This window comes from Glycine soja, chromosome 6 (assembly GCF_004193775.1).
Source record: "Glycine soja cultivar W05 chromosome 6, ASM419377v2, whole genome shotgun sequence".
NCBI lineage: Eukaryota > Viridiplantae > Streptophyta > Magnoliopsida > Fabales > Fabaceae > Glycine > Glycine soja.
The window spans coordinates 23,253,863-23,325,951 of record NC_041007.1 but is presented as its reverse complement, the minus strand read 5'-3'; the positions used below and the strand labels follow the sequence as shown (position 1 = coordinate 23,325,951).

Below are 72,089 nucleotides of genomic sequence, written 5' to 3'. Positions count from 1 at the left end.
ATTTTGTCATCAATTAAAAATAATTTAATGTTGAGCTAACTAAAAATATTTAACAAAGTACATTTAACTCTCATGCAAAATATGGATTTTTATTTTTTAGTCTCTTAAAATAAAATATAAATGTTACGCCTAATCATAAAATTATAGAATATAAATCTGGATTTTTATCTTAGGAGAGAAATTAAAAAAAAACGTTTTTTTTTTAATTTGATAGAATAAAATTATAATATTTTTTTAATTAGAAGTATTTTAACCATGCGTGTCCATGTTTTCAACTTCTATATTTCAATTTCCATTTTTTGTTTGATTTATTCTTTTCTACACCCTTTCCATAAATAATTCAAAATTAGATTCATTAAATTAGTTGTAAGACTCAAGATTTTGTGGTTCTTAATACTTAGATAAGTACATCATGCTTCTCACACTCTAATTAAACATTCTCCCTCAGCAACACATCTTTTATTTAAATAAAATATAAATGTTACGCTTAATTATAAAATTCTAATTAAAAAATACGGTTTTTTATCTGATGAGAGAAATAAAAAAAACATTTTTTTTAATTTGATAGAATCAAATTATAAAATTTTATAAGCTAGGTTAGGCAAAGGGAATACACAATCAATGGAAATAAATAAAACTAACATTACTAATGGAAATAAATAAAACCAACATTACTAATGAAATGGGTTCAAGTATAATATCTGTATATACATCGAATATCAATATAAAATGTGTAAATAAACTACGCCTGATCCGTGCGTCGTCTGCGTCGAGACCTAACATATACTAGTTGGTCCTGTGTGACACTCCTGGCCATCCTGAGGCATTCTTCGATCACCTCATGTGTCGATGAGCCTGACGTGACCACCCCTAGGCTCAGATGACGCTCCAACCTCTCAGCAATCCCATAGCAAACTTTCTGTTAAATACAAAATAAACAAATTACACAAATTATTATGAAAATATTGACGTAAATGTCATAAATTATTAGTATTACTTACCACTGCATGTCTAGGCTACTCCATAGCGGGCCTTGCAGATGTCGATGGTGCTCCTGGCTCCGGCACGTGAGGGAGTCTCTGGGGCCTGAGGGACGACTCGGGGCTGTGGAGCATGACCATCTGGCAGAGGATTTGATGCTTGGCCTGGTGTCATGAAAGGATGGGAAATGCGGAAGAACCAGTCTATGTAGTCGCTGGCACACTGACCTGGCACAATGCACCCCTCACCTGCTTGAATCATATGATCCGAATAGTGCATCCACCTATCGTGTATATCATCGTACGACACCCATGAATCGACAGGTGGAGTAGGAATGGCCTGGGTGTATCCAAATTGCCGCATGACCCTCTCTGGTTGGTAATACACAGCAACGGGCCCCCACCGTAGGAGACTGGAATAACATGAAATCATAGGAAGTCCCGGACTGGTCGGTGCTCCCTATATGGGATCCAACAGACATCCAGAATCCGGAGTCAGTCCAGGCACTCCCTGTACGCCGGTGTACGTATGCTCTTCACGGTCTTCTTTGTGGCAATCCACCTATAGGCACGCGATGAATCCTCGTCGTAGTCCTGATCAGCAGTGGACTCCGCGATTGAGGAAAATTGCTCGTATATCCAGCACTACAGAGGTAATATCAAAATGATAAACATTAATAATGAAAGTCTAACAAAATTTAAAGTTAAACATTGTTGAACCTCAACGAATGAAAAACATGTTTGTTACCTGCAGCAATGTGATGTAACCGTCAAGCTGTCGGCTGCTGCTGATAGAGGCATCGTTCAGGTGGTCGTACATATGCACCAGCGTAGCTACTCCTTAGGCGTACCTCCTGGTCTGACTAAGGTCACGAAGGGCCTCCAAATACACAACATGAACATTGGTTGCAGCTGTCCAATGACCTGCCTGGCATTGGTGCTCGTAGATATCACGTACCCATTGTAGGTGTACGTACGGTCCATGACACTGCCCTGCCTCAGGCCCGGCAGCCTCTGCAAAGACCATCAATAAGTCCACCAGCATCTGAACTGCATCATCCACGTGCAAGGGCTGAAAGGCGTGTAAGTCGCCAACCACGGGCAAATGCAAAAGCGGCGAGACGTCGTCCAGCGTGATTTGTACCTCTCGCACAGGGAGATGGAAACTATACGTCTCCCGGTGCCACCGCTCGACAAACGAGGACAAAAGTCCCCGATCGCCAGTGTCTAACGAACACACAATCAGAGGACTTAGTCCTGTCCCAGCAACTAGTCCCTCAATGGCAGGGACAGACCTTCCTAAACTATGGACCTTCCTCCCGTGAGAGGATAACTTCAACTCAGGATGCTCCTGAATTGAAGTATAAAGGAATGCAAAATTCGTTAAAATCATCATTTAAAGGAAAACTAATTTCAATCATAAGTATAATTAACAAGTAACTAAAAATAAATATCATAAATACCTCTCCCGTCCATACATTGCAAGCAACGATATCCGTATATTGGGTCAACACGGATGGGTCGCTCGGACCACCCGGAAATCCCTCATGCTCATCCTCAGCAGCCTGGGTGCCTGTGTCTGCAGGAATGTCTGCCCTAGTGTCCTCTACATCAGCTGGTGCCATCGGGTCATCCGAAAATACATCAGCCTCTACATCTGGCGCAGGGAGCACTGGCTCATCGTGTGCCGCAGTCACAGGTACTCGCTGCCTCCGTGCGGATGTGGTAGGCCGTCGACGCTGTGGAGCGTCATCGTAATCATCACGATCTCCTCTGCCCACACCTCTGCCCGTAACGTAACCTAAGGCATGACCTAATCCTCTGGTCCTAACCATGATCTGTAAATGAGTAACGCAAATTCCATCACTGATTTCATTCTCTCAAATTTCATTGGTCTAACGCATATAGGCATTATCTTTTTTCAGGCACTACTTGGTAGAAAAAGGATATTCAGTTTGAAATTAAGATATATGCATTTCTTAGAAGTGAGACTAATTTGGAAAGGTGAGAGATTTGGGAAGGAATATCCCCTTCAAAGTTAGAATCAGACAAGTTGAGATGCGTGAGTCTCACAAACCCACCAAAGACAGATGAGAAATGAGAATGATTAAAATCATTGAAAGCAAGGTTGAGTGAGTGAATATGAGAAAGATGGAATGAGAGGGTGTCATGGGGAGGAGTTTTTTATGTGCAACAAGGCAGAGGTGTCATGGGGCTGGCATAAGGAATGACAAGGTGAAAAACAAAGGATGAGCAAATGGGAACAAAAAAGGAACCAATAGTGATGAGCAATTGCAACAAATGTGAGACAATAGTTATGCCAATATTTGGATAATTTCAGACAAGCACTAGGTAACTTTTGGAATTTTTTAAATGAAGAAAATTTTCATTATCATATGTTTGGAAAATATCTCAAATCATCAATTACGTGAACCAATAGTTATAACTTTGTTCCCAAGGGTGCAAGAAATCAATAATTATCAAGGAATCCGAAGATTTGATTATTGCGGCTAGTGGAATGCTCACAATTACCAGCTTAAGTTGGTCAGATTATCACCTCTCGCTGTAAATTAACATTGATTTACATTGACAAAATAATAAGGTTTCCATAGTGCTTGAATGATTAACCCCTTTATAATACCATAAATAATGTACATGCGTGAAGAATAAAGCAAAATGCAACATTTAGTATTAGTGACTTGATAGAGAGCAAAAAACTATGCTAATCTACTCCTAAGAAAAACACTATTAAAGACTATAAAAAAAATAAAAGGAAAACAATATTTTATTAATTTCTCATTCATTCATTTCCCTGAAAGAGGATATATTTATATATAATCATAATTTATGCTAATCAATATATACTATTTATCTATATTTCAACATCTAATTATTTACAACCAAATTGTGACTAAGGTCAAAACAAATTGTGACAACAATCTAATAAGAATGATCCAAATTATAGGTAATAGGGAGGGAGGGAGAGAGACAAGAATGAACCGGTTTTTTTTAAATAATTAAGCCAGGGGTACAAATGTCTTTTCCCCTTAAGTGCTGGGTGCACCTAGCAGCACTCTTTATAGGCTCTTTTCCTCAGTCCCTCTCTGTCTTGTCATTTTTCTCTCTCCTTATTTCACTGTCATCTTGTTGGAATACTGGGAAATTTTGATTGTGGTGATTTCTTTATATTTGTAGAGGTTTATTTTCAGTGGACATACTAATCTGGACCTGTATGCATGTCTTATCAAATAACCTTCAATTTTGATTAGGAAGCTAAAGCCATCAATGGTTTTCCCTAACCTTGAGTCAGAAGTTCTTTGAATCTTTAGCTTCTTTGATGGGTAGTGACTTCGGACGAACTGGAAATGAAATGCGAACTGGTGAGTATAGAAAAATGATAAGTGCTTGAGTTTGATGCCTAAATTTGTTAAGTTTTATTATAGAAAAAAAAAACAAAACAATATTCAAAATTTTGAAAATAATGGAACCAAAGTGTAACAAGGTATTGGATTCAACGGATATGAATGTAAATTTATTTTAGTGGTGTTAAGCACGTGTTATTCCAAGAATTTAAAATAAAAAATTAAAGTTATTCAAATTTTAAATATATTAACAAGTGTGTTATATGTGTAGAAGAAAGCTTCCAAATGTATAAGGTAATATATTAGGCGTCCAATGCGCCTCTTTGAAGGCTGATGCTAGGTGCACCCAGCACTAAAGCGGAAAATACCTAAATACCCCTGGCAATTTTTTTAAAATTTGTACACCCAGCAGTACAAATTTCTTCCGCGCCTATTAGTCTCCTTCCTTCCTTCCGTGACCTCAGTTCTTCTTCCTTCTGCGCGTGGTTCTTGCTTCCGCGACCTCGACTGGGCTTTGCGCGTTCTTGCTTTCGACGGCATGGTTGTTGCTTCTTCACCATTGTTGGCGGCGTGGTGGTGGTGCTCTTCACCTTGCGCGTTCTTCTTCTGGTTGTGCTGCTCATCGACGTCGAGATGATCCGTAGTAGGAAATAGTTGATCCGCAAGCAGTTTTGCCTGTGAACTAGGTTACGAATTAACTTTATCCGCAAGGTTCTTGCGGATCAACTTATTATATAAATTTATATAAATTATATAAATGGGATTCTAATATATGTACCCGCAAGAACCTTGTGGATCAAGTTGATTCGTAACCTTCATGCGGATCAACTTGATCTGCCCGAAACTTGCGGATCAACTTGATATGTAAGAATCTATTTTAATTTTTAAAAGTGGAAATTAGGTTATAAATTATGAAAAATGGTTTTTAATTAGGGTTTAGGGTTTCTTTTGAGGCTTTTAGGCTGAAGTATAGTACGATTGAGTAATGAAATAAGTTTCAAATTAATTGTTAATTCATTGATGAAGTTGATATTGGTTTAAAATTTGGTTGAGGCTTTTTGGTTTGTATTTATAATGTTTGATATTGTATAATGTTTGTTTAAGATATTTTGGTTGGTGTGAATTTATATTTTGAAGGTTTCTCAGTGGTCCATGATGTGCCATCATTTTCTTCTATTTTCTAAACCCTTTTTGCACCATTTTAATTATTGATTGGTCTTAATTGTCAATTAATTAGGCAGTTTTATTATTTGGGCTCAATTAGCTAATTTGATGTTTTTAATCTAATTTCAGGAATTAATGAAACATTGGGCTTAATCCGGATTTTGGTTGTGGACTTGAAGAGGGCAAATAAAGCAGCGCTTACCTTAGTTAATTTCTAATTAGGAAATTTCGCAATTTTATTTTATGTTGTTAAGTGTTTATTTCGTTTTGGGCCAGAGTATTGTAATAGGGCCCAGTGACTTTGAGTGACTCTTTTTAAATAGCTGCCTTGGGATTCGTGCAGGGCATTCTATTCTGTTATGCTATTCATTATTCAGAGCTTTGTTTTAGGGTTTTCGTTTTTCTATTTTGACGTTTCTGAGTTCGTAATGCAATTTTACGTTTTCTGCTTCTAATTACAATTTCGTTCTTGCTTCTTCTTCTACTCTCATTTACGTTTCTGTTCCATTTTACATTTTTGTTCGTTTACGTTTCTGTTCATTTACGTTTCCGTTCATTTACGTTTCTGCTTCATGTTTCAATTGCGTTTTCTGTTTGAATCCATGGAAGGCTAGATTTTCTGGTGTTGTTTCCTTTTGAGGACGAAGCCCAACTCTCTTTGAGGTTTCGCTTGTAATGTGGTTTCCTGGCAGTTCTCCCTTCACCAGTATCCCAAATTCGTGAATATTAATCAGTGCACGCTTTGTGTTCGATTAATTGCCTTTGAGCCTAACTTGCGTTGATGCTTAATGGACGAAGGGCTAACTGGTGTATGTGGTGCCTAATCACGTATTGAAAACCCTAAGTTGATTTTCGCTTAGTAAATTGAAATAGGGTTGGATTAAGTGGTTGACTGTTAGGGACGAAATCTCTAACCCAGGATAAGAGAATGGCTTCTGAATCAGAGGAAACAACCCGTTTTTAATATTAGTAGTTTCGAATTTCAGTTTACTTGTTCTGCTCTTTAATCACAAAACAAACAACCCCCCCCCCAATCGTTACTGTTACTGCAAGTATATTATGAACATTTGGTTTGTCACTGCTCGTTGGGAAACGACCTAGGATCACTTCCTAGTTACTACATTTTCATGTTAATTTGATTCGGGTACGGCCTCGATCAAATTTGGCGCCGTTGTCGGGGAGCAGTGTCCAAAGGTTCATAATAGCTAGCTAGTGTTGTGTGTTTAATCCTTTCGTGTTTTATGTTTAATTGTTAGTATTGTGTTAGTATGTGTGTTAGTGTTGTTTAGTGTCCTGGTATTTTGTTTAATGTGTGTTATGTTTCAGTTTTTCCATTAAGCGTTTCCCCTGTTTCAATCTTGGTTGTTTTGCTGTGAAGATTGTGCTTGAAAACAGAGTAGTAGTAGAAATCATCTTGCGGAAAAAGAGAGTAGTAGTAGAAATCAATTAGAGACGGATTTTAGCGACCACCCATGCTGAATTATTTGAGATTTTTTGTTTTAGTAGCTAGGGTTGTTATTTTTGGCTGAATTTTTTTGTGGTAACTTCTTTTAATCCATATTGTGTGGGAAAAATAGCTAGAGCCTTTAGTTTGGTCAGATTTGAAAGTTCCAAAAAACTAGCAAATTTTGTGTTTGTCAAAACTTCAAACGGCCATAACTTTTGCTCCGGTTATCAGAATCGCAATTATTATATATGCATTTGGGGTAGAAAAAAATTTCCTACGCCGTGGCAGCCTGCAATAGGCCGGCTGAGGTCTCCATCGTCCAAAAAAAGCGATTCTGTCAAAAGTTTTTTATTTTTCAAGTTTTATTCACTTATTTTTCTTAACCTACCATTTTTAGCTTTCATAGTTAGACTTTGAATTTTTGTCTGAAATTTTTTGTGCTATCTTCTCATCATTTTATAGGGTTGCTCACAAAATTTCAAGTCATTTGGATATCATTTGAGGGTAACTGTAGTTCAAACCTACACCTTTATTTACATGACAAGGCAACTAGTTGTGTGCATGCTGAATGTAGTGTATGACTAGAGGCAATCCATCTGACTTACAACCCTTTGATCCTGAGATAGATAGGACATTTCATAGATTAGTTAGGCATCATTTTATACCTTTTGATCATTCTGAGCATTCCATAACTGGTGAATCTGTGCATTCTGTTATTTGTGATTTTGAACATCCTGATCTTGAGCATTATAATTTTGAGCATTCTGATTCTGAGCATTCTGATTTTGCACATTCTGAGAACATGGCACAACCTCCACCTCGTGAGAGGACTCTAAGGGAAATGGTTGCACCTGATTTCACCTACGAAAGCTTGTGCATCCAATACCCTGATGAGGATGTCCCATATGTTCTTAAAACTGGACTAATTCATTTGCTTCCAAAGTTTCATGGCCTTGCAGGTGAAGACCCGCACAAACATTTGAAGGAATTTCATATTGTCTGCTCCACCACGAAACCCCCAAATGTCCAAGAGGATCACATATTTCTGAAGGCTTTTCCTTATTCATTAGAGGGAGTGGCAAAGGACTGGTTGTATTACCTTGCTCCAAGGTCCATCACGAGCTGGGATGACCTTAAGAGAGTATTCTTAGAGAAATTTTTCCCTGCTTCCAGGACCACAGCCATCAGGAAAGATATCTCAGGTATTAGATAGCTCAGTGGAGAGAGCCTGTATGAGTACTGGGAGCGATTTAAGAAACTATGTGCCAGTTGCCCTCACCATCAGATTTCAGAACAACTTCTTCTCCAATATTTTTATGAAGGACTCAGTAATATGGAGAGAAGTATGATAGATGCTGCCAGTGGCGGAGCCCTTGGAGACATGACTCCTGCTGAAGCCAGAAATTTAATTGAGAAGATGGCCTCCAACTCTCAGCAGTTTAGCGCCAGAAATGATGCCATAGTCATTAGAGGAGTGCATGAGGTAGCTACAAACCCATCTGCATCATCTGAAACTAAGAAGCTTGAAGGCAAACTGGATGCATTGGTTAACTTGGTAACCCAGCTGGCCTTGAATCAGAAATCTGTACCTGTCGCAAGGGTTTGTGGTTTGTGCTCCTCTGCTGACCACCATACAGACCTTTGCCCTTCCATGCAGCAACCTGGAGCAATTGAGCAGCCTGAAGCTTATGCTGCAAATATTTACAATAGACCTCCTCAACCTCAGCAGCAAAATCAACCACAACAGAACAATTATGACCTTTCCAGCAACAGATACAACCCTGGATGGAGGAATCACCCTAACCTCAGATGGTCCAGCCCTCAGCAACAACAACAGCCTGCTCCTTCCTTCCAAAATGCTGCTGGCCCAAGCAGACCATACATTCCCCCATCAATCCAACAACAGCAACAACCCCAGAAACAGCCAACAGTTGAGGCCCCTCCACAACCTTCCCTCGAAGAACTTGTGAGGCAAATGACTATGCAGAACATGCAGTTTCAGCAAGAGACCAGAGCCTCCATTCAGAGCTTAACCAATCAGATGGGACAATTGGCTACCCAATTGAATCAACAACAGTCCCAGAATTCTGACAAGCTGCCTTCTCAAGCTGTCCAAAATCCCAAAAATGTCAGTGCCATTTCATTGAGGTCGGGAAAGCAATGTCAAGGACCTCAACCCGTAGCACCTTCCTCATCTGCAAATGAACCTGCCAAACTTCACTCTATTCCAGAAAAAGGTGATGACAAAAATTTACCTAACAATTTCTGTGCAGGTGAATCTTCTTCCACAGGTAATTCTGATTTGCAGAAGCAGCACATTCCCCCTCTTCCATTCCCTCCAAGAGCAGTTTCCAACAAAAAAATGGAAGAGGCAGAGAAAGAGATCTTGGAAACGTTTAGAAAGGTAGAGGTAAACATACCTCTATTGGATGCAATAAAGCAAATTCCAAGATATGCCAAATTCTTGAAGGAGCTGTGCACTAATAAGCGGAAGCTTAAAGGAAGTGAACGGATTAGCATGGGCAGAAATGTCTCCGCATTGATTGGTAAATCTGTTCCTCAAATTCCTGAAAAATGCAAAGATCCAGGTACATTCAGCATACCTTGTATCATAGGGAATAGTAAGTTTGACAATGCCATGCTAGATTTAGGAGCTTCTGTTAGTGTTATGCCTCTGTCTATTTTTAATTCTCTATCTCTAGGTCCCTTGCAGTCAACTGATGTGGTAATTCATTTAGCTAACAGAAGTGTTGCCTATCCTGTTGGTTTCATAGAAGATGTCTTAGTTAGAGTTGGTGAACTGATTTTCCCTGTTGATTTTTATATCTTGAATATGGAAGATGGATTTTCTCAAGGATCAGTTCCCATCATTCTAGGCAGACCTTTTATGAAAACTGCTAGAACTAAGATAGATGTTTATGCAGGCACACTGTCCATGGAGTTTGGTGATATAACTGTTCATTTTAATATTCTGGATGCTATGAAATACCTATCTGAAGATCTTTCTGTATTTTGTGCTGAAATAATTAACCATGTTGTTGATGAATACATGACTGATCTTTATTCTAATCTGCATGCCTCTCACTCTTCATGCATTGAGTCTGAAATTGTACTTGATCATATGTCTGAATTTGATGCTGAGAGTGAATCTGAGAGTGATATTGATTGCATACCTGGTGGTGGTGTTTTACCTCTTGAGATTGATTTTATAGAGTCAGATAGGACTAACCATGTTTCAGGAAGTACACATACCTCTGACTTTCTTTATGAGGTAAAGGCTGAGAAACCATCTCCTTCTACCACTGTCCAGCCGACCACACCAGAATTGAAGCCTCTGCCATCAAATTTAAAATACGCTTACTTGGATGATAGCAAGAGTTTTCCAGTGATTATATCTGCCTCCCTTGCTGATGAGCAAGAGGAGAAGTTGTTGTCAGTTCTCAAGAAGCATAAGAAGGCTATAGGCTGGACCCTGGCGGACATTCCTGGTATTAGCCCATCCACATGTATGCATCGAATAAATTTAGAAGATGGAGCTAAACCAGTAAGACAGCCACAGAGAAGACTCAACCCGGTGATTCTTGATGTAGTGAAGAAGGAGATAACCAAGCTTTTGCAAGTTGGAATCATTTATCCTATCTCCGACAGCCAATGGGTGAGTCTCGTCCAGGTAGTCCCGAAAAAGACTGGCCTCACAGTGATCAGAAATGAGAAGGAGGAGCTGATTCCTACTCGGGTGCAGAACAGTTGGAGAGTCTGCATTGACTATAGGAGGCTGAACCAGGTTACCAAAAAGGACCATTTTCCCCTGCCATTCATTGACCAGATGCTTGAACGCCTGGCAGGTAAATCCCACTACTGTTTCCTTGATGGTTTTTCTGGTTATATGCAAATTACTATTGCTCCTGAGGATCAGGAAAAGACCACATTCACCTGCCCCTTCGGCACTTTTGCTTATAGGAGGATGCCTTTCGGCCTATGCAATGCCCCTGGTACCTTCCAGCGGTGCATGATTAGTATTTTCAGTGATTTTTTAGAAAATTGCATAGAGGTGTTTATGGATGATTTCACTGTATATGGATCCTCTTTTGATGGTTGTTTGAATAGTTTGGAAAAAGTTTTGAATAGATGCATTGAAACTAACCTTGTTCTAAATTTTGAAAAATGTCATTTTATGGTTAAGCAAGGTATAGTTTTAGGCCACATTATTTCCAATAAGGGCATTGAAGTAGATCTTGCAAAAATTTCTGTTATTTCACAATTGCCTTACCCCTCTTGCGTGCGAGAGGTGCGATCTTTTCTTGGTCATGCAGGATTCTATAGGCGCTTTATAAGAGATTTTAGCAAAGTAGCCCTTCCACTATCCAACTTGTTGCACAATGAGGTGGAGTTTGACTTTAATGATAAATGCAAAGAGGCTTTTGATTGCCTCAAAAGAGCACTGACTACTACCCCATCATCCAGGCACCCGATTGGATAGCCCATTTTAAGCTTATGTGTGATGCATCAAATTATGCATTGGGGGCTGTCCTTGCTCAGAAAATTCATAAATTGCCTAGGGTGATATATTATGCTTCTAGGACTTTAGATGCTGCCCAAGCGAATTATACTACTATTGAGAAAGAGCTACTAGCCATAGTTTTTGCTCTTGAAAAATTTCGATCTTATTTGCTTGGTACTCGCATTATTGTTTATACTGACCATGCAGCTCTAAAGTACTTGTTGAAGAAGGCTGATTCTAAGCCTAGGTTGATCCGATGGATGCTCTGGCTCCAAGAGTTTGACTTGGAGATCCGTGATAGGAGCGGAGCACAAAATCTAGTTGTTGATCATTTGAGTCGGATCGAACGTGTCTCTGATGCAGATTCACCTATTCGGGATGATTTCCTGGATGATCATTTGTATATATTGTATAGTATTTCTGACTCTCTTTCTACTCCCTGGTTTGCTAACATTGTCAATTATTTAGTTGCCTCTGTTTTTCCTCCCTTAGCATCTAAGGCCCAAAAAGATAAGATTAAAAGTGATGCTAAGCATTTTATTTGGGATGACCCCTACTTGTGGAAATTGTGCAGTGATCAGGTCATTAGACGGTGCATTCCAGATCATGAGACTGACTCAGTCTTGCAGTTCTGTCATTCTTCCACACCGGGAGGTCATCTGGGTGTTCAAAGGATAGCTCGCAAAGTGCTTGATTGTGGTTTTTATTGGCCCACCATCTTTAAAGATGCGTGGAAGATCTGCAGCACTTGTGAGCAGTGTCAGAGAGCAGGAAATACACTTACATGGCGACAACAAATGCCTCAGCAACCTATGCTATTCTGTGAGGTGTTTGATGTCTGGGGTATAGATTTCATGGGTCCTTTTCCTGTCTCTTTTGGTTATGTTTACATTCTCCTTGCAGTTGACTATGTTTCAAAATGGGTGGAAGCCAAGCCCACTAGAACTAATGATGCTAAAGTTGTCGCAGACTTTGTCAGGTCTAATCTGTTTTGCAGGTTTGGAGTACCTAAAGCAATTGTTAGTGATCAAGTAACCCATTTTTGCAACAGGGCAATACATGCCCTGCTTAAAAAGTATGGGGTGGTACACAGGGTATCCACACCATACCACCCCCAGACTAATGGACAGGCAGAAATTTCTAACAGGGAAATCAAGAGAATTCTAGAGAAGATTGTGCAGCCAAGCAGGAAAGATTGGAGTACCAGGCTTGATGATGCTCTCTGGGCACATCGGACTGCCTACAAAGCACCCATAGGAATGTCTCCTTATCGGGTTGTCTTTGGAAAGACATGTCATCTTCCAGTGGAAATTGAGCACAAAGCATACTGGGCAGTGAAGACTTGCAACTTCTCTATGGATCAAGCTGGCGAGGAAAGGAAGTTGCAACTGAGTGAGTTAGATGAAATCTGCCTAGACGCCTACGAGAATGCCAAGTTCTACAAAGAAAAGACCAAGAAGTTCCATGATAGCATGATAGTTAAAAAAGACTTTGTGGTTGGGCAAAAAGTGTTATTGTATAATTCTAGGCTTGGACTCATGAGTGGTAAGTTGAGGTCTAAGTGGATTGGTCCTTTTGTTGTTACTAATGTTTTTCCTTATGGTACAGTTGAGATCAAAAGCGACTCCACAAACAAGAGCTTCAAGGTCAACGGACATCGACTTAAGCCATTCCTCACGAACCCTTCTTTAGTGGACGTAGTGGTGGAAGAGACTTCCTTACTCCACCCTACTCTTCCTCCACCATGACTTAGGGAGTTTTTCTTTTCCTATCTCCTTCTTTGCTTTTATTACACTTGTCCGATTCTCTTTGATGATTTAATTGTTTTTAATCTTTTAATTGTGCTACATTGAGGACAATGTGTTGTTTAAGTATGGGGGGGAGTGTTCTTTGGTTTTGCTAGTTTTGTTGGTTTTGTTAATTTGTTAGTTGTGTTAATTTGTTAATGTTGTTAGTTTCGTCGGATTTTCAGTTTAATATTTTGGGTCAATTTCGTGTGCACGTACGACTTTGCATGTTTTTCTTTGCATTATAGGATATGTTCAAAAAATGGGTAATTGTTTTGAAAATAAAAGTTCTTGACATTTTGTGACTTGAAATCCTTGATTCTTCTCTACATGTCATGATAGTTTTGAAAGCTCAATTTGAAAGTGATGATTTTACCTTTGTGAGAATTTGAGCCATCCATCATTATAATCATTTGGTATGTTTTGCCCCATTGATTGCTTGCACAATAGCCTTGGCTTGATTCTTGTTGATGCGTCCTAATTCACATGCATATTTGGAAATGATTAAGGCAATTTTGTTCTTATAAGCTTCTAGCCAAATGGACTTACCTTGAATTAATTCCTTTGATAGCCCTTTTGAGCCTTGTTTCCCTTTCCTTGTTTTGAAGCTCACTACAAGCCTTAAGTGAAAAACCATGATATTACCATATCCTTAAGGAATTTTGGAGCTTTGGAATTGTTTTGGGAATAAGTGTGGGGGGTTTTTGTTTCATTGGACAACTTGTTTTGTTGGCTATGCTTCATGATGTATTTTGGGTCATACTTGATGTACATTGTATATTGGTTAAATGTTGGACATGCTGAATGAAATGTTGTTTCTCAAAGGCTAAAGAGTTCAAAAAAAAAAAAATTCGAAAAAAGAAAAAGAAAAGCAATAAAGTTGAGTGAATAAGATCTTAAATGGCACAAGAATGATGAAACTCTTGGTTCTACTCTTCATGTTTAATTTTTATCTTTACTTCTTTTTATTTCCTTATTTTTTTTCTTAATATGCACTTATTCCCCTTTGCTCCTCTATTCCTTTGGGATTTAGCCACTTATTCCATATTTCTCCATACCTTGTCCTTGGCCCCATTACAACCTTAAAAGACCTTTTGATCCTCATGTGCTTGTGTTTATGGGTTGATTGTCAATTTTAGAATCTTGCCAAGTTTATGTGGTGTTTGCTTTCATGGGTGCTTTGAGGGTAAATAGTAGCCTAGACACTTGAGAGATAGAGTGTATATCTTGTGAGGCTTTATCACTTTTCATTCTTGAGCTGATTAACTATTTTGCCATGATTGGGTTGCTTGGATGATTTTCATGAATGTCTTGACTTTTTGGATCTCCTTATGTTAGATGTTACCCATTCCTTTCATTCCTTGATGTTCATTGAGAAATATGTGAATGTTTTTGTTTGTCTCCCTTTGATATCCTTGGATTTTGTTCTTTGTTTCATTTTGCCCAGGAGTGCAAAAGGCTAAGTATAGGGGGTTTTGATGTGCCATCATTTTCTTCTATTTTCTAAACCCTTTTTGCACCATTTTAATTATTGATTGGTCTTAATTGTCAATTAATTAGGCAGTTTTATTATTTGGGCTCAATTAGCTAATTTGATGTTTTTAATCTAATTTCAGGAATTAATGAAACATTGGGCTTAATCCGGATTTTGGTTGTGGACTTGAAGAGGGCAAATAAAGCAGCGCTTACCTTAGTTAATTTCTAATTAGGAAATTTCGCAATTTTATTTTATGTTGTTCAGTGTTTATTTCGTTTTGGGCCAGAGTATTGTAATAGGGCCCAGTGACTTTGAGTGACTCTTTTTAAATAGCTGCCTTGGGATTCATGCAGGGCATTCTATTTTGTTATGCTATTCATTATTCAGAGCTTTGTTTTAGGGTTTTCGTTTTTCTGTTTTGACGTTTCTGAGTTCGTAATGCAATTTTAAGTTTTCTGCTTCTAATTACAATTTCGTTCTTGCTTCTTCTTCTACTCTCATTTACGTTTCTGTTCCATTTTACATTTTTGTTCGTTTACGTTTCTGTTCATTTACGTTTCCGTTCATTTACGTTTCTGCTTCATGTTTCAATTGCGTTTTCTGTTTGAATCCATGGAAGGCTAGATTTTCTGGTGTTGTTTCCTTTTGAAGACGAAGCCCAACTCTCTTTGAGGTTTCGCTTGTAATGTGGTTTCCTGGCAGTTCTCCCTTCACCAGTATCCCAAATTCGTGAATATTAATCAGTGCACGCTTCGTGTTCGATTAATTGCCTCTGAGCCTAACTTGCGTTGATGCTTAATGGACGAAGGGCTAACTGGTGTATGTGGTGCCTAATCACGTATTGAAAACCCTAAGTTGATTTTCGCTTAGTAAATTGAAATAGGGTTGGATTAAGTGGTTGACTGTTAGGGATGAATTCTCTAACCCAGGATAAGAGAATGGCTTCTGAATCAGAGGAAACAACCCGTTTTTAATATTAGTAGTTTCGAATTTCAGTTTACTTGTTATGCTCTTTAATCACAAAACAAACAAACCCCCCCAATCGTTACTGTTACTGCAAGTATATTATGAACATTTGGTTTGTCACTGCTCGTTGGGAAACGACCTAGGATCACTTCCTAGTTACTACATTTTCATGTTAATTTTATTCGGGTATGGCCTCGATCAGTCCACTTATAGTATATATTGGTTTATTACTTTATTTATATCCTGAATGTTATTGAATAACAAGTTGAAAATAGGAACACAAACTATTAAGTTGCAGCACTACTTTCATGTCCCTGTCTCCTCTCATTAACCAATCTCCAGTTTTGCTGAAAGTTTTCTCCTACTTCTGTGTTTGAAGCCCTTAAATTTAGTCACTCATTAGAATCCTAAAATCATGCTAAAAGCTTAGAACCCTATAAACTCTCATGAGTTATATAGTTAGAGCATGTTGCCTCCATGCTGCAATCATTCAACTGTTTTATTTTCAAAAGCTTAGATATCTCCATCCATATCACAACCCGAGCACTCATTTGGAAGAGGTCTGATATAAATAATTAGTTACTGGTGTTAGTAAATAACAACAAAAGTCTTACCTAGGTGAGTTTAAGTAACATAGCCAATTTCAAAACTCTATATAGATAAGATGTAATTGTATGTGTGATTTCATACTCATAGTTGCTTAAGTAACATACTCAAAGTTTTGTTGCCGTAAATATTTGCAGCACCATTGAAAGGCAGATGGAGTGCAATCATAACCACATTTTTTAGTCACTTAAGAACTCTATCATAACCCCACCAAGTTCTTCATTCATTATCCTTGCATTTTACATGTTCAGCGAAATACCTTAATTATGAGTGGATTATGTTGTCTTCTGCTTTTTATAAGGACATACATGGTTGTCTGTAGAAGTTTTCTGTTGACTCATTGGTCCTTAGCCATGAGTCTTTGGACTTATTTATCGATCTTGGTGTGGGAGTTGAGACCCACATTGTTCTCCTTGACACTCAACAACACCATCACCTCCAATTTTTAATGATGTTGTACATGGCCTGTGTTTGTGGTCTGTGACACATGGTCAACCCAAATTAATCTTCTTCACCCTCAAACCAATCACACTTAAACATCAGAAACTTGAAGTGACCATAATAGTCTAACTCAATTAAATCCTTGATTCCTCCATAAAAAGTGTTACACCAAAATTCTGAGTCAATGAAATCCTTAGAACTCGCATGACTTTGAGTCAATCAAATCAGTGTTACACCAATGAAATCAATGAAATCCTTCAATATCACTTAAGCATCCTTAGAACTTGCATGACTTTGAGTCAATGAAATCAATGATGGAATTTTTGGTAGACATTTGCAGATCATGGTTAGGACTAGAGGTTTAGGTCGTGCCATAGGTAGGGTTATTGGCAGAGCTCTGGGGATAGAGGATCGTCATGATTCTGATCATGCTCCCCAGCGGTGAAGGCCTACCACATCGGCACGTAGGCAACAGGGAGCTGTCCCTGTTGCCGAGGATGACCCTGTGGTAGCTGCTGATGAGCTTATGGTAGTTGCAGACGCTGGTGCAGACGTTCATCCATCTGGTGCAGACGTACATCCACCTGGTGCAGACACCGGTGCAGAGGCTGCTGCAGATGAGCCTGAAGGATTTCCAGGTGGACCGACCAACCCATCAGTGTTTATCGAGTATGCTGAGCATGTTGCAGCCAGCGTATGTGTTGGATCAAGTGGCCTCAGAATAATTAAGAAGGGGGTTGAATTAATTATTCCTAAACCTTTACTAATTAAAAATTACTCTTCTAAAGCTTTTACTAAATTGTTAAGAGAATGAGGAGTAGAAGAGAAACTTAATAGAAAGTAAAAGCGGAAATTAAATACACAGCGGAAAGTAAAAGAGTAGGGAAGAAGGAGACAAACACACAAGAGTTTTTATACTGGTTCGGCAACAACCCGTGCCTACATCCAGTCCCCAAGTGACCTGTGGTCCTTGAGATTTCTTTTCCAAACTTGTAAAAATCCTTTTACAAGCAAAGATCCACAAGGGATGTACCCTCCCTTGTTCTCTTTGAAACCCTAGTGGATGTACCCTCCACTAGAACTGATCCACAAGAGATGTACCCTATCTTGTTCTCAATCAAACCCAAGTAGATGTACCCTCCAATGTGTTAATGTAGAAGCAAAGCTTCATGGTGATTCAAAGGTGTTTTGATGATAACAATGATGATAACAAAAGATGATGACAAAGGTGATGACAAAAAGCTCAAAGATCAATCAAAGAATAACTCAAGTGAATAAAGAACAATTCAAGAGTTCAAGATAAGAATCAAGAAGAATTCAAGACTCAAGAAGAAAGTCTAGAGACAAGAATCAAGATTCAAGGTTCAAAGATCTCAAGAATCAAGATCAAGATTCAAGAATGAAGAGAAGACTCAATCAAGATAAGTATTAAAAAGTTTTTCAAAACTTTGAATAGCACAAGAGTTTTTGACAAAACCTTTTACCAAAGAGATTTTACTCTCTGGTAATCGATTACCAGATTGTTGTAATCAATTACCAGTAGCAAAATTGTTTTGAAAAAGTTTTCAAATTGAATTTACAACGATCCAATTATTTTCAAAAAGCTGTAACCGATTACAATGTTTTGGTAATCGATTACCAGTGCCTTTGAAGGTTGAAAATTCAAATTCAAATGTGAAGAGTCACATCCTTTCACACAAAAGCTTTGTGTAATCGATTACACTAATTTGGTAATCGATTACCAGTGACTGTTTCTTAATAAATCAAAAGATGTAACTCTTCAAAAGCTTTTTGATTTTTTCAAATTAGTTTTAAGTTTTTCTAAAAGTTATAACTCTTCTAAATGGTCTTCTTGACCAGACATGAAGAGTCTATAAAATCAAGGTTTTGTTTTGCATTTTTTAATTCAATGAATTCTATACTTTTCACATTCATTTGATCAATCCTTTACAAGCCTTGAATCTCTTTGAACTTCTTCTTCTTATTTGTACCAAAAGCTTTCTGAAGTTTTCTGGTTTTCCAAACCTTGAAAACTTGTGCTATTCATCCTTTCATTCTCTTTTGCCTTTGCCAAAAAGAATTCGCCAAGGACTAACCGCCTGAATTATTTTTGTGTCTCTCTTCTCCCTTTTCCAAAAGAACAAAGGACTAACCGCCTGAATTCTTTTGTGTCTCCCTTCTCCCTTGTCAAAGAATTCAAAACGACACAGTCTGAGAATTCTTTTGATTCTTCCCTTTCCTTTATACAAAAGTGTTCAAAGGACTAACCGCCTAAGAATTCTTTTGTATCCCCATTCACAAAGTATTAAAGGTTTAACAGCCTGAGATCTTTGTCTTAACACATTGGAGGGTACATCCTTTGTGGTACAAGTAGAGGGTACATCTACTTGGGTTTGATTGAGAACAAGAGGGGGTACATCTCTTGTGGATCAGTTCTAGTGGAGGGTACATCCACTAGGTTCAAAGAGAACAAGGGAGGGTACATCCCTTGTGGATCATTGCTTGTAGAAGGATTTTTACAAGGTTGAAAGAAATCTCAAGGACCGCAGGTCGCTTGGGGACTGGATGTAGGCACGGGTTGTTGCCGAACCAGTATAAAAACTCTTGTGTGTTTGTTTCCTTCTTCCCTACTCTTTTACTTTCCACTGTGCATTTAATTTCCGCTTTTACTTTCTGTTAAGTTTCTCTTCTACTCCTCATTATCTTAAAAATTTAGTAAAAGCCTTAGAAGAGTAATTTTTTAATTAGTAAAGGTTTAGGAATAATTAATTCAACCCCCCTTTCTTAATTATTCTGAGGCCACTCAATCCAACAAGTGGTATCAGAGCAGGTTTCTTGTAGAAAGTCTAACAACTTCAAGATTAATTGCCTCTTTAGATTCTTTGTCTTTCAAAAGTATTTTCAGGAACAGGTCACTCAAAGATGATGATGACGACCAAGTCAACTTGTGTCTCATGACAAAATCTGATGAGAATAACAAAGAAAATTCTATAAGGATGAAATGGTACATAGACAGTGGATGTTCCAAGCACATGACGGGTGATGTATCCAAATTCACAACTATTTCCCCCAAGAAAAGTGGACATGTTACATACGGCGACAACAACAAGGGTAAAATTATTGGAGTCGGCAAAATAGGTACGAGTTCTTCTACTCCTACTGAAAATGTGTTGCTTGTAGAAGGTTTGAAGCATAGCTTATTAAGTGTTAGTCAATTATGTGATAAAGGATATAAAGTATCTTTTGATTTTGAAAAATGCGTTATTAAGCATGAGCATGACAAAGATATTGAACATATAGGTTTTAGAGAAAATAATGTTTACATGATTGATCTAAAACAAAAATCTGTAAATGATAGATGCTTTTTAAGTAAAGATATTGATCCATGGTTATGACATAAGAGAATTGCTCATGTTAACATGGATCATCTAAATAGGTTAATTTCAAAAGATCTAGTTATTGGATTGCCTAGATTAAAATTTGAAAAAGATAAGTTATGTGATGCATGCCAAAAAGGTAAACAAACAAAAGTATCCCTTAAATCTAAAAATATTGTTTCCACCACTCAACCATTGCAATTATTACACATGGATTTGTTTGGACCATCTAGGGTCATGAGCTTTGGTGGAAGTTACTATGCAATAGTAATTGTTGATGATTATTCTAGATATACTTGGACTTTATTTCTTACTCATAAAAATGAATCATTTCATGCATTTAGAAAACTTGCCAAAGTCATTCAAAACAAAAAGAATCTCCAAATTATCTCCATCAGAAGTGATCATGGAGGTGAATTTGAAAACAATGATTTTGAAATGTTTTGTGATGAGTATGGTATAGAACACAATTTTTCTGCACCTAGGACACCCCAATAAAATGGAGTAGTAGAAAGGAAAAATAGAGCCCTAGAAGAAATTGCTAGAACTCTTTTAAATGACACACCTCTTCCAAAATACTTTTGGGCAGAAGCGGTTAACACCGCATGTTATATTATGAATATAGCCTTAATCAGACCCATTCTTAAGAAAACCCCATATGAACTTTTCAACAATAGAAAACCAAACATTGCACATTTACATGTTTTTGGATGTAAATGTTTTGTTCTAAACAATGGTAAAGAAAGCCTAGGAAAATTTGATGCCAAGGCAGATGAGGGTATCTTCCTTGGATATTCCTTACATAGTAAAGCATTTAGAATATACAACAAAAGAACCATGACAATTGAGGAATCAATACATGTTACTTTTGATGAAACTAATATTATCTCCCCGAGAAAGGAGTTTGTTGATGATATTGCAGATGCTTTGGAAGATAATCAAAATGAAGAAAGAAATCTGAAAAGAAAGAGAGATGATGAAGACAAGGATGATCAAGATGACACAAAACAAGAAAATGATAATCTTCCCAAAGAATGGAAAACTTCAAGAAATCATCCTCTTGACAACATCATCGGTGATATCTCAAAAGGGGTAACAACTAGACACTCTCTTAAAGATTTATGCAATAGTATGACATTTGTTTCATTAATAGAACCTAAAAACTTTAAAGAAGCTATTATAGATGACCATTGGATAGTAGCTATGCAAGAAGAATTAAATCAATTTGAAAGAAATGATGTATGGGAATTAGTAGAAAAACCTTCAGATTATCCAATCATAGGAACTAAATGGGTATTTAGAAATAAATTGGATGAAAATGGTATAGTAATCAGGAATAAAGCTAGACTTGTAGCAAAAGGATATAACCAAGAAGAAGGTATAGACTATGAAGAAACTTTTGCACCTGTAGCTAGATTAGAAGCCATTAGGATGTTATTAGCATATGCATCTATTATGAATTTTAAACTATATCAAATGAATGTCAAAAGTGCTTTCTTAAATGGTCTAATTCAGGAGGAGGTATATGTGGAACAACCTCCTGGGTTTGAAGATTCACAAAAACTAGACCATGTCTATAGATTAAAGAAGGCACTTTATGGCCTAAAACAAGCACCTAGGGCTTGGTATGAAAGATTAAGTAAATTCCTATTAGAAAAGAATTTTACTAGAGGGAAAGTAGATACTACCTTATTCATAAAAAAGAAGGATAATGATATCTTGTTAGTACAAATTTATGTTGATGATATAATTTTTGGATCTACTAATGAATCTTTGTGCAAGGAGTTTTCTATTGATATGCAAAGTGAGTTTGAGATGTCCATGATGGGTGAGTTAAATTACTTTCTTGTACTACAAATCAAACAAACAAATGATGGGATCTTTGTCAATCAAGCAAAATATTGCAAAGAACTCATTAAGAGATTTGGAATGGAAAACTCAAAACACTTGGCTAGCCCTATGAATACAAGTTGTTATCTTGACAAAGATGAATCCGGTCAACCTGTCGATCCAAAGAAATACAGAGGTATGATTGGATCTCTACTTTACTTATCTGCAAGTAGGCCAGATATTATGTTTAGTGTATGCATGTGTGCAAGATTTCAATCAAATCCAAAGTTTTCACATTTAATGGCAGTAAAAAGAATCATAAGATACCTATTAGGAACAGTTAGTTTAGGATTATGGTATCCTAAGAATTCTTTATGCAACCTAGTAGGATACTCAGATTCAGATTTTGCTGGATCAAAAACAGATAGGAAGAGTACTAGTGGTACATGTCAATTCATAGGGTCTGCACTTGTTTCTTGGAATAGCAAGAAACAAAATAGTGTAGCATTATCCACAGTAGAAGCATAATATATTTCTGCTGGTAGTTGTTGTGCATAGATTTTGTGGATGAAACAACAACTATCTGACTATGGAATAGTATTAGATCACATTCCCATAAAATGTGACAACACAAGTGCCATAAACATATCTAAGAATCCAGTTCTTCACTCTAGAACCAAGCATATAGAAATTAGGCATCATTTTATTAGAGATCATGTTCTAAAAGGTGATGTTGTTTTAGAGTTTGTAGATACTAAAAATCAACTTGCAGACATCTTTACAAATCCACTAAGTAAAGATATCTTCTATAACATTAGAAGAGAATTAGGACTAATAGATGTCAGTGATTTATCAAAATAAATCTCTATATTACTATGGTATTTGAACAATTTATTATTTCCTATTTCCATGGTATGTTTGAACAAACATTAAGTATGGTATTTGACAATATGGATTTTATAGTTAATCTATTTATGATTGTTACTTCATGATTCTTGCTTCATGGTTTGGTTGATATTTTTTCATGAATGCTATATGAATGTTTAAGCTATATTTGTATACTTTAAGTTTGATACGCACTTTGGCTTTTTGTTGATGCCAAAGGGGGAGAGAAATGGGGATAAATCAAGAACTCACATGAGTAATCAATTTAATTTTAAGACAAGCATAAATTCAAAAACAAAGGGGGAGAATTTATGAGAGTGATCGTCTAGGAAAAAGTGTGTGTGTGTTTCTTAATTTCAGAAGTTGTCATCATCAAAAAGGGGGAGATTGTAGAAGCAAAGCTTCATGGTGAATCAAAGGTGTTTTGATGATAACAATGATGATAAGAAAAGATGATGACAAAGGTGATGACAAAAAGCTCAAAGATCAATCAAAGAACAACTCAAGTGAATCAAGAACAATTCAAGAGTTCAAGATAAGAATCAAGAAGAATTCAAGACTCAAGAAGAAAGTCTAGAGACAAGAATCAAGATTCAAGGTTCAAAGATCTCAAGAATCAAGATCAAGATTCAAGACTCAAGATTCAAGAATGAAGATAAGACTCAATCAAGATAAGTATTAAAAAGTTTTTCAAAACTTTGAATAACACATGAGTTTTTGACAAAACCTTTTACCAAAGAGTTTTTACTCTCTGGTAATCGATTACCAGATTGTTGTAATCGATTACCAGTAGGAAAATTGTTTTGAAAAAGTTTTCAAATTGAATTTACAATGTTCCAATTATTTTCAAAAAGCTGTAATCGATTACAATGTTTTGGTAATCGATTACCAGTGCCTTGGAAGGTTGAAAATTCAAATTCAAATGTGAAGAGTCACATCATTTCACACAAAAGCTTTGTGTAATCGATAACACTAATTTGGTAATCGATTACCAGTGACTGTTTCTTAATAAATCAAAAGATGTAACTCTTCAAAAGGTTTTTGACTTTTTCAAATTGGTTTTAAGTTTTTCTAAAAGTTATAACTCTTCTAAATGGTCTTCTTGACCAGACATGAAGAGTCTATAAAAGCAAGGTTTTGTTTTGCATTTTTTAATTCAATGAATTCAATACTTTTCACATTCATTTGATCAATCCTTTACAAGCCTTGAATCTCTTTGAACACTTTTGTATAAGGGAATGAGAAGAATCAAAAGAATTCTCAGACTGTGTCGTTTTGAATTCTTTGACAAGGAAGAAGGGAGACACAAAGAATTCAGGCGGTTAGTCCTTTGTGCTTTTGGAAAAGGGAGAAGAGAGACACAAAAAGAATTCAGGCGGTTAGTCCTTGGCGAATTCTTTTTGGCAAAGGGAGAAGAGAATGAAAAGATGAATAGCACAAGTTTTCAAGGTTTAGAAAACCAGAAAACTTTGGAAAGCTTTTGGTACAAATAAGAAGAAGAAGTTCAAAGAGATTCAAGGCTTGTAAAGGATTGTATGAATAAGTGTTCAATATACTTGAAATGCAAAACAAAGCCTTGCTTTTATAGACTCTTCATGTCTGGTCAAGACAACCATTAAAAGAGTTATGACTTTTAGAAAAACTTAAAAACCAATTTGAAAAAGTCAAAAACTATTTGAAGAGTTACATCTTTTGATTTTATTCAGAAACAATCACTGGTAATCGATTACCAAATTAGTGTAATCGATTATACAAAGCTTTTATGTGAAAGGATGTGACTCTTCATATTTAAATTTGAATTTCAACGTTCAAAGGCACTAGTAATCGATTACCAAAAACATTGTAATCGATTACAGCTTTTTGAAATTAATTGGAACGTTGTAAATTCAATTTGAAAACTTTTTCAAAACAATTTTTCTACTGGTAATCGATTACAACAATCTGGTAATCGATTACCAGAGAGTAAAAATTCTTTGGTAAACATGTTTTGTGAAAAATCCATGTGCTACTCAGTTTTTGAAAAATCCTTTTCATACTTATCTTGATTCTTGAATCTTGATCTTGATTCTTGAAGCTTGATCCTTGAATCTTGATTCTTGAATTCATCCTTCTTCTTGAATCTTGAAGTGTTCTTCAACTTTTCCTCTTGAGTCTTGAATTTGTTCTTGATTTCTTCTTGAACATCTTGAACTCATCCTTTGATTGACCTTTGAGCTTTTTGTCATCACCTTTGTCATCATCTTTTGTTATCATCTTTGTTATCATCAAAAAGGGGGAGATTGTAGAAGCAAAGCTTTATGATGAATCAAGAATGATTTGATTCAAAGATGTTTTGATGATAACAAAGATGATAAGAAAAGATGAGCCCGGTGCAGACGTTCATCCATCTGGTGCAGATGCTGGTGCAGACGTACATCCATCTGGTGCAGAGGCTGATGCAGATGAGCCTGAGGGATTTCCAAGTGGATCGACCAACCCATCAGTGTTTACCGAGTATGCTGAGCATGTTGCAGCCAGCGTATGGACCAAAGAGGTATTTATAATTTTCAATTTAAGTTATTTGTTAAGTATGTGTTATTATTGAAGTTTGTGTTCCTTTAAAATATTATGTTAATGAATTGTCTATTCCTTTATACTTCAATTCAGAAACGTCCTGAACTGAAGTTATCCTCCCATGGGAGGAAGGTGCAGAAATTAGGTAGGCTTGTCCCTGCCATTGAGGGACTAGTTGCTGGCACAGGACTAAGTCCTTTGATCGTGTGTATAGTAGACACTGGCGATCGGGGACTTATATCCTCATTTTTGGAGAGGTGGCACAGGGAGACCAATAGTTTCCATCTTCCGGTGGGGGAGGTTACCATCATCCTGGACGACGTGGCGTCTCTTCTTCATCTGCCCATCGTCGACGAGGCGGTGTTGATGTTGGTTGACCTACTACTGCTCTCACCAGAGGCAGCCAGGGCCAAGACAGGACATTGTCATGACCATACGTATGCCTATCTTGGCTACAAAATATATATCAGCGCAGATGTCAGGCCAGACATTGGACAGCTGCAGCTCGTGCCTACCTTCTTCATCTTTTAGGTTTCACTCTTTTTGCTAACAAGAGTGCAATCCATGATGCATGGGGAGCTGCTGCCCTGGTGCATATGTACGATCATTTGAATGGTGCTTGTATCAGCACCAGCCAACAGCTTGCTGGTTACATCACCCTCTTATAGGTAATTAATATGTTTTTGATAACTTAATTACAACAATGTTTCAAATACGGTAATTTAGACGTTCATTTGAAATTTGTATGATTTGCATGTAATCTTTGTAGTGTTGGATATATGAACATTTTCCGTCAGTTGTGGAGTGCATTGTTGATCCGGACTATGACGAGGTGTCACCACGTGCATGTCGGTGGATTGCGACAAAGGCGACTGTGAAGACCATATCCACATCAACGTACAGGCAGCGTCTGGATCGACTCAGGATTCCTGATGTCTGCTGGATGCCTTATGGGGAGCATCGACCGGTCTTGGAGTTTCATTTGATTTCATGCTTTTCCGATCAGCTCTGCTGGGGGCCCGTTGCTGTTAGACACCGACCAGAGAGGGTCATGCACTAGTTTAGATATGTCCAGAGTATTCCTACACCGCCTGTCAATTCATGGGAGTCATTTGATGAGATAGACAACAGGTGGATGCACTACTTAGACCATCTTGAGCCAGAAGGTGAGATGTGTGTTGTGCCAGGTCAGTGTTCGCCCGACTACATGGACTGGTTCTTCATCATTTCTCATCCATTCATGACAGCGGCACAACCATCAGATCCGCCACGAGATGCACCTGCGACCCAAACCAAACATATCCCTCATATCCCTCAGGTCCTGGAGCCCTATATTCCTCAGGTCCTGGAGCCAGCAACAACATCGACACATGCTCGTTCTGATGAGGACGAGCCCAGACATGCAGTGGTAAGTTTGACTATTTGAGAGATATGTATTAAATGTCATTTACGTCAATTATTTTAATACTAATTTGTGTAACAGAGACACATGAGGTCATCGAACAATGCCCCAGGATTGCCAGGGGTGTCATAGAAGACCGCATTGTGTATGTGAGGTCTCGACGTAGGCGGTGCACAGATCAACTATAGTTTATTTACACATTTGATATTATCATATTTGGATGATGTATATACTTTTCTTGTATTTGAAAACATTTTTGTTTTTGACTGAACATTTTTTATATTTTAAGTTATTTTTGTTTATAATATTAGTGTTAATGTTTAAATGTTATTTTTAAATTACTTGATTCCAAATTCATTCGAAATTCGACGAAAAGGTATGAATGTCATTTAAAATTGAAGTAAACAACTAAAAACTAATTTGAAATAATACAATATGGATGTAACTAATTTAGAAATTTTTTATTCTTATTCTCTTACTAAAAACTATTTTGAAGCAAACTACCTAATTTCTATGTCATCAATATTATTTTTCATTTGATGTTATTATAAAAACAAAGAGACTAAATTAGAACACATTTTAGCCAGCAAATAGTTCAAATATTTTAAACCATTTTTCTTGTATCCTCAATGAAATAACTATAGTTAAGGGTGGAAGGTTTTGGAGGGTTTGTATAGACTATAGTCAAAAGGTGAATTTATACTTTTTTGAGTCCTTTTTAGTTGTTCCAGATCATCACACACCCAGAGAAGGCCTAAGTCCGGCCTTGAACAAGATTCTTGAACTACCAATAAAGTGTATATATGTAGAGGATAGACATGCATTAACATGTCTTTATTTATGGGTTATAATAAGATTTAGGGTTTTGTTAATCATTATTTTTTTTACTAACTATGAAATTAAAATATTTTTTTTATCAGAAATCATACAAGTATATATTTAAAATTATAATAAATTGTATTTTTTATAATTAAATTTTTAGTTCCATAACTTTTATATTTTTTAATTTTTCAGTAGTATTTTTAGTTTTATTTATTTCCATTTTTGGTCTTTCCTTTATTTTTATTATTTAAAATTAGTTCTCATTTTTTCTTTTTTTAGTTCTTCATTTATTTTATATTTAAAATTAATTTTAAACATCGACAAAAACTAAAAGTTGTAGAAAAAAGTTGAAAAACTAAATATTTACATTTAAAAAGTTAAAGGAATAAAAATTGAATTGACCTTCAAATTATTATAAATAAGAAAAAGAGTTGGATTCCTTTTAGAGTGACCACACCACCAAAGACCAATACCTTGTAGAGAGCATACATAGTCTTTTTCTGCTAGAACATCTTCTTCCAGTACAGCTAAATTAGTCAAAAGAGCAAAGAAATAAAATTTGCATCAAATACTACAACTAAGCCATGCTAATTTTGCGATCTTCCATTTCAATTACATGTTTACTAAAAACAGTTAAAATTTCTATTGGCCCAAATTTTTTCCAATAGTTAGACTGCACTAACACCTTCAACACGTCATCATTGGTTTTAGCTCAATAATTTTGAATTTGATAATTTTATCTGAATACTCATAGTGACTTGGTTGTCCAAAAAACAATCGCATTACTGTTTGTGTTTTATGAATACCATAAGATGGAATCCCATGAGGCGTAACTTGCTTGATCAAATCCTTCAGTTCATCCATGGTACATCCGGAAGGAATTTCAAAACTTTTTGGGATTTTTTCCTGTGAACAAGTAACCAACAAACTCATTTTGGCGTGGCATGTTCCACCTCCCATTGTAATATAGCAGGGCATCATGTGTACGGGTCATAATGGCTTCAAGTAAGTTTAATATACCATTTGTTGTTCTACCAATGGTGCATAAAAACTCAATCGGACCAACGCACAAAAATTGATGATTACACATTAACATTGTGTTAACATCATCATCATTTTTCACGTGCATACATTGAAAGTGAAGATGGATACCTGTGTCTGTGAAAGGCTGTCGGTAGTAAATTTCATCCAAATATTGTTTGTCGGTTAGTTGAAGGGTATTGTGTATTCTAGTTTTTAACGTTTGAAAATCACAAGCGTTAGGTACTCGAATGGGTACTGGAGTGAAAGTTTGAAAATAAACACCACTGTCGTTGTGAACAATGGATCCATTTGGAAAAATAAAACTTAATGTCGAGTTCACAATTGTCTGACTGCTTGTTTCTCCTAAGAATGCGATACTTTGTTCTAAGAATTGGGTTAGGAGAGAATGTATTTTTTACAAGAAAGTCTATGTCATATATATAGATGAGTTTTAATATCATTGCTTCAATTTTTAAAAATAAATACATATGCGCGCACATGGTTTCTGTTTGTGTTGTCAACTACACCAATGACGTGACATGCTTTATCTTGCAGCAAATCTGAATGTGTAGTCAAGTCTTACAATGTCCTGTCACACTTTATGTTAACACACATGCATTTCACAATGTATTGTCAACTCAGACAACGATTTATGATACATGCGTACTTTATTTTAGTTGTACCAATTAATTTTTTTCTTAACGCACGAATTAAGTAATATTTTTTTGTTAACATAACAAATATACAAAGACAGATAACTCTAATGTGAGATTCAAATTCAAAATGATCAGTCATTAAAAGGTACATGTTCAGTCATCTTTTATGTCAACATAGTCTCTTTTGAACATCATGAAGCTCCTGTAATGCTGCATTCTACTAATATATGAAGTTGGCCACTACTTCGCCTGAGGATGACAATTGCTAGAGCATAACAATGCTACATGAGGTAAAGGACAATGGTCTTTTAAATAAACCTGTCGTACATGCAAAAAAAAATTAACTCAATCGTACACAACTAATTTTAGCGTAAATATAAAAAAAACACTTTATATCTAGAATGTACCTGAACAAAATGATTGCCATAGACATGACCGATACAAATTATGCGATGCACCGAAGAATCTACCGGTTGTTGACTTCTTAGAGGAAAAAACATCATGCTTTGTTGTTGAGACAAGGATACAAGGATTACATTATATCTTGATGCAATGACATATCTCATGTTGGTTATATCCATCCACTTATCCATAGTCACCTGAATGAAACAAATATAGACGTCGAAGTTAATTTTAAAGTTAAGTACCTTGGTTAACCCATCAACAAGTAGTGACATCCTTAATTCCTCAAATTTGTCCGTGCCACCAAAGAGCTTGATATAGTCTTATAAGAATTTGCCATCTTCTTTAAGCAGATGGTTGCAGACCACCGACCAAGAGTCTTCACCCATACCTAATAAACCGGCAACCGACCGATATCCACAGTTTCCATCAGCTTTGACATCAACAATGTTATGAATGAAGTCGTGGATAAATGGCTGAAATTGATTCAACATAGGCATTATCCTTCTTGGATTGGGCTGCTTAGAAGATGATGCACTAGGCCTCACTAACGAATTTCTATTTTGCATAGAATGAAAATCATCTACATACTCCCAGTAAGATGGATTGCGCTTTGTTGACCTTGGGTTTCTATTCATCGGTTTCTTCAGTGCACCTTTTGTGTTAACCTTTGATGGAGGAGGACACATTGAATTTTGATCAGAGTATGCAATTTCCCAAAGTTTAGTCTTCAGAGTAAACTTACCACAAACATCAAGTTCTTCAAATCTTTTGGTATTGTTTCCATTTCTTCCTTGATGCTCACTTTGGGCTCAGATAATCCTTGGTCTGAAAAACTGAGTCTCCTCCAGAACATATGGATTGAATCCAGTGGGATGCAACCAACAACATATTTCGATAGCTCACAAGCACAAGGAAGACCGTGAGTGCTTCTCATGACACAACCACAAGTGGAAGGATTCTTGCCAGCATAGTGAACACGCTTAAATTCAACAACAATTTGATTAAAAGCATACCTTGAAACCATTCCAAGAAGCCTCTTGTATAAGGTTTTTTTGAAGACATGTCCAATGACATGTGTACTTGTTTCAAATGATGCTTTAATTTCCGTGTGATGTAGTGTCATCATGTTGTTCATGGCATCCCAGACACTGCATAAGTCTCCAAGGCTATTTTGTAATACTCTTTTTAAAGTCCAATGATGCTATTGTCCTTAGAGGAGTCCGTGATGTGGCCATGAATTCATCTACATCTGCTGAAAATAAGAAGCTTGAGGGAAAACTTGATGCCTTGGTCAACCTAGTAACTCAGCTTGCCATAAATCAGAAATCTACATATGCACCTGTTACTGTTGCAAGAGTCTGTGGTCTATGTTCTTTTGCTGATCACCATACAAATCTTTGTCCTTCTTTGCAGCAATCTTGAGTCAATGAGCAACCTGAAGCCTATGCTGCAAACATTTATAATAGACCCCATCAGCAGCAAAACCAACAACAGCAAAATAATTATGATCTTTCAAGCAACAGATATAATCCAGGTTGGAGGAATCATCCAAATTTGAGATGGACAAATCCTCCACAACAACAACAGCCTGTCCCTCCTTTCTAGAATGCTATTGGTCCAAGCAGGCCATATGTTCCTCTTCCAATGCAGCAACAGTAGCAACAACAACAACAAAGACAACAAGAAACTGAGGCCCCTTCTCAACCTTCCTTAGAGGAATTAGTGAGGCAAATGACCATCCAGAATATGCAATTTCAGCAAGAGACAAGAGCCTCTATCCAGAGTCTGAAAAATCAGATGGGGCAGATGGCTACTCAGTTGAACCAAGCTCAGTCCCAAAATTCTGACAAATTGCATTCACAAACTGTGCAGAATCCGAAAATGTGAGTGCCATCACCTTGAGGTCTCGCAAGAAAATTGAAGTGCCTCCACCAGTAGCAGCACCTACACCTGAACCTGTCAAGCTTCATTCTACACCTAAAAAAGAGGATGAGCTAGCTACACAAAAAAGAAAGCTTCCTGATCATGAGGGAGCTAACAAAAATTTTCATGCAAGTGGACCTTCTTCTAGTAGTTTTGACTTGTAGCAGCCTCCTATCCCTCTTCCATTTCCACCTAGAGCAATTCCAAACAAAAAGATGGAAGAAGTGGATAAGGAGATCTTGGAGACCTTCAGGAAAGTAGAGGTGAACATACCTCTGCTAAATGCCATCAAGCAAACTCCAAGACATGCCAAGTTTCTAAAGGAGTTATGCACCCACAAAAGGAGGCTCAAAGGCAATGAAAAGATTAGCATGGGCAGAAATGTGTGAACATTGATAGGTAAATCTGTTCCTCACATTCTTGAGAAATGTAAGGACCCAGGTACTTTCTGTATACCATGCATTATTGGGAACAACAAATTTTAGAATGCCATGCTAGATCTAGGAGCATCAATTAATGTCATGCCTTTGTCCATTTTCAATTCTTTATCTCTTAGACCTTTGCAACCTACAGATGTGGTGATTCATTTCGCAAATAGAAGTTTTGCTCACCCCACAGGTTTCATAGAGGATGTGTTGGTTCGGGTTGGTGAACTTATTTTTCCTGCTGATTTTTATATTCTTGATATGGGAGAGGGATTTTCCCATGGTTCAGGTCCAATTATTTTAGGCATACCATTTATGAAAATAGCCCGAACCAAGATAGATGTTTATGCTGGCACATTGTCTACAGAATTTGGTGATATTGTTGTTCATTTTAACATTTTTGATGCCATGAAACATCCATCTGAGGATCATTCTATTTTTCGTGCTGAGATACTTGATCAGATTGTTGATGATTATATGTTTGATTTCGATTCTCTTCATGGTAGGAAACTGTAGAAGCAAAGCTTCATGGTGAATCAAAAGTGATTCAAAGATGTTTTGATGATAACAAAAGATGATAACAAAAGGTGATGACAAAAACCTCAAAGGTCAATCAAAGGATGAGTTCAAGATGTTCAAGAAGAAATCAAGAACAAATTCAAGACTCAAGAGGAAAAGTTGAAGAACACTTCAAGATTCAAGAAGAAGGATGAATTCAAGAATCAAGATTCAAGGATCAAGCTTCAAGAATCAAGATCAAGATTCAAGATTCAAGATTCAAGAATTAAGAGAAGACTTAATCAAGATAAGTATGAAAATGATTTTTCAAAAATTGAGTAGCACATGGATTTTTCACAAAACATGTTTACCAAAGAGTTTTTACTCTCTGGTAATCGATTACCAGATTGTTGTAATCGATTACCCGTAGCAAAATTCTTTTGAAAAAGTTTTCAAATTGAATTTACAACGTTCCAATTAATTTCATAAAGCTGTAATCGATTACAATGTTTTGGTAATCGATTACCAGTGCCTTTGAACGTTGAAATTCAAATTCAAATGTGAAGAGTCACATCCTTTCACATAAAAGCTTTGTGTAATCGATTACACAGATTTGGTAATCGATTACCAATGATTGTTTCTGAATAAAATCAAAAGATGTAACTCTTCAAATAGTTTTTGACTTTTTCAAATTGGTTTTTAAGTTTTTCTAAAAGTCATAACACTTCTAATGGTTGTCTTGACCAGACATGAAGAGTCTATAAAAACAAGGCTTTGTTTTGCATTTCAAGTATCTTGAACAGTTTTCCAATCAATCTTATACAATCCTTTACAAGCCTTGAATCTCTTTGAATTTCTTCTTCTTCTTTGTGCCAAAAGCTTTCCAAAGTTTTCTGGTTTTCTAAACCTTGAAAACTTGTGCTATTCATTGTTTTCATCTCTTCTCCCTTTGCCAAAAAGAATTCACCAAGGACTAACCGCCAAAATTCTTTTTGTGTCTCTCTTCTCCCTTTTCCAAAAGAACGAAGGACTAACCGCCTAAACTCTTTTGTGTCTCCCTTCTCCCTTGTCAAAGAATTCAAAACGACACAGTCTGAGAATTCTTTTGATTCTTCCCTTTCCCTTATACAAAAGTTTTCAAAGGACTAACCGCCTGAGAATTCTTTTGTATCCCCATTCACAAAGTATCAAAGGTTTAACCGCCTGAGATCTTTGTCTTAACACATTGGAGGGTACATCCTTTGTGGTAAAAGTAGAGGGTACATCTACTTGGGTTTGACTGAGAACAAGAGAGGGTACATCTCTTGTGGATTAGTTCTAGTGGAGGATACATCCACTAGGTTCAACGAGAAGAAGGGAGGGTACATCCCTTGTCGATATTTGCTTGTAAAAGAAATTTTACAAGGTTGAAAGAAATCTCAAGGACTGCAGGTCGCTTGGGGACTGGATGTAGGCACGGGTTGTTGCCGAACCAGTATAAAAACTCTTGGGTGTTTGCTTCTTTCTTCCCTACTCTTTTACTTTCCGCTGTGCATTTAATTTCCGCTTTTACTTTCTGTTAAGTTTCTCTTCTACTCCTCATTCTCTTAACAATTTAGTAAAAGTCTTAGAAGAGTAATTTTTTAATTAGTAAAGGTTTAGGAATAATTAATTCAACCCCCCTTTCTTAATTATTCTAAGGTCACTCGATCCAACAGAAACATCCATTTTTATCTGATCTACATACTTGTCATTCCTCATGCATTGAATTTGAATCTAAGTTTGAATTTGATCCTGTATCTGATTTTTATGCTGAGAGTAAATTTGAATTTGAGTCTAGTTCTGATTTTCTGGCTGTTGTACCTCTTGATGTTGATTTTTTAGAGTCAGAATGCACTAACCATGTTACATGAAGTTCATATACTTCTGACTTGCTTTATGAGTTACAGGCTGAGGAACCCTCCTCCTCATCTCCTACCCTGGTTCCTCCCACTGTTCAGCCACCACCCACACCAGAGTTGAAGCCCTTACCAGTAAACCTCAAGTATGCTTACTTGGAGGACAAGGAAAAATTTCCAATGATCATCTCTACCTCCCTTGCTGCTGAGCAAGAGCAGAAGTTGTTGCTAGTGCTCAAGAAGCACAAGAAATCCATTGGATGGACTTTAGAAGACATTCCTGGTATTAGCCCATCTACCTGCATGCATAAGATACTTTTAGAGGATGGAGCTAAGCTAGTGAGGCAGCCACAACGGCAACTCAACACCATCATTCTAGATTTGGTGAAAAAGAAGGTGACCAAGCTCTTGCAAGCTGGAATCATCTACCCCATTTCTGACAGCCAATGGGTGAGTCTAGTCCAAATGGTTCCTAAGAAGACAGGCATCACAGTGATCAAGAATGAGAGGGATGAGCTTATCCCCACCAGAGTGCAGAACAGCTGGTGAGTCTGTATTGATTATAGGAGGCTGAACCAGGCAACCAGAAAAGATCATTTTCCGCTGCCATTCATTGATCAAATGCTGGAGTACTTGGCAGGTAAGTCTCATTACTGTTTTCTTGATGGTTTTTCTGGTTATTTACAAATTCATATTGCTCCTGAGGATCAAGAAAAGACCACATTCACCTGTCCCTTTGGCACTTTTGCCTATAGGAGGATGCCCTTTGGCCTATGCAACGCCCCTAGTACCTTCCAGTGGTGTATGCTTAGCATTTTCAGTGACTTTTTCGAGAGTTGCATAGAGGTGTTTATGGATGATTTTACTATTTATTGATCCTCTTTTGATGCATGTTTGGATAGTCTGGATAGAGTTCTTAATAGATGCATTGAAACTAACCTTGTGCTGAATTTTGAAAAATGTCACTTCATGGTAGAACAAGGTAAAGTTTTAGGGCATATCATTTCCAATAGGGGCATAGAGGTTGACCCTGCAAAGATAGCTGTTATTTCATAATTGCCTTACCCCTCTTGCGTGCAAGAGGTTCATTCTTTTCTTGGCCATGCAAGGTTTTATAGGCGCTTTATCAAGGACTTTAGCAAAGTGGCCCTTCCACTATCCAATTTGCTGCAAAAGGAGGTGGAGTTTGATTTTGATGATTGGCGCAAAGAGGCTTTTGATTACCTCAAGCGTGCGTTGACTACCACCCCTATCATTCAGGCACTTGATTGTACAACCCAATTTGAGCTGATGTGCGATGCATCCAATTATGCATTGGGGGCAGTCCTTGCTCAAAAGATTGACAAGCTGCCTCGGGTGATCTACTACGCTTCCAGAACTTTGGATGCTGCCCAAGCAAATTACACTACCACAGAGAATGAGCTATTAGCGATAATTTTTGCTCTTGAGAAATTTCGTTCATATTTGCTTGGTACTCGTGTTATTGTTTATACTGACCATGTAGCTCTGAAGTACCTGTTGAAGAAGGCTGAATCAAAGCCTAGATTGATCAGGTGGATGCTTTGGCTCCAAGAGTTTGATTTGGAGATCCGTGATCAGAGCGGTGCACAGAACCTCATGGCTGACCACCTGAGTAGGATTGAGCATGCATCTGAGGACTCACCCATTCGGGATGATTTTCCCGATGACCATTTGTACATTCTGTATAATATTTCTGATTCCTTCCCCACTCCTTGGTTTGCTAATATTGTGAATTATTTGGTTGCTTCTGTTTTTCCTCCCTTAGCATCTAAAGCTCAAACTGTTAAAATTAAGAGCGATGCTAAGCATTATATTTGGGATGACCCCTTTTTGTGGAAGTTGTGCAGTGACCAGGTTATTAGGAGATGCATTCCAGACCATGAGATTGACTCGGTCCTGCAATTATGTCATTCTTCCGCATCAGGTGGCCATCTTGGCATACAAAGGACAACTCGCAAGGTGCTTGACTGCGGTTTCTATTGGCCCACCATCTTCAAGGATGCGTGGAGAATCTGTAGCACTTGTGAGCCTTGTCAGAGAGCAGGCGGCTCACTTTCATGGAGACAGAAAATGCCTTAACAACCCATGTTGTTTTGTGAGGTATTTGATGTCTGGGGTATAGACTTTATGGGGCCTTTCCCTGTCTCTTTTAGTTTTGTTTATATTCTCCTTGCTGTTGATTATGTTTCAAAATGGGTGGAAGCCAAAGCCACTAGAACTAATAATGCTAAGGTTGTTGTGGATTTTGTAGGTTTGGAGTCCCTAGAGCCATCGTTAGTGATCAAGGCACCCATTTTTGTAACAGATCCATGTATGCCTTGCTCAAAAAGTATGGGTTCGTGCACAGAATTTCCACACCTTACCACCCCCAAACTAATGGGCCGGCTGAGATTTCAAATAGGGAGATAAAAAGGATCTTGGAGAAGATTGTGCAGCCGAACAGAAAGGATTGGAGCACCAGGCTTGATGTAAGCTCCATTAGAGCTTGTAGGCCTAGGATCTTCTTCATCAATGGATTCCTTTGCTTCTTGGAAGATGAATGGAAGCGGAATGGAGAACAAAGAGAGAGAGGAGACGCCACTTCAAGGAGAAGATGAGTCTAGAAGAAGCTCACCACCATAGGAAGCCATGGATAAGAGCTTGGAGGAAGAAGGAGATGAATGAAGGGAGAGGAAGAGAAGAGCACAAAATTTTGTGCTCTAAAAGAGCTCTGAAATCTGAAGTTTAATTTTCAAATGATCAAAGTTGAAAAAATGCACACACATGGCCTCTATTTATAGCCTAAGTGTCACACAAAATTGGAGGGAAATTTGAATTTCAATTCAAATTTCACTTGAATTTGAAATTGAATTTGTGGAGCCAAAATTTCACTAATTATGATTAGTGAATTTTAGCTATGGTTCAGTCCACTAATCCAAGATCAAGTCCAAGATTCTCCACTAAGTTTGCTTAGGTGTCATGAGGCATGTAAAGCATGAAAGACATGCACAAAGTGTGACTATATGATGTGGCAATAGGGTGTAGCAAGCAAATGCTCACCTCCCCTTCAAAAATTTAATTGGATTGGGCTTGTCCCAATTCTATTAAATTTATTTCCAACCACACACATCAAATATTCACTCAATGCATGTGAAATTACAAAACTACCCTTAATACAAAAACTAGTCTAGGTGCCCTAAAATACAAGGGCTGCAAAAATCCTACATTTTTAGGGTACCTTACCTATATTATGGAGCCCTAAATACAAGGCCCAAAAATAATGAAACATTAATCTAATATGTACAAAGATAAGCGGGCTCATACTTAGCCCATGGGCCCAAAATCTACCCTAAGACTCATGAGAACCCTAAGGCCTTCTCTTGCATCTCTGGCCCAATTTTCTTGGGGTCTTCTATCCAATGCCCTTATGGGGTAGGATTGCATCATTCCCTCCCCCTTGAAAAGGATTTGACCTCAAATCCTGAGGTTTTTAAAACTCTGGGCTTTTTTCGTCAACACCTGTAAAAAGAACAAAAACATATGTATTAGTGGTGTTTGGTATGTTGAAGTAAGGTAAGGTCTGAAAACCCATTTCCTGGGCATCTTCCCATGAAGGGACATGGTTCCTCACCAACTCAATGAGTGGTGCTACAAGTATAGAAAAATATGGGACAAACCTTTTGTAAAAGTTTGTTAAGTCATGGAAGCCCCAAATTTTCCTTATACTTGGTGGAGTAGACCACTCAGGAATGACCTTTATTCTCTTAGAGTTCATGGGAACCCCTTGATCACTATTTAAAAAATTAAGAAAGTAATGCAATAAAACATACCTTTTTCTGTATTTTCATGTTGATTATTCCTACCAAAAAGTATGACAAACCTAAGGTGTCCCATACGAGTACATAAGTTTGTATTGAAACAAAAAATAAGAACAAACCTACCTAATGAGTCCCTATGTACACAAGTCATGAAGATGTTGGGTGCACGAGTGATTTTATAAAAGAGGGTTACACCATTCAAAGCATTCATCATACCACCTATTTTAGGGATTTGGTGCCTAATAATACCTATTTTGGGCACCAAAAAAGCACAAGGATTTAAGCTCTTGCGAACCCAACCCTCATCCAACAACTCCTTTACTTGAGGAATAAACTCAAGTCTAAGAGGTGTGGCAATGCTAACAAGTGTCTTTTTCCAAAGGAGAAAATGTGGAGGTTGTCTAAGAGGGGAAATTTCTTTAATATTTGTCTTTATTTCAAAATGTCTTTCCTTCTTAGCTAACCTCTTGGAGGAGACACTTACCTCCTTACACTTCTCCTTAACCATTAAAGGTTGTCCTTCTTCTTGGGGGTAGATCTCTTTACTAGATTCCCCTTTTGCTTCTTCACTTTCACTAGAGGAAGGTGAACTAGTAGCCTCATCTTGGCTACTATAAATATCTTGGCCCATCATAATCATGGTTTTCTTGGTGGGGCATTGAGAAGTAATGTGTCCTCTTCCAAGACATTTAAAGCACTTCATGGAGCTAGTCTTTTCTTGCATACTAGCCTTAAGGGGTTACTTTTTTATTGTCTTCCCCTTATCATCTTTGGGCTTAGAAGGTGTCACCCCTAAGATGCCTTGACCTTGGTCTTTCTTTGGATAAGAGTGAGAGCCATAAGATTTTGAAGTAGACTTTCTTTTAAGTTGTTGCTCTACCTTTATTTCCCAATCTAAGTTAGCCTCTACATTGTCCTTCCCATGGAAGTATGGCAGGTTAATGTTAGCCTCTTGAGGCTTTTTTTCCTTTTCTCTCCTATTGGAGTGAGGTCTAAGATGTGACCTATGCCTTCCTTCATAATAGTCACGAAGTTCATCACTTAGGCTCTTGCAAGAGTTATGACTACTATAGGAGGCATGCTTTCCTTTTCTTAACTCTTTTAGTATTTTCCTTCTTTCTTCTTCCCTTATTTGTTCCCTCTCATCTTGATTTATTTTTACCCTCTCTTTTCCTTTTCCTTTTCTTTCTAGTTTTTCTTTCCATAACTTGAGGGAACTCAACTCATCTAAGATTCTAGATAGAGGGTCCTTATGACTAGTACCCTCGGCATTAACACTAGATGAATGATGACTCATGTTGGTTCCTAAGTTGTGGTTCTTTCTTGTTGGGGGTTTGTAAAAAAGGTAAAAGCTAAGGTTCCAAAAGAACTCAAGATAAGCGTGATAAGAAAGAAGAAATTACTATGCAATAACAAGATAAACTAGGTGTGGCTAGTAAAGAAAATAAACTATGAAAGTAAGCAAGAAATTAAAGTGAAAGAAATGTAAACTAGGCGGATCCTAAGAGTGTTTGGATGACCTCATTTAAGATTCCCAACAAAACACTCACTATCCTAAGGAAAAATTTCATAAAATTATTACACACAAATTGAAGTAGGGTGACCTATTAGAGGCTCCCAACTTACTTCCAATGAAAGACCTTTTTGTTACAAAATTTGAAAGCAATGAAGGTAAGTAAATTCAAAATTAAAAAAATTACAAAAAGGTCCTCAATTTTGGTGGTTGTTCTCTCTTTGGTGATTCACTCAATTTGGAGTGCTTCTTAGTCCAATAGCTCTTAAGGTGGTTGGCCCCTTGATTCTTGACTCAAATTCTTCAAGGGATGGCACCAATCCTCCTTTCCAATTCCCTATATGGCAACTCACAAACAAGGAAACAAAGAGACAAGCAATAACCAAAGACCAAAAGAAATGAAATGAAAGCTAAACCAATAGAGTTTTAACGAGACAAATTTTCAAGGATTATTCAACAATTAAAGCAAAGAAAAGCACATAAAAGCAAGCTAGGACTCAAAGAGAATCTTAGAATGGCTCTAGAGTAGAGTAAAAAAAAACTAAAAAAAAGACTCAAGAAACCTCGAGTTTTGGAACTTGTATTCACAGTAATTTTAAATTGAAATTTCAGAACTAGGATTGATATAAAATAGGCACCAATTATAGAACAAAATTTGAGCCAAAACAACAAGCACACTTCCCTTTCACTTTTTTTTTTCCTGGACACTGATTTTTCTTCCAACTTGTGTGATTTTTCTTATTTTTTTCCTTTAATCCAAATTGCTTGGTTCTTTTTTCATAATTTTGGTGAAGATGTATATAAAATTTATTAAAAATTTCAGGTCAAAACAAGTAGTGACCAATTCCCAGTAATTTATACAAGTTTGTATGTTCAAGCTGCCAGCACCAGCGATTCCAACCTAGAAATCAAGAGTAGTGTTTATGTTGCTTAAGGCTTGGATAGTTACAATTTGTGTTTGCTTATGCTCAATTATCTTGAATAACAAAATTCAAGAGAGCTTAAGACTTATTTTGATTCACAAATCCAGCCACAACTCAGCACCACAACTCAACTTCATCATAGGCATCATGTAGGAAACTTAGAAAACAAAAAAAAGTTCAACAACAAGATTACTTCTAGGAAATTATTTAGAACATGTTATGAACTAAATAACATGCATGAATTAGACTCAAAATTCAAAAGATAGGCTAAGAATGACAAGAATACATGAACAAATTTATCTAGAATTCAATCAACAAAATAAAAATTCAACACAAACTTAGAACATAATGTGACAATTATTATGACTAAGCATGACTCTAAGACAACATGGATTAAGTGATTTACACTTAGATTTTTGTGTTTTTTTTCTAATCAATATTTTGGAAGAAAATTTAGATCTAAGGTTCAGCACAAGAATATTATGAATGAAAAATGATAGAACCTAAAATCAACACAAAAACATGATTCAAGAGTAGATCTACAAAATTTGAACCATAGAAATGCAAGAACAAGTGTAGATCTAAGATTTAATCAATTTTTTTTTTTTTTGAATCTACTCTAAACAGCACCAAACCACAAGACAATGGAGGATATACATGTAGAATAAGATGAAGAACAAGGAATTAAAGAGAATTCACCGAACAAACAGATAGAGGAAGCAAAAGAACATCACCTAGATGAAGATGCTCTTGATACCACATGATGTAAGCTCCATTGGAGCTTGTAGGCCTAGGATCTTCTTCATCAATGGATTCCTTTGCTTCTTGGAAGATGAATGGCAGTGGAATGGAGAAGGAAGAGAGAGAGGAGACGCCACTTCAAGGAGAAGATGAGTCTAGAAGAAGCTCACCACCATAGGAGGCCATGGATAAGAGCTTGGAAGAAGAAGGAGATGAATGAAGGGAGAGGAAGAGAAGAGCACAAAATTTGTGCTCTAAAAGAGCTCTGAAATCTGAAGTTTAATTTTCAAATGATCAAAGTTGAAAAAATGCACACACATGGCCTCTATTTATAGCCTAAGTGTCACACAAAATTGGAGGGAAATATTCAAATTTCACTTGAATTTGTGGAGCCAAATTGTGGAGCCAAAATTTCACTAATTTATGGTTCAGCCCACTAATCCAAGATCAAGTCCAAGATTCTCCACTAAGTGTGCTTAGGTGTCATGAGGCATGTAAAGCATGAAGGACATGCACAAAGTGTGACTATATGATGTGGCAATGGGGTGTAGCAAGCAAATGCTCACCTCCCCCTCTAAAATTTAATTGGATTGGGCTTGTGATGTGCCATCATTTTCTTCTATTTTCTAAACCCTTTTTGCACCATTTTAATTATTGATTGGTCTTAATTGTCAATTAATTAGGCAGTTTTATTATTTGGGCTCATTTAGCTAATTTGATGTTTTTAATCTAATTTCAGGAATTAATGAAACATTGGGCTTGATCCGGATTTTAGTTGTGGACTTGAAGAGGGCAAATAAAGCAGCGCTTACCTTAGTTAATTTCTAATTAGGAAATTTCGCAATTTTATTTTATGTTGTTCAGTGTTTATTTCGTTTTGGGCCAGAGTATTGTAATAGGGCCCAGTGACTTTGAGTGACTCTTTTTAAATAGCTGCCTTGGGATTCGTGCAAGGCATTCTATTCTGCTATTTTCATTATTCAGAGCTTTGGTTTTAGGTTTTCACGTTTTTCTGTTCCCTTGTTACAATTTTCGTTCTTAATGCAAATTTCCGTTTTCTGCTTCTAATTACGAGTTCATTCGTGCTTCTTCTTCTACTTTCATTTACGTTTCTGTTCATTTACGTTTCTGTTCATTTATGTTTCTGTTTCATGTTTCATTTGCGTTTTCTGTTTGAATCCATGGAAGGTTAGATTTTCTGGTGTTGTTTCCTTTTGATGACGAAGCCCAACTCTCTTTGAGGTTTCGCTTGTAATGTGGGTTCCTGGCAGTTTTCCCTTCACCAGTTATCCCAATTTCATGAATCAGTGCATGCTTCGTGTTCGATTAATTGCCTCTGAGCCTAACTTGCGTTCATGCTTAATGGACGAAGGGCTAACTGGTGTATGTGGTGCCTAATCACGTATTGAAAACCCTAAGTTGATTTTCGCTTAGTAAATTGAAACAGGGTTGGATTAAGTGGTTGACTGTTAGGGACGAATTTTCCATAACCCAGGATAAGAGAATGGCTTCTGAATCAGAGGAAACAACCCGTTTTTAATATTAGTAGTTTCGTATTCCAGTTTACTTGTTCTGCTCTTTAATTACCAAACAACCAAACCCCCCCCCCCCAATCGTTACTGTTACTGTAAGTATATTATGAACATTTGGTTTGTCACTGCTCGCTGGGAAACGACCTAGGATCACTTCCTAGTTACTGCATTTTCATGTTTATTTGATTCGGGTACGGCCTCGATCAAATTTGACGCCGTTGTCGGGGAGCAGTGTCCAAAGGTTCATAATAGCTAGCTAGTGTTGTGTGTTTAATCCTTTCGTGTTTTATGTTTAATTGTTAGTATTGTGTTAGTATGTGTGTTAATGTTGTTTAGTGTCCTGGTATTTTGTTTAATGTGTGTTCTGTTTCAGTTTTCCCTTTAAGCGTTTCCCCTATTTCAGTCTTGGGTGTTTTGCTGTGAAGAGTGTGCTTGCGGCAAAAACAGAGTAGTAGTAGAAATCAATTAGAGACGGATTTTAGCGACCACCCATGCTGAATTATTTGAGATTTTTTGTTTTAGTAGCTAGGGTTGTTATTTTTGGCTGAATTTTTTTGTGGTAACTTCTTTTAATCCATATTTTGTGGGAAAAATAGCTAGAGCCTTTAGTTTGGTCAGATATGAAAGTTCCAAAAAAGTAGCAAATTTTGTGTTTGTCAAAACTTCAAACGGCCATAACTTTTGCTCCGGTTATCAGAATCGCAATTATTATATATGCATTTGGGGTAGAAAAAAATTTCCTATGCCATGGTAGCCGGCCTATGGCCGGCTGAGGTCTCCATCGTCCAAAAAAAGCGATTCTGTCAAAAGTTTTTTATTTTTCAAGTTTTATTCACTTATTTTTCTTAACTTACCATTTTTAGCTTTCATAGTTAGACTTTGAATTTTTGTCTGAAATTTTTTGTGCTATCTTCTCATCATTTTATAAGGTTTCTCACAAAATTTCAAGTCATTTGGATATCATTTGAGGGTAGCTGTAGTTCAAACCTACACCTTTATTTACATGATAAGGCAACTAGTTGTGTGCATGCTGAATGTAGTGTATGACTAGAGGCAATCCATCTGACTTACAACCCTTTGATCCTGAGATAGATAGGACATTTCATAGATTAGTTAGGCATCATTTTATACCTTTTGATCATTCTGAGCATTCCATTACTGGTGAAGCTGTGCATTCTGTTATTGGTGATTTTGAACATCCTGATCTTGAGCATTATAATTTTGAGCATTCTGATTCTGAGCATTCTAATTTTGCACATTCGGAGAACATGGCACAACCTCCACCCCGTGAGAGGACTCTAAGGGAAATGGCTGCACCTGATTTCACCTACGAAAGCTTGTGCATCCAATACCTTGATGAGGATGTCCCATATGTTCTTAAAACTGGACTGATTCATTTGCTTCCAAAGTTTCATGGCCTTGCAGGTGAAGACCCGCACAAACATTTGAAAGAATTTCACATTGTCTGCTCCACCATGAAACCCCTAGATGTCCAAGAGGATCACATATTTCTGAAGGCTTTTCCTCATTCATTAGAGGGAGTGGCAAAGGACTGGTTGTATTACCTTGCTCCAAGGTCCATCACGAGCTGGGATGACCTTAAGAGAGTATTCTTAGAGAAATTTTTCCCTGCTTCCAGGACCACAACCATCAGGAAGGATATCTCAGGTATTAGACAACTCAGTGGAGAGAGCCTGTATGAGTACTTGGAGAGATTTAAGAAACTATGTGCCAGTTGCCCCCACCATCAGATTTCAGAACAGCTTCTTCTCCAATATTTTTATGAAGGACTCAATAATATGGAGAGAAGTATGATAGATGCTGCCAGTGGTGGAGCCCTTGGAGACATGACTCCTGCTGAAGCCAGAAATTTAATTGAGAAGATGGCCTCTAACTCCCAGCAGTTTAGCGCCAGAAATGATGCCATAGTCATTAGAGGAGTGCATGAGGTAGCTACAAACCCATCTGCATCATCTGAAACTAAGAAGCTTGAAGGCAAACTGGATGCATTGGTTATCTTGGTAACCCAGCTGGCCTTGAATCAGAAATCTGTACCTGTCGCAAGGGTTTGTGGTTTGTGCTCCTCTGCTGACCACCATACAGACCTTTGCCCTTCCATGCAGCAACCTGGAGCAATTGAGCAACCTAAAGCTTATGCTGCAAATATTTACAATAGACCTCCTCAACCTCAGCAGCAAAATCAACCGCAGCAGAGCAATTATGACCTCTCCAGCAACAGATACAATCCTGGATGGAGGAATCACCCTAACCTCAGATGGTCCAGCCCTCAGCAACAACAACAGCAGCCTGCTCCTTCCTTCCAAAATGCTGCTGGCCCAAGCAGACCATACATTCCTCCACCAATCCAGCAACAGCAACAACCCCAGAAACAACCAACAGTTGAGGCCCCTCCACAACCTTCCCTCGAAGAACTTGTGAGGCAAATGACTATGCAGAACATGCAGTTTCAGCAAGAGACCAGAGCCTCCATTCAGAGCTTAACCAATCAGATGGGACAATTGGCTACCCAATTGAATCAACAACAGTCCCAGAATTCTGACAAGCTGCCTTCTCAAGCTGTCCAAAATCCCAAAAATGTCAGTGCCATTTCATTGAGGTCGGGAAAGCAATGTCAAGGACCTCAACCCGTAGCACCTTCCTCATCTGTAAATGAACCTGCCAAACTTCACACTATTCCAGAAAAAGGTGATGACAAAAATTTACCTAACAATTTTTGTGCAGGTGAATCTTCTTCCACAGGTAATTCTGATTTGCAGAAGCAGCACATTCCCCCTCTTCCATTCCCTCCAAGAGCAGTTTCCAACAAAAAAATGGAAGAGGCAGAGAAAGAGATCTTGGAAACGTTTAGAAAGGTAGAGGTAAACATACCTCTGTTGGATGCAATAAAGCAAATTCCAAGATATGCCAAATTCTTGAAGGAGTTGTGCACTAATAAGCGGAAGCTTAAAGGAAGTGAACGGATTAGCATGGGCAGAAATGTCTCCGCATTGATTGGTAAATCTGTTCCTCAAATTCCTGAAAAATGCAAAGATCCAGGTACATTCAGCATACCTTGTATCATAGGGAATAGTAAGTTTGACAATGCCATGCTAGATTTAGGAGCTTCTGTTAGTGTTATGCCTCTGTCTATTTTTAATTCTCTATCTCTAGGCCCCTTGCAGTCAACTGATGTGGTAATTCATTTAGCTAATAGAAGTGTTGCCTACCCTGTTGGTTTCATAGAAGATGTCTTAGTTAGAGTTGGTGAACTGATTTTCCCTGTTGATTTTTATATTTTGAATATGGAAGATGGATTATCTCAAGGATCAGTTCCCATCATTCTAGGCAGACCCTTTATGAAAACTGTTAGAACTAAGATAGATGTTTATGCAGGCACACTGTCCATGGAGTTTGGTGATATAACTGTTCATTTTAATATTCTGGATGCTATGAAATACCCATCTGAAGATCTTTCTGTATTTCGTGCTAAAATAATTGACCATGTTGTTGATGAATACATGACTGATCTTTATTCTAATCTGCATGCCTCTCACTCTTCATGCATTGAGTCTGAAATTGTACTTGATCATATGTCTGAATTTGATGCTGAGAGTGAATCTGAGAGTGATATTGATTGCATGCCTGGTGGTGGTGTTTTACCTCTTCAGATTGATTTTATAGAGTCAGATAGGACTAACCATGTTTCAGGAAGTACACATACCTCTGACTTTCTTTATGAGGTAAAGGCTGAGAAACCATCCCTTTCTACCACTGTCCAGCCGACCACACCATAATTGAAGCCTCTGCCATCAAATTTAAAATACGCTTACTTGGATGATAGCAAGAGTTTTCCAGTGATTATATCTGCCTCCCTTGCTGATGAGCAAGAGGAGAAGTTGTTGTCAGTTCTCAAGAAGCATAAGAAGGCTATAGGCTGGACCCTGGCGGACATTCCTGGTATTAGCCCATCCACATGTATGCATCGAATAAATTTAGAGGATGGAGCTAAACCAGTAAGACAACCACAGAGAAGACTCAACCCGATGATTCTTGATGTAGTGAAGAAGGAGATAACCAAGCTTTTGCAAGCTGGAATCATTTATCCTATCTCCGATAGCCAATGGGTGAGTCCCGTCCAGGTAGTCCCGAAGAAGACTGGCCTCACAGTGATCAGAAATGAGAAGGAGCTGATTCCTACTCGGGTGCAGAACAGTTGGAGAGTCTGCATTGACTATAGGAGGCTGAACCAGGTTACCAAAAAGGACCATTTTCCCCTGCCATTCATTGACCAGATGCTTGAACGCCTGGCAGGTAAATCCCACTACTGTTTCCTTGATGGTTTTTCTGGTTATATGCAAATTACTATTGCTCCTGAGGATCAGGAAAAGACCACATTCACCTGCCCCTTCGGCACTTTTGCTTATAGGAGGATGCCTTTCGGCCTGTGCAATGCCCCTGGTACCTTCCAGCGGTGCATGATTAGTATTTTCAGTGATTTTTTAGAAAATTGCATAGAGGTGTTTATGGATGATTTCACTGTATATGGATCCTCTTTTGATGGTTGTTTGAATAGTTTGGAAAAAGTTTTGAATAGATGCATTGAAACTAACCTTGTTTTAAATTTTGAAAAATGTCATTTTATGGTTGAGCAAGGTATAGTTTTAGGCCACATTATTTCCAATAAGGGTATTGAAGTAGATCCTGCAAAAATTTCTGTTATTTCACAATTGCCTTACCCCTCTTGTGTGCGAGAGGTGCGATCTTTTCTTGGTCATGCAGGATTCTACAGGCGCTTTATAAGGGATTTTAGCAAAGTAGCCCTTCCATTGTCCAACTTGTTGCAAAAGGAGGTGGAGTTTGACTTTAATGACAGATGCAAAGAGGCTTTTGATTGCCTCAAAAGAGCGCTGACTACCACCCCCATCATCCAGGCACCCGACTGGACAGCCCCTTTTGAGCTTATGTGTGATGCATCAAATTATGCATTGGGGGCTGTCCTTGCTCAGAAAATTGATAAATTGCCCAGGGTGATATATTATGCTTCTAGGACTTTAGATGCTGCCCAAGCAAATTATACTACTACTGAGAAAGAGCTTCTAGCCATAGTTTTTGCTCTTGAAAAATTTCGATCTTATTTGCTTGGTACTCGCATTATTGTTTATACTGACCATACAGCTCTAAAGTACTTGTTGAAGAAGGCTGATTCTAAGCCTAGGTTGATCCGATGGATGCTCTGGCTCCAAGAGTTTGACTTGGAAATCCGTGATAGGAGCGGAGCACAAAATCTAGTTGCTGATCATTTGAGTCGGATCGAACGTGTATCTGATGCAGATTCACCTATTCGAGATGATTTCTCGGATGATCATTTGTATATACTGTATAGTATTTCTGACTCTCTTTCTACTCCCTGGTTTGCTAATATTGTCAATTATTTAGTTGCTTCTTTTTTTCCTCCCTTAGCATCTAAAGCCCAAAAAGATAAAATTAAAAGTGATGCTAAGCATTTTATTTGGGATGACCCCTACTTGTGGAAATTGTGCAGTGATCAGGTCATTAGACGGTGCATTCCAGATCATGAGACTGACTCAGTCCTGCAGTTCTGTCATTCTTCCGCACCGGGAGGTCATCTGGGTGTTCAAAGGACAGCTCGCAAAGTGCTTGATTGTGGTTTTTATTGGCCCACCATCTTTAAAGATGCGTGGAAGATCTGCAACACTTGTGAGCAGTGTCAGAGAGCAGGAAATACACTTACATGGCGACAACAAATGCCTCAGCAACCTATGCTATTCTGTGAGGTGTTTGATGTCTGGGGTATAGATTTCATGGGTCCTTTTCCTGTCTCTTTTGGTTATGTTTACATTCTCCTTGCAGTTAACTATGTTTCAAAATGGGTGGAAGCCAAGCCCACTAGAACTAATGATGCTAAAGTTGTCGCAGACTTTGTCAGGTCTAATCTGTTTTGCAGGTTTGGAGTACCTAAAGCAATTGTTAGTGATCAAGGAACCCATTTTTGCAACAGGACAATGCATGCCCTGCTTAAAAAGTACGGGGTGGTACACAGGGTATCCACACCATACCACCCCCAGACTAATGGACAGGCAGAAATTTCTAACAGGGAAATCAAGAGAATTCTAGAGAAGATTGTGCAGCCAAGCAGGAAAGATTGGAGTACCAGGCTTGATGATGCTCTCTGGGCACATCGGACTGCCTACAAAGCACCCATAGGAATGTCTCCTTATCGGGTTGTCTTTGGAAAGGCATGTCATCTTCCAGTGGAAATTGAGCACAAAGCATACTGGGCAGTGAAGACTTGCAACTTCTCTATGGATCAAGCTGGCGAGGAAAGGAAGTTGCAACTGAGTGAGTTAGATGAAATCCGCCTAGAAGCCTACGAGAATGCCAAGTTCTACAAAGAAAAGACCAAGAAGTTCCATGATAGTATGATAGTTAAAAAAGACTTCGTGGTTGGGCAAAAAGTGTTATTGTATAATTCTAGGCTTGGACTCATGAGTGGTAAGTTGAGGTCTAAGTGGATTGGTCCTTTTGTTGTTACTAATGTTTTTCCTTATGGTACAGTTGAGATCAAAAGTGACTCTACAAACAAGAGCTTCAAGGTCAACGGACATTGACTTAAGCCATTCCTCACGAACCCTTCTTTAGTGGACGTAGTGGTGGAAGAGACTTCCTTACTCCACCCTACTCTTCCTCCACCATGACTTAGGGAGTTTTTCTTTTCCTATCTCCTTCTTTGCTTTTATTACACTTGTCCGATTCTCTTTGATGATTTAATTGTTTTTAATCTTTTAATTGTGCTACATTGAGGACAATGTGTTGTTTAAGTATGGGGGGGAGTGTTCTTTGGTTTTGCTAGTTTTGTTGGTTTTGTTAATTTGTTAGTTGTGTTAATTTGTTAATGTTGTTAGTTTCGTCGGATTTTCAGTTTAATATTTTGGATCAATTTTGTGTGCACGTACGAATTTGCATGTTTTTCTTTGAATTATAGGATATGTTCAAGAAATGGGTAATTGTTTTGAAAATAAAAGTTCTTGACATTTTGTGACTTGAAATCCTTGATTCTTCTCTACATGTCATGATAGTTTTGAAAGCTCAATTTGAAAGTGATGAGTTTACCTTTGCGAGAATTTGAGCCATCCATCATCATAATCATTTGGTGTGTTTTGCCCCATTGATTGCTTGCACAATAGCCTTGGCTTGATTCTTGTTGATGCGTCCTAATTCACATGCATATTTGGAAATGATTGAGGCAATTTTGTTCTTATAAGCTTCTAGCCAAATGGACTTACCTTGAATTAATTCCTTTGATAGCCCTTTTGAGCCTTGTTTCCCTTTCCTTGTTTTGAAGCTCACTACAAGCCTTAAGTGAAAAACCATGATATCACCATATCCTTAAGGAATTTTGGAGCTTTGGAATTGTTTTGGGAATAAGTGTGGGGGGTTTTTGTTTCATTGGACAACTTGTTTTGTTGGCTATGCTTTATGATGTATTTTGGGCCATACTTGATGTACATTGTATATTGGTTAAATGTTGGACATGCTGAATGAAATGTTGTTTCTCAAAGGCTATAGAGTAAAAAAAAAATCGAAAAAAAAAAAAGAAAAGCAATAAAGTTGAGTGAATAAGATCTTAAATGGCACAAGAATGATGAAACTCTTGGTTCTACTCTTCATGTTTAATTTTTATCTTTACTTCTTTTTATTTTCTTATTTTTTTTCTTAATATGCACTTATTCCCCTTTGCTCCTCTATTCCTTTGGGATTTAGCCACTTATTCCATATTTCTCCATACCTTGTCCTTGGCCCCATTACAACCTTAAAAGACCTTTTGATCCTCATGTGCTTGTGTTTGTGGGTTGATTGTCAATTTTAGAATCTTGCCAAGTCTATGTGGTGTTTGCTTTCATGGGTGCTTTGAGGGTAAATAGTAGCCTAGACACTTGAGAGATAGAGTGTATATCTTGTGAGGCTTTATCACTTTTCATTCTTGAGCTGATTAACTATTTTGCCATGATTGGGTTGCTTGGATGATTTTCATGAATGTCTTGACTTTTTGGATCTCCTTATGTTAGATGTTACCCATTCCTTTCATTCCTTCATGTTCATTGAGAAATATATGAATGTGTTTGTTTGTCTCTCTTTGATATCCTTGGATTTTGTTCTTTGTTTCATTTTGCCCAGGAGTGCAAAAGGCTAAGTATGGGGGGTTTTGATGTGCCATCATTTTCTTCTATTTTCTAAACCCTTTTTGCACCATTTTAATTATTGATTGGTCTTAATTGTCAATTAATTAGGCAGTTTTATTATTTGGGCTCATTTAGCTAATTTGATGTTTTTAATCTAATTTCAGGAATTAATGAAACATTGGGCTTAATCCGGATTTTAGTTGTGGACTTGAAGAGGGCAAATAAAGCAGCGCTTACCTTAGTTAATTTCTAATTAGGAAATTTCACAATTTTATTTTATGTTGTTTAGTGTTTATTTCATTTTGGGCCAGAGTATTGTAATAGGGCCCAGTGACTTTGAGTGACTCTTTTTAAATAGCTGCCTTGGGATTCGTGCAAGGCATTCTATTCTGCTATTTTCATTATTCAGAGCTTTGGTTTTAGGTTTTCACGTTTTTCTGTTCCCTTGTTACAATTTTCGTTCTTAATGCAAATTTCCGTTTTCTGCTTCTAATTACGAGTTCATTCGTGCTTCTTCTTCTACTTTCATTTACGTTTCTGTTCATTTACGTTTCTGTTCATTTATGTTTCTGTTTCATGTTTCATTTGCGTTTTCTGTTTGAATCCATGGAAGGCTAGATTTTCTGGTGTTGTTTCCTTTTGATGACGAAGCCCAACTCTCTTTGAGGTTTCGCTTGTAATGTGGGTTCCTGGCAGTTTTCCCTTCACCAGTTATCCCAATTTCGTGAATATTAATCAGTGCACGCTTCGTGTTCGATTAATTGCCTCTGAGCCTAACTTGCGTTCATGCTTAATGGACGAAGGGCTAACTGGTGTATGTGGTGCCTAATCACGTATTGAAAACCCTAAGTTGATTTTCGCTTAGTAAATTGAAACAGGGTTGGATTAAGTGGTTGACTGTTAGGGACGAATTTTCCATAACCCAGGATAAGAGAATGGCTTCTGAATCAGAGGAAACAACCCGTTTTTAATATTAGTAGTTTCGTATTCCAGTTTACTTGTTCTGCTCTTTAATTACCAAACAACCAAACCCCCCCCCCCCAATCGTTACTGTTACTACAAGTATATTATGAACATTTGGTTTGTCACTGCTCGTTGGGAAACGACCTAGGATCACTTCCTAGCTACTGCATTTTCATGTATATTTGATTCGGGTATGGCCTCGATCAGCTTGTCCCAATTCAATTAAATTTATTTCCAACCACACACATCAAATATTCACTTAATGCATGTGAAATTACAAGGGCTGAAAAATCCTACATTTCTAGGGTATCTTACCTATATTATGGAGCCCTAAATACAAGGCCCAAAAATAATGAAACATTAATCTAATATGTATAAAGATAAGCGGGCTCATACTTAGCCCATGAGCCCGAAATCTACCCTAAGGCTCATGAGAACCCTATGGCCTTCTCTTGCATCTCTAGCCCAATTTTCTTGGAGTCTTCTATCCAATGCCCTTGCGGGGTAGGATTGCATCATTTGGATGATGCTCTTTGGGCGCATAGAACTGCCTACAAAGCACCCATAGGAATGTCTTTTTATCGGGTTGTCTTTGGCAAGGCATGTCATCTTCTTGTAGAGATAGAGCACAGAGCCTACTGCGCTGTAAAGACCTGCAACTTCTCTATTGATCAGGCTGGAGAGGAAAGGAAGTTGCAACTAAGTGACCTAGATGAGATCCGTTTAGAAGCCTATGAGAATTCCAAATTCTACAAGGAGAAGACCGAGAAGTTCCATGACAGCTTGATAGCTAAGAAGGACTTTGTGGTTGGACAGAAAGTTTTATTGTATAACTCTAGGCTCGGACTCATGAGTGGTAAGTTGAGGTCAAAGTGGATTGGGCCTTTTGTGGTGACTAATGTTTTTCCTTATGGTACAGTTGAGATCAAAAGTGAATCCACAAATAAGAGCTTCAAGGTCAATGGACACCGGCTGAAATCATTCCTCACAAATCTTTCCTTGATGGATGTAGTGGTGGAGGAGACCTCCTTACTTCACCCTACTTCTCTTCCGCCATGACTTAAGGAGTTTTCTTTTTCTGTCTCCTTCTTTACTTTTATTGCACTTGCCAAATTTATTGATTGTTCTGATTGCACTTGATCTTATGATTATGCTACATTGAGGACAATGTGTTGTTTAAGTGTAGGGGGGAGATTGTTCTTTGTTTGGGGTTTTCTAGGTTAATTTTGTTATTTTGGGTTTATGTTTTGTGTACAACATTGCATGTTTCTCTTTGAATTCTAGGTTATGTACAGGTAATGGGTAATTGTTTTTGAAATAGGAGTTTCTTGGCATTTTGTGAATTGAAATCCTTGTTTTTCTCTACATGTCAAGTTAGTTTTGAAATGTTGAATTGAAAGTGATAGATTTACCCTTGGTGAGATTTTGAGCCATCATCATCTATTTTATTCGGTGTGTTTTGCCCCATTGATTTCTTGCACAATAGCCTTGGCTTGACTCTTGTTGATACTTCTTGGTTCACATGCATGTTGGGAGATGATTTAGGCATTTTGCTCTTATAAGCCTCTAGCCAAATGAGCCTACCTTGAATTAATTCCTTTGATAGCCCCTTTGAGCCTATGTTCCCCTTTCTTTGTTTTGAAGCTCATTACAAGCCTTAAGTGAAAAACCATGATCTCACCCTACCCTTAAGGAATTTTGGAGCTTTGGAATTGTTTTGGGAATAAGTGTGTGTGTGCAGGGGGGGTATGTTTCATTGGATGATATGCTTTTTTGGCCATGCTTGATGATGTATTTTGGCCATGCTTGATGTATATACATATATTGCCTAATTATTGCTTTATTTTTCAAATATTCAAAATGCTTTCAAATGCTATTGTTCAATAAAAATAAAATAAAAACAGAAAAAGAATGAAGTTGAATAAATGAGGTCTTGTTTTGAGGACTTGGACTGGTTTGAGGAATTGGTTGATTTTGTTTGAGCTCCTCTATTCCTTTGGGTTTTAGCTACTTATCCCATACTTTCCTCTACCTTGTCCCTGGCCCCATTACAACCTTAAAATACCTTTTGATCCTCATGTGCATGTGTTTGTGGAGTTTGGTTGTCGATTTTAGAGTCTTCTCAAGTCTATGTGGCGTTTGTTTTCATGGGTGCTCTGAGAGTAAATAGTAGCCTAGACACTTGAGAGATAGAGTGCATATCTTGTGAGGCTTTATCACTTTTCATTCAATTCTTGAGCTAATTGACTACCTTGCCATGTTTGAGGTGCTTGGATGATTTTCATGACTGTCTTGATTCTTTAACTCTTTACATGTTGGATGTTGCCCATTCCTTTCATTCCTTGAGATTCATTGAGAAATATGTAAATGTTTTTGTGTTTGTTTGTCTATCTTTAATGTCTCTGGATTTTTTCATTGCTCTGCTTTTTGATTTTTCCCAGGAGTGCAAATGGCTAAGTGTGGGGGAATTTGATGTGTCATTATTTTCTCTTATTTCTTACCCCTTTCTGTCACCATTTTAATTACTGATTAGCCTTAATTGTCAAATTAATTATGCAGTTTTATCATTTGGGCCTACTTGACTAATTTTGTGTTTTAATTTAATTTCAGGAGAATTATAAGCAATTGGGCTTGGATCCGGAATTGGGCTGAACCGGCTTGGACTTGAAGAGAGCAGACAATTTTATTTGTTGTCCAGTTTTATTTTATTTCATTTTTGGGCTATATTTTTGTAATTGGGCCACCAGACCTTATTGGGCCCAATAATCATATTTGTAAGCTTTGGGGCCTAGTGACCTTTAGTGAGCCCAGCTGCTAAGGTTTTAAGGGTGGTTTGGTTACTGTTCACGATGAGAGTTATTGTAGGGTTTTATTTTCAGTTTTCGGGTTACTGTTCACGCGCATGGTACTATTCACGTAGAGACTCCATTTTCATTTTCTGCTTCAAATTCCAGTTTCATTTTCTGCTTTTAATTCCAGTTTCATTTTCATTCCTGTCTTCGAATTTCAATTCGTTTTATGCCTTTGATTTCCTTTTTTCATGCTATTAATGGAAGGCTGAATCTCTAGTGTTGTTTTCTCTTGAGGATTAAGCATAGCTCTCTTTGAGGTTTTGTTATTAATATTAAATTTTGATCAGTTTTTCCCCTTCACCAATTATTTTGTATTTGTTGCTGATATTAATCCATGCATGCTTAATGCTTGATTAATTGTCTCTGTGCTTAATTAACGTTCATGCTTAATGGACATGTGAGAGGGATTAATTGGTGTATGTGTTGCTTAATCACATAATGACAGCCTTGTGTTAATTTTCGCTTAGTAAATTAATATCGGGTTGGATTAAGTGGTTGAACTGATTAGGGATAAATTCTCATAACCTAGGATAAGAGACTTGCTTTTGAATCAAGGGGAAACAACATGTTTTAGTTCTGTTATTTTTTTAATTCAAGTTTGCTTGCTGTTTAAATTTAAAAAAAAAACAAACAACGCCCCCCCCCCCATTTTGTTACTGTTTTATTATTATTGTTATGAAGGTTTGTTTGATCATTGCTCACTGGGAGACGACCTAGGATCACTTCCTAGATACTTCATTTTAATGTTTATTTGATTCAGGTACGACTCCGATCAGTATATACACAAGCTCTTTTTACCAAATAGCTCACCTTGAATGATAACTGTATCTTTTGCTCCTTCTATAAGCTGAACAATTTTTGTCATGAATTGAACCCTAAACTTAAATGATTATCTTCTGATACCTTGTTTAGATTCTAGGAGAGTATATGGTTCAAGGCAAATTTACTCCAAATTTGGGGGAGGAAAGTAAATTAGAATGAAAAAAAAAGGTTAAGCATCAACACACACAACAAATAAGTTGTATGTTAAAAAAAAAAGAATAAGTGTGCTGCTTCAATAAGGTCAAAAGCAACTTGAGATGAAAAAATAGTGAGAAGGATACTTGTATAATACAAGAAAAGATCATTGGGATAAGTCTAGGACTTGTGCTCTCTTAGAATCTAAACCTTTGAATCCTAGAAAAACCAATGATTTTTTGTAGCCAAACCTCACTACAAGCCTGAGAAAGTCCTTCTGATTCTAATACATTTCTGACTTGATGGCATGAGATGAAATGCAAAGATTGGACCTCCTGTTAGTTGTTATCAATGAATAGCTTAAACACTTGTGCTTGAGTGAAACAGTAGTCGTGAGACTGTGGTTTGAGCTACTTTCCTTGATATCTGTCTTATGATTAACTTCATCTAACTATATAGTTCACTTTTTGTTCTCCTTTTTGTCTAGCTGCATATTCTATGAAAACAAGTGATAGATACACATTGCTTCATCTTTCTCATAAAGCAATCAACAAATTTTGATGCATACACCTTGCTACATAAACACTGCATGTTTTACCACTTGAGGACAAGTGAGTTGTTCTCTATTGCTTGAGGACAAGCAAAACTGTAAATTTGGGGGAGTTGTTAGTCGGTGAAAATGACTAACTTTTGTGTATAAAACTTGTGTATATTGTATCAGACTTCTCCAATTCATAGTTGTTTTGTAATATTATAAGTACTTTCTGTTAAATATAGGTAATAGATAATTTATACTTTTGTTTTGTGTGTTTAATAATAATAAATTTATCTCAATTTCAAGTTAATTAGGCAAATTGGCAAAAGTTCTGTTTTCACCTTCTCGCTAAGCCAATCTACTGGCTTAGTGAGCATTCCCTAAGCGCGACACTCAATAGCTAAGTGCGAGGAAGAATCCAGAAGAAGATGAGTTGTCAGGTTTGCTGAGCGCACCGCTCCAGGTCATCAAGCACACCGCTTTAGCTCATCTGCTAAGCGAGAGAAGCGCGCTAAGCCAAAATCCACTTATGCGCGCTAAGCGATTCAGATTTGCACTAAGCATGGGAGCATGGACCAACCCACCTATTTAAGCTTGAAATCAGATTTTTTGATGGAGTTTGGCATTTTTTCTTGAGAAGCCTCTGCATGCACAAGAGTCTGGCCTTGGCTTGAAGTTTTTGTATGTTTAGGAAGTTCTAGAGAGAGAAAGGTCCAAGTTCCATAGAGTTCTGAGAGATTTTACTGTGTGAAGATCTACAGAGACAAGAGCTCGAAGCGAAAGCCGTTCTGAAAGCTTGAGATAAGTATGTGAGTGATTGTGAGATCCTAGAGGTGAAGGAGACATCCTCACCACTTGTATTTTTGCTATCTTTCATCTTGTTCTTCTCTGTGTTGTAAAGGAGGTTTCCGGACTATGGAAAGCTAAATCCTCTATTGGATATTCCTTGTAGGTACCTGATGTAAATATATTTCTATCTATGTAATGATGTTTTGTGTGTTCTATGTGCTATCTGCTTTTCATTCCAGTATGCCTTTACCTTGATCACGTAGATGCATGCTTTGTTAGGGTCATTCAACATTGGAAACTGGTCTGATTCTAAAGTCCTTGATAGTGCAGGGCTAAGTTGTTGTACTGTCACAAAGAATCGGGGTACAAGAACTTAGTTGTGTATGTGTGTCCTAATGCGGTCCTGGTTGAGTTTAGTCTTACAAGAAGAATCTGCGGACGAGGCTTGGTCAGGATTAGGCTAGGCTATCATGAGGAATCGGAGTCTAGCAGTCCAGGAGACAACATAGGAATACATGGGCATTGTTAGATAGAGAACATCCGTTTTAGCATTAGGAACCTATTAGGAAGACCAATGCGTTCTCTTCTTGTTTTTACACAACATTTCTCTTGCGTGATTTTCTTTCTTTTTGCATAGATAGTTTACATACCTATTCATAACCACAATCATCTTTTCATACCAGACACCTATTTACCGAAATAGCTTGCCAGATAACATAAGTTTTCTGAGAGTTCGATACTCGGTTCTTACTGTTTTATACTACTTGTGCGATCCGATACACTTGCCGGCTACGAACAACCATGTTGTGGGTGACATGCCTTTTTAAATTTTGTAGGAAGAAGAGCCATCTTCCACTATTTCACTTTGGATAATGGCAAAGGCTATTGGAAGGATTTTATGGTTGCCATCTGGCACAATTTCCACAAGGAGGGTCCCCTTGTACTTACTGTATAACCATGTTCCATCGACCTAAAGCATGGGCTTACAATATTGAAACCTATCGATACATAGTCAACTCCAAAAAAAATGATGAAATTTCACGAAACCCTCTACTGCTTGACCACCTTGTGGTGGCATTGGAAATGTTTTCTTCTCCATAACCATACCAGGAAGAAATTGTTGCATAACTTGCAACAATCTAGGTAAATCATTGAAGAACTTTCCTAGTTACCATAGATATTTTCAATGGCCTTTTGCTTTGCCAGTCATGCTTTGTTGTACGTGGTGGTGTATCCTTCAACTCTTTTGATGTGTGCTATTAAGGCGAACACTAAAGTTGATGGATCATTTTCAATCAAGTTGTGGATGCTTTTACTAATGAGCAAATATGATAACTTTGCATGATCTTGTGAGATTGATGTATTTGAACATGTATGGGGTTCATAGAGCTTTCTTATTTCACATTGCTTACTTTCAAGGATGTATGATGCCCTGCATCTCTAAGCACAACTATCGTCATCACAAATGACAATTAGCTTTGTTGAGTTCGATAGTTGTGCCTTGTAATTGGCTCCTTTGCTTACATGATACTACTGCAAAGCATGTTGTACTTCTTGTTTTGTTAAAAGATGCACCCCTTCAAAGAGATTCCCCACCGGATGTTGGACTTCTTCACGATCTAAGCTATGGCCGCATTCAGAATCTTGAAAATTAGATTCTTCAAAATTTTGCATGTGTGGTGGAATATAGTATGGTCGTATGGTTGTTATTGGTTAATCAAGCTCAGCTTTTTCCTCATCATCTTCCTCCTGGGGTTGATTGCGTAGAACTTCATCTTCATTCTCGCTAAAGGCTCGAGTTTTTTGCTAGATAAGTCAAACTCTGCTACAAACTTAGGCTCATTTGGTTGGGTTAATGAGGTAGGCTCTACTACAGAGGTACTCGAGTATAGGTGAGGTTGATCCTCAGTAGCATCAAATGCTTGTGAGTCTAACAAATTAGTGGAAAATGGCGTGGAAAGAAGTTGGGTAAAAGAATATGTGTTTGGTTGAAATAAATTTTGTTGTCGTTAGGTTAAAGCAAAAGTGTCTTGGGTTGCACTGGATGTGTGTGAATAATGGGACTAAGGATAATATTGTGGTTGATGAGGTACTGGTTAAAGGTTTGGGGTGGGAAGTGTATGTAGCTCAATGGTTACACACAAATCATAGCATTGAAGAATCTCATGCTTGCCAATAACAGAATTCATACCTTTGATGTTTTCATTGCAACAAGTTGTTGTGCTGCTGTAAACTTAAGCATTTTGTGCCCCACTATTTTTGGGTATTGGAATGAAATATCGACTACTTGGTCCAATGGTTTGGTCGAAGCCTTTGGTGGATTTTTCTTTTCAAGGCTTCAAGTGTGAGGCATCACTTTGTTTGAAAGAACATCGGGTGGGGGGCATTGAAACGTATCCCCTTCATCTATTTTAATTATTTGACCATTGTAGTGCACTAACCAACTGACAAGTGAGGAAGATATCTTGTGTAATAGTGAAAGAAATATGACAAAAGGTTTTTGTTTGCAAAGTTGGAATAAAGTAATAGAGCAACAAAAGTGATGTGTGGATGTGTTAAATGAAGGTGAATATGACTTCTATACAAAAGGGTCAGGGTTAAGGGGTTACAACCTAGGGTTACGGTTAGGGTTTGAAGCATTGATTTCCCTGGCATAAAGCAAAAGTGTCTCTCACGCACTGGCAAAAAGAAAAAGCGTCTCTGACCTAGGGTTAGGGTTTAGGGTTCTAGGTACAGGTATGGGGTCCGAGGTCAAGGTCAAGGATTTACGATCTAGGGTTACGATTAGGGTTTGAAGCATGTTAAGGCTTTTGGCAAGCGTACCAATTTTCGTTGTATGTTTCACATTTATAAAAGAGTTCATCTCCACAAGGACTTGAGTTACATAATTCATTTGGATAAAGGTTATCAGTTTAATAGTTATGTACAAATTCAATCGAATGTCATTTGGTTTTGGTTTAGCTAACTAAAAATAAAATAATAGTAAAAATAACGAATTTACGGACATAATGGAATTCAATGCGTCGAAAATACGGAAATTACATAAACGATTTAAATTAATTCAAGAAAACATAGGATTAGATTTCATCATTCATACCTTTAGTATCTTAATAAGATTAACATGTATAAATCATTTTCTAACATTACTGATGCACACATAATTATCCCAAGTCGATTCCTCGCACTTGGAACCTAAGAGCATTTACTTCAGATCGATCCCTCGCATATACAGTAAATATCCCAACATTAAAATTATATTCTCATGCTTTTTACAATCAAAACGTTATGCTTTATTCCTAGCAATGTAACATAAAGAGTAAAATCATTCGATTCATATTCTAAGATTACTTTTTAGTCTCACTTAAAATCCAATTTCATGACACTATTGATCAAATAGAGACAAACATTAAGAGTAGAATGAAATTACCAATAATGAGTAGAAAATATTAATACATATATAATATCAAAAGGGATACATCCAATCCTTAAGAAAAACTAATTGATCATTGTGCAGAGCACAAGACTAACAAGAGAAATGACAGAGAAAATGATCCACGGTCACAACTCTGCAGCGCCTCAGCTCCACTTTTCCTCTTCTCCTTCTTCTTCTATGTTTTTCTCTCAACTTTCAGGTTGCTGGATCTTTTCCTCTTCCCATGCATGGCTATTTATAGAAAAAAGCCATTTAGTGCAAGGGAAACTTGCCCAGGCGAGCTGCTTGTTTAGGGCTGAAGGTATCAGCTCGCCCAGGCGAGTGGCTTGCTTAGAGCTGAAGTTTTCTCTTAGCCCAGGCGAGCTAGATGCTAGCCTAGGCGAATTTAGGGTTAGAAATCTTCATGAAAAAATCATTTTGCCCTTCCTTTTAGCTTTGTTTCTGGATCTAACAAACAACCATCAAAACCTACAAAATCATGGATGAATCTTTCATATTTAAACAACAATATTAGTAAATGTACAATATATAGTTACAACTAGTTTTAAGGGTAGTTTATAATAAAATTATTACAATTAAAGGATAAGTGCTAACAATTTAATCCCAAAAATAACTTAAATTTGGCACTTATCAAAGCATTGGATTCCCTTACGTGAATAAATGAGGATAAAATTGTGAACTTGTGAGTAAGAGAAAAAGAAGAAAAGAAACCATGGATGCTATCTAGTTGTTGACTATTGTGTGAATATTGAATAGTTTATTCATATAACAATTTTTTCATAAAAAAATAATTTCAAAGAAGAACCATCAGAGAAAAGAAGTTTTATATCCTCTTAATAATAGGGTTCAATGATTATATTAGGGTTGGGCTTTTCAATGTAGGTGTAGGGTTTAAGGTCAAGGTTAAGGGTTTGAAGCATTAGATTCCCTGCCATAAACCAAAACTGTCTCTGACACACATGCATAAATCAAAAGTGTCTTTGACGCATTGGCGTAAAGCAAAAGTATCTCTGACGTGTTAGCGTAAAGCAAAAGTGTCTCTAACGCACTGACATAAAGTAAAAATGTTTCTAATGCACTGTCGTAGAGAAAAGGTGTCTTTGACCTAGGGTTAGGGTCAAGGTTAGTATCCATGGTTCAGTTAATATACTAAGGTTGGAGTTTGTGCTACAAACATGGACCGAGGTCAAGAATGCGACCAAAAACAAGAAAAAATTAGTAAAACTTCAAGATTCCAATCCATGAGGACAAGTTTAGGCACTTAGATTTTTATTTGTATCATCTATTTTTGTTAAAATAATGTTTCATTCCCATTGTTTTCATGTCAATAAAGCCATTAACACAACTTTTGGGTCTCTATTCGACCCTCAAATGCATTAACAAAGTGGCCAAAAATAAGAAAAAAATAGTAAAACTTCAAGATTTCAATCCATGAGGGCAAGTTCGGGCACTTAGATTTTTATTTGTATCAGCTATTTTTGTTAAAATAATGTTTCATTCCCATTTTTTTCATGTCAATAAAGCCATTAAAACAACTTTTGGATTCGATTCGGCACTCAAATGCATTAACAAAGTGGCCAAAAACAAGAAAAAATTAGTAAAACTTCAAGATTTCAATCCATGAGGGCAAGTTTGGGTACTTAGACTTTTATTTGTACCAGCTATTTTTGTTACAATAATGTTTCATTCCCATAATTTTCATGTCAGTAAAGTCATTAAGACAAATTTAGGGTCTCGATTCAGCCTTCAAACACAATAACGAAGTGACCAAAAAAAAGAAAAAAAATCCTAAAACTTCAAGATTTCAATCCATGAGGGCAAGTTTGGGCACTTATATTTTTATTGGTATCGTCTATTTTTCTTAAAATAATGTTTCATTCCCATAATTTTCATGTCAATAAATTCATTAAGATAAATTTTGGGTCTTGATTAAGCCCTCAAACTCATTAACAAAGTGGCCAAATACAAGAAAAAATTACTAAAACTTCAAGATTTTAATCCATGAGGGCAAGTTTGGGCACTTAAATTTTTATTTGTATCAGCTATATTTATTAAAATAATGTTTATTCCCACAGTTTTTATGTCACCAAAGCCATTAAGACAACTTTAGGGTCTCGATTTGGCCCTCAAATGCATTAATAAAGTGGCCAAAAATAAGAAAAAATTAACAAAACTTCATGATTTTAATCCATACCTCAAACTTTTGGCATTAAAACATACATGACAACAACTCAGAAATACAACAATGAAAAACACACATGACGACTACAAATCATTAAATAATAAAATAAAAATCAAATAAATTGGGAGGTTTTTTCTTCAAAACTCGATTCAAGGTTTAGTGTGTCATCGAGGTATTCATCCAAACCCCCCAAATTCAAAGAACGTGCAGAAATTGGTGGTGGATGTGCACATGTCTGTGTGGGTGTGTATGCAGTGGTAATATATAACTCCAAGCATGTGAGCTTGGAGATTTGCTTGAACATAGAAAACATAGTCATTATGTCCTCACCATCGTTCAACATGCATGCCCTGCACTGGCCACAATCACCAACAAATGATACAGGTAATAAAAAATGTATATCATTGACCACTTTACCATTTGGTAGACTAATCTTGTTTCCAATGGCTTTTTTCAAGGCATCAAGTGACATTTTGTTGTCAAGTTCAATGATCTTTGGTGAACTTCTTACAAACGTTGAATCATGTTTAGTTGTTATGATGGCGGCATTGTAGTACACAATCGCATTGACTGATGATGAAGTCATGATTTAGGGTTTAGGGTAGTAGAAAGGTTTCTGATTGAGGTGATGGATCTGAATGTCTCAGTGCAAACCATATTTATAATTTTTAATGACTTGTCACTTACACTTCAAAAGAACAACCAAGATTCCACCAACAAAATGAATGACCTAGATATCACTGATTGGAGCAATGCATGTTAAAGGCCAACATCCCACCGACAAAGTCAATAGCCTAGATATCACTGATTGGAGAAATCACGTTAAGCGACCAAGATCATATCGACAAAATCAATGGCCTAGATATCACTAGTTGGAGTAATGCACATTGAACGACCAAGATCCCATTGACAAAATCAACAACTAAGATATCACTGAATGAGTTGTGCTACTATTAGATTTTTTCTATAAATACAATGCATGCATTGCATTTCCGTCATGGGTACACTAACTCACAACCTCACTTTCTCTCATTCTCATACATCCTTCTTTAACTTCTTCTTGACGTTAGTACCTAAGCCTAAACCATGGAATCTATAGCTGCTTCTCTTTGAAAACAACGCCTTCATAGATTTGGAAAAGTAAATAATACATTTTTTTGATTGAATGTTAATTATGTTATGATTCACAGATAATGATGTTGTTAATATTTTGATTTTTGTAGGTAACAAACAATGTAATCCAGTCATATGCTTCAGCTATGCCTTCTTCAAATGTTGCAAAGCTTGGACATGTTAAAATCAATGATGCTTTAGTGACTGCTTTGGTTGAAAGGTAGAGACCTGAGTCACACACGTTTCATTTTTCTATTGGTGAAAGCACAATCACATTCAACTTGATTTACACATTGACAGAAGACCAGTTCCTAGCCCAACATATTATGATTGGAAACAAATGTGTGCAAAATATATAGGTGTTATTCCTCAAAGAATTCACAAGTGGGATCAACACTTAAACTAAAATGGTTAAAAGAAAATATGTTGAGTCTCCCAGCAAAACCCATACTACAACAATTAGTAGCCCATTGTAGGGCAGCATTTTAGGGTTGATTGGTGGGGTGCTGATGCCATACAAGTCAAAGAACGGAGTTCACCTGATGTATCTACAACTGGGGGTTCAACATGTTTAGCACATTTGTACAGAGAAATGTGTAGGGCAATTTATCCCACATACAAAAAATTGGGAGGATGTACATTGTTGTTACAGTCTTGGACATGGTATTTCATGCTATTCATTAAACCAATGGCATACCCTAATTTCGTCTGGGGACTATCGTTTGTTGATCTTTTGATCCTTGCTAGTCGACTTGCGGTGTTAAACGCCAATTGTAGTGCGAAACAGATGATCATTCAATGTTTTGATCAAAGATGCGAAAATACCCAAAGGATAGGGCAAAAGGGTCATTTTAAGGCTTTTTCTGAACCCTGACTCGCCCAGGCTAGCCTCTGGCTCCCCTGGGCCACCAAATAACTTCATGGTGAAGTAAAAAGTTGCTTCAGGTTGAAGTAATAGCTCGCCTGGGCGAGCTGCCATGACCCCAAATGCCTTGTTTTGCTATAAATAAGCGTGAAGAGGGGCTGAGGGGGAGGTTCTGAAGTCCAGCGATGAAGGATTGGAGAGAAAGAAGAGAAAAACAAGCTAAATCACTGCCAAATTGTGACCATGATCATTCTTCGTTCTTTGTCCGGTTAGTGTTTGTCTTTAAGGTTTTGAACATGATTTATGGACCGTTAGGGGTCCTCTTTATTGTTTTGTGCATCTTCATCTCCTTCTCCTATCATCGGTAATCGCTTTTCTTTTGTAAAGTAAGTTTTAACTGATCATTAGTGCCGCAAGTTATCTTAAAAAAAGGGTTGAAGGTTAATAAGCAAAAACCAAGATAAAACCAACTCATAATTAACTTCTTTTTATCAAATATCACTTGAGATCGTTTCAAGGTCAAACGCCTTAACGATTTTCTCCTCTTTACAAAAAAAACAAAAGATCGTCTCAAGGCCCAACGCCTTAAATGACTCTCTCCTCTTTTCAAAAATCAAAAGATCATTTCAAGGTCCAATGCCTTAAACGACTTTTGTTCATAGTTAAAATCAATCTTTCAAAAAAAATGAAAATAATGTAACACACAAGCTTTCAGACTTTAAAAAACTACGTAGATCTGAATTCCTCATCGCACCTGAGGATACGTAGGAGCAAGGGCAACACCCTTGTCGACCCCCAAAAAAAATAATAAATATAAAAAGGAAAATACATAATGTTGAAGTCATGTTTTGCACACTTGATTAAAGGTTGTCGTCCCTTGTGACGGGCATGAGGGGTGCTAATACCTTCCCTGTGTGTAAATAACTCCTAAACCCTTATTTTCAAAATCCGCAAACCCTCTTTTTGATTTTTCTAATTTTTTCCTCAAATAAATGTTAGTGGCGACTCCATTCGTTTTCTCCCTTGGATACAAATGCATTGGCCCATCTATTTTAGCCTTTTCGCACCCCCGCCGAAGGGTAGGTTACGACAACCAAGTGTCAAGCACAAGCCATCATATCCACTTGCAACAAGGTAAACAAAAGTTTCTCATTCAAACAAAGTTCATTTTGTGGAAGCAATGACTTCCAAGATTATTTTGGTGATGCCAAAGAATCAAGAGTTAAGCAAGTTCCAAAGAATCAGGAGTCAAAAAGCTTCAAGAATCAAATTTCAAAGAATCAAGATTCAAGAATAATCAAGTTTCAAGATTCAATCAAGTTTCAAGAATCAAGATTCAAGAACAATCAAGATCAAGATTCAAGAATCAAGAAAAGACTCAATCAAGATAAGTACTAAAAGTTTTTCAAAACATTGAGTAGCACAAGAATTTTTCACAAAATCTTTAACCAAAGAGTTTTACTTTCTGGTAATCGATTACCAGTAGCCAACATTGTTTTTCAAAACTGATTTACAAAGCTGTAATCGATTACCATGAGCATGTAATCGATTACCAATATTTTAAAATGTTAGATTTCAAATTTCAAGAGTCACAACTAGTGATAAAACATTTTCAAATCATTTTAAACTTGTCTAATCGATTACACAATACTTGTAATCGATTACCAGTGTTTCTAAACGTTTTGATTTTTCAAATTTAAACATGAAGAGTCACATCTGTTGATGTGTAATCGATTACACTATGATGGTAATTGATTACTAGTGACTGATTTCGAAAAATAAATTTCCAAAAGTCATAATTCTTAAGGTGACTTGTTTCTGAATATTTTTTCAAAAGTCACAACTTTTTAAGTGACTAGTTGTCACTGCTCGTTGGGAAACGACCTAGGATCACTTCCTAGTTACTGCATTTTCATGTTTATTTGATTCGGGTACGACCTCGATCAGGTACCAATATATAATATTATTTTTTGAACACAAAAATTAGGTGTGAGTCATGTGCCCTTTTATATTCCTCATTATTTTGATTGACTTTCCTTTTTCTTTAACTTTCCTATTACGTTCCTACTCCATAAAATATTAAATATTTATTGTGAAGAAGACTTTTAAAAAAACTATCAAGCCAGGCCAGGCCAGGCCAGACTTTTAAAAAGATCAGGCCGAGTCAAAATAAAAGTCTTTGATAGGCTATAGGTCATGCTCAAGCCTCAAAGATTCATCGTAAGTTAGGCTCAAGCCTTTCAAAGTTTGGCCTGGCCTATTTCCACCCCTAATCACCTATGATAATATATAGGATCACTTCCTTACATATATGATTACAGGTCCATATCACATCTTACAACATAATGTTACAAAAGCAACTAGAAGCTACACGTCTGTCCAATACACCCAAGGGTGGTACATGATAGGGCTATGCTCTATAATTGTATATTGTTATTTCAATAAACAATCAGAGAAATAACATTAACAAAAACTACAGTCATTTCAAACAGATCTAAAGGGGTCAGAATGAGAGGAGGGAAGCGGAGAGCTTATTAATCTATTCCCTGCTCCAGGCTTTTGACCTCACCAGTTCAGCTCTCGTGAGTGCCATTCACAGTCAACTCTGCTTCGGCCTTGTTTATCTCATCAAGCTTGTGATGTTCTTCACCGTTCACTTTTGTTCCTTCTATTTCCCCAACTTCAAATTCATGAGTACTTTTGACGTGATCCTCTTTATTCACTCCTTCCACTTCAACCGTTTTGTCTGCAGTAGTGCATGTTTCCAATTTCTCTGGCTCCCCAAATCCACTATATTCTTTTGTCTCTTCCTGTGGTTGCTCAATCTTTTCTTCATCCTTTCTCAGAAAAACTTCAGAGCCCTCAGTTACTTTGTCATCAGCTTTATCTTTTAATGCAGGTAGTTCTCCATCAGCAGCATTGGATTTTTCCTCTTCAATAGGTACCTCAACGTTTTCTCCAGCTTTAGCTTCTTCTCCATAACGAGTGGATTTGTTGACATCTGTATCTTCCACACTCTTGTCATGATTTTCGTTTACAACAACCTTTTCCTTCTCTATATCATTATCACCCTTAGTGGTGTCATCAGCTTCTTGCATCTCTGCTTCCTTGGTCTCCTCTTCTTTTTCTTCCTGGGAAATTTCCTTTTGTGAAGCTGATGATCTTTTAGTACGCTTCTTTGGGGGCTCCCTCTGTGTTGGAGGAGCTGCCTTGGCCTTCTCACTGATTCTTGTAGATCTTCTTGGGGTCTCACCAGTGCCCCAGTCAAATTCTGATACAGCTGGGCCTCCAGGGTGTGCTTTCAAATATTTTTCCAGCTGCTTCCTGTTATTGATCTCCTCTCCTGTTGGTGCAGTGAACACAATCTCGTTTTTCTTTGGGGTACCAGCTTTCTTTGGAATGAACTGCAATGAAATACAGTATATGATTTGTGAATCATCTTACAGGAAAAAGCAAGCAACAAAACAACAATCATAAAACACATACAAGATTTTGGTCGTTATTGACTTCTTAAAGTAGAACCTAACGTTAAGAATAAAGCTCTATTCACTACTTTCACATCACAATTACAATTAGAGCCATTAGTATGGTACTCTTGCAAATAGAAAGTTACAGTAACATCAAAGATATAAAGAGCAAATCTCTTGAGAAAATTATTGTTCTGCTCAGTTATATATATATATATATATGGAGGGATCAAGTTCCTCCAAGAGTAACTTTAAGATAATTACTCCTCGTCTTCACCATTGATTTTCTTGAAATCTAATGGTTAAGATTAACTACTTTAAATTTCAAGAAAATGAAGGATGAGGATAGGGAGTAACTCTTAAAGAGTAACTCTTGGAGTAAGTTGATCCCTCCTCTCTATATATACACAAGATATGACAACCACTTTATAATGACTTCCATGGTTTTTCAGAGCTTGACCTCTAACTCTTGGTTTCAATGTTTAGTTTCACCAAATTATATAGAATTAAAAAAAAAGGAAAGAAAAAGTGATAAAACTACGTTTCATAGATATCCTACTTAGGTTGTATATTATATGTCCACATCCATCCATCATTATCTTTCTATTTCCAAATCATAAAAATAATATGTTGCCTTTATTGGGGCAGAGTCATTCTTCCATGTGCACTCTGAATTGGTGCCTAGTCAATCATCATTGGCTCTAACAAACTAGCAGTTTTTATTATTAAACTACAGGAAATGACATGCAAGGTACTAAATTAACCCTGTCAACTCAGAAGGGTTTTCTTTCCTTCTGTCAATCTTTCATTCAGGTAATACTTGGGAAGGGTGAAAGTTCATGAAAGGGTGAAAGTTCATGAAATGGTGTGTGATAGGAACTAAATATTTTACTACCGATATATAGGGATAAACCCCAATTACAAATATCAGAAACCACAAAAAAAAAAAAAAAAAAACAAAAGATAGAACACTGCAAAATTTTAACGGTCTGCAAAAACCTGCCACCAGCCCAAAGGCCGCAAAACTCAAAATAAAGACTGAATGTCCTCTCTCCTACCTTTCCTTCCTTTCATCATTTGCTTCAAACCCTTTCCCCTTCATACCCTCATTGTCATGTATGCATGGTTCTACAACCCAAATCCCTCTTCAGTCCCTAGCTCAGTATAATAATAGTGCATAACAACACAGAAAAGATCAAGATTTAACAATATCCAAGGCTTGTACAATGACCAAGAAACCAATACAAAAAAATTCACATGGAGGGCATATGAAGTTAGAAACTATTTCCTAAACTTGAATTGCAGTAATTAATAAATTAAAAAAGAATACTGTCAAGTAGCAAGTGGTCCCAAAAATTGTCAAAAGAAAATAAATACATTGATCTTCTATGTGTTTATAAAACATACACACATATTCCCTCTAATTATGCACAGTTCAAAGATTGAAATTAATTTTTCAGGGGTATGCAAGTGTTTAATAGGGTTAGTGTATAACAACCTTAAATAGCTATAAATAGGGCTCAATTCCCTTGAAACCCTAGGACCCATAAACTTCTCTGCTAAGTACTAGTTGAGTGCCCCCGCTGTTTTGAAAGTGCAACTGAAACCCTAAATCCCTATCTAAGAAGGCAGAGAACACAAATGTAGGAGTACTGGGAGGTCTGTGACAGCAAGAGGGGGGTGACAACAGCTGTACAGCAACAGTGAAAACAAAGAGCAGCTGCAAAGTGTTAGACCAGTGCCTGAGTTGCCCAAACAAACCCTGCCGGTTTATTATAGGAGGAAGGGCAAAAAGGGGAAATCAATAGTTGTATAGGGCAGTAATTAGGAGAAGTATATAAATAAGCCCTTGAGGCAGTAATAGAGGGCAGATTCTGATTTTGTATTTGTCAACTGGAGTTCCAAGGTGAAAGGAGAATTGCTACTTTAGGGTACCTGCTGGTACTTGGTTTCTTTTTCTTGGTCATCATGCACTCCAAGATATCTTTGATCTGTTTCATGTCTGGCACATGTTCCTTGATGTAGCCAATGTTGCATTTCAGCTCTGGCAGTTTCGCCCCATGCTCGCTGGTCAGTTTCTCTAGTGAGCTCACTCGATTATCCATGGCACCTTCGGATCCGGCAGGTCGGACCAAATTGTTAGGACCCACCCCTTTTCAGACTGGGTTGGATCTCTAAACCAATCATGAAAAAAAAGTATAGAATGACAGAGTGAAAAAAGAAAAGGGCAAGAACGAATCTTCTGTAAGGGGGGCCCTGATGTATAAGATCATGCATTACACAATCTTAACAGTGGCTTGAAGTCCAACCTCACCAACTTAAAAGAGCAGATCTAGAGTAACACAGAGCTTCCAAAATATTTTCAGCACAACCAGTAATGCGATATATTCAAAATAACTAAAGTCAAAAAGTGTATAATCTGCTGAATTATTTAATGCCCTGTGATTTGATGTGAGATCAATGCTACATAAAAATCAGATAATCAGCTCAGTATAAGAGAGCTAGTAGAACATCATAAGAACATAAGATTAAACAAGGACAGATTTAGAGGGGGGAAGGCAGGAATTCCAATCCCCCCTCCTTCAGGCTTTACATACATACATATATGGTCAACTTGTTCATAACTAGTTGATCAGGTTTATCCACAGCCAACTTGAACTGTGACAATTTTTTATTGAACTAGCAAGATTGAATGGCTTGCGTCCCATATTGGTCATTTACTTTTATATGTGGTTTGTATATGTTGTTAATGAGAGTTAATGAAGATTACTGAAACTTAATGAGAACATATAAAAACAGTTATCATAGTAAATCTATAAATGTGACTTCCACTAAAGATATTATAAATATATATTAGTTATTATTGTACACCACAGTAAATGTTTTTATAGAAGTGATTATTTATTAAATAATTATTTGTTAAACAAGAAAAAAAAAGTTCCACCCCCCCCCCCCCCCCTTTGATAGACTTCTTGATCCATCCCTGATTAAGTACCAGGATCTGAGAATGCAAAATTGGGTTGGATCTCAAACATAAAATGATTCTAGACATTTTGCAAATTTCTGTAGCTTTTCTTCTTTTCTCACTGCTAGAAAATACAAATCACTATCCTGATATATAACCACCTACAGCAGCTAATATGATGGCAGACAAATTTAAACAAGTTCAGTGCAATAAACACATACGCTAAAAACAATCTAGCAATAACCCCTTATTACTGGATTTTAAAAAAATAGAAAACTAAAGTAAGCCAAAATATACATTAATTAAAATTTTAAATTTAAATATAATGCGCATCGGTCCTACATGGCCTGAAAAATTGAGCAGTCCTACTTAAAAGTCAAGCAGTGCTGAACGAAAAACACATCTTGGAATAAATTACCAACTTCGCAAATAAAGGTGATAAACGTGTCTACGGATATATTTACATAAGACTCAATAGAATCAATCAAAACACCTTTTTTAATATCGAAAAATATTGGGCGCGACCACAAAACCCTAACAGACACTTGACACTCGTCTGGTAGATACTTTTTCTGGATGCATTTCCAGCAATTTCGAAGCACATGAATTCAAAATGACACAATTCGACACAAACTAGCCAAATTCACAAAAAGCCCTAATTCATGTATCGTCTCCGAGGCTCGGCATCACATCGACGCCAAAGTAAGAAGGATAACACAACAAAACCAACGAATTACGGTAACTTAGCACTTAGCAGCGAACTTCAACAAAACGAAATAGTCAAAGCGAAACACTGCAAAAAAAAAAAAAACACAGAAAAGGAGAAACAGAAG

General features: G+C 37.2%; 2 protein-coding genes, 2 non-coding genes and 1 pseudogene across 4 annotated transcripts in view; 1 reads left to right on the top strand and 4 right to left on the bottom strand.

Annotated features, from left to right (window-relative positions):
* Window positions 1-1,821: 1,821 nt before the first annotated feature.
* On the bottom strand, window positions 1,822-4,965 carry LOC114416017 (protein MAIN-LIKE 1-like). Its single transcript, XM_028380899.1, has 3 exons — window positions 4,802-4,965; window positions 2,444-2,807; window positions 1,822-2,331 (listed from the first exon to the last, which is right to left on the bottom strand). The coding sequence occupies exons 1-3, from the start codon at window positions 4,963-4,965 to the stop codon at window positions 1,822-1,824; spliced, it is 1,038 nt and encodes a 345-aa protein (XP_028236700.1).
* Window positions 4,966-8,133: 3,168 nt separating this feature from the next.
* LOC114417578 lies at window positions 8,134-8,240 on the bottom strand. The gene has a single exon (XR_003667838.1). It is a non-coding gene; the product is annotated as a small nucleolar RNA R71 (small nucleolar RNA).
* A 3,453-nt stretch (window positions 8,241-11,693) lies between these two features.
* Window positions 11,694-48,138, top strand: LOC114417490 (annotated as a pseudogene).
* LOC114417604 lies at window positions 44,581-44,687 on the bottom strand. The gene has a single exon (XR_003667863.1). It is a non-coding gene; the product is annotated as a small nucleolar RNA R71 (small nucleolar RNA).
* An 18,852-nt stretch (window positions 48,139-66,990) lies between the features above and the next one.
* Window positions 66,991-72,089, bottom strand: part of LOC114416717 (methyl-CpG-binding domain-containing protein 11-like) — a 5,516-nt gene continuing 417 nt past the window's right edge. The window contains exon 3 of the mRNA XM_028381694.1: window positions 66,991-68,228. Coding sequence (XP_028237495.1) covers window positions 67,398-68,228 — 831 coding nt within the window. The 3' untranslated portion in view covers window positions 66,991-67,397. The remainder of the gene's footprint in view (window positions 68,229-72,089) is intronic.

Coding starts and splice junctions, on each gene's coding strand:
- LOC114416017 (XM_028380899.1), bottom strand. CDS start 4,965: ATGAGCAGCACAACCAGAAGAAGAACGCGCAAGGTGAAGAGCACCACC. Junction 2,808..4,801: donor CAGAAGGAAGAAGAACTGAG/GTCACGGAAGGA, acceptor GATCATGGTTAG/GACCAGAGGATTAGGTCATG. Junction 2,332..2,443: donor GCAATGTATGGACGGGAGAG/GTATTTATGATA, acceptor ACTTCAATTCAG/GAGCATCCTGAGTTGAAGTT.